The 72089-nt window shown below is 39.5% G+C and overlaps 1 long non-coding RNA gene across 1 annotated transcript; it reads right to left on the reverse strand.

Annotated features, from left to right (window-relative positions):
- Positions 1-27293: 27293 nt before the first annotated feature.
- On the reverse strand, positions 27294-39253 carry LOC123284712 (uncharacterized). Its single transcript, XR_011497424.1, has 3 exons — positions 38681-39253; positions 38112-38564; positions 27294-29036 (listed from the first exon to the last, which is right to left on the reverse strand). It is a non-coding gene; the product is annotated as an uncharacterized lncRNA (long non-coding RNA).
- Between the last annotated feature and the right edge of the window lie 32836 nt (positions 39254-72089).

The raw sequence follows: 72089 nt of genomic DNA on the forward strand, positions 1-72089 counted from the left end.
CAGTGATTGACTTGGGTAAAATCTAATTCTGCATTTTGGGGTGGCAGGAAAAAAAGAACTTTTATTCATATCTAAATAATTCTTAGAGTGTTTGATTGCAGTAATGATACCCAAGACATTTCATATAAAATCTCCTACTGAGAACAACTTGAAAATCTGGACAAAAATATTAAAAAATTATTTGAATGCAATGGAGAACTAACATTTCAGTGAAGAATTATGGTGTCAAGATCCAAGAAAAGAAAAAAATTTTGAAAGTTGAACTCAGTATTTAAGATTGCTTTTCTTCTGGAAGTATCTTCCAATTTCAGAAAAGGTGACTAAAAAGCAAAGCTGTTGAGCTGAGTGACCAACCCCTCACAGGTCTCAGGAGGTACAAATTAAAATTGGGGCTTGGCAATGGGGGAGGAAGGTTTCTGGAAAACCCTCTCAGCTTTCACTTAGGATTCTGAAGGCCACACACTCTCCATGGGCAAGGGTAAACCAGAAATAAACCAATCTTGGCAAGGTCTAAACCTATCTTGGGATTATCTCAATTCTTGATTGAATGAATGTGACCTGGGATGGCTAGTACCCCTAGCCACCTTCCAGATGCAAATGTAAGTCTTCTCAGACGGAAGACACCACCAACTAGACCTCAATTTCTCTCTTGAATTTTTCATAAACAATGTCTAGCACTCAACCAAAACTAACCAGTATATGAGAAGACAAGACAGTGCGATTGAAAATCAAGAAAAATAGAGAAACTGTAGAAACAGACCTACATGGGATGCTAATCAAACAAAGATACCAGACACAAGTTTTAAAATAGTTGTGCTTAATATATTCAAGTGTATCAAAGGAAAGACTTGAAGAGAGAAAGAGAAATGAAACTATTTGACAAAAATAATTCTCTGTAAAATAGGTGACCTTCTTCTATATTATATAATCTTGTATGACTTTCAGAATCCTTTGACGTAGTCATGTCACTAACTAAAAAATCAATTAACCCAAACTTAACAACCTTTACAATACTATTATCACAAGATCTGTTTTCTCAGACATTTTTAAATTTGGAGAACCCAGAATTTCTTTAACAGTAAGTTATACCTTAATTTCATACCTTCCAAATATTGTGGTTCTTTATGATCACTTTATATTTTGAAAAAAAGTTTTACTCTCCTTGATTAGTGACTCATTTCACCCAATTGTCAATATCTCTCTTCTCATTCCCACACATTTTCCATTTAGTCCCCTTTCAATTCAAAAAGGCTTCTAACACTTTCTTAATTATAAGTATTATGAATGTAAATGAGTAGTTACAGAAGAGCTATATAATAAAAGTACTATAGAGAATATAATGTTAAACTATAAAAACTGAGAATTTAATCACAGAATAAGCAAGTGTTGAAAAGGCATAAAATTACACGAAAATAAATTAAAAATTAAAATCAAGCTTATTGTTTCTTCTATTTAGAGAATAGCAGCTGCTTCTGTGTTATCTTTATTTGAAAAAATTTAATTCTATGTTGATATCTCAGCTTTATATATGTATGCATACATACACAATCATCATATTTATAAACTATGGAACACATGAAAAAAACAACATGATGAATTGATGTAGTTTATTTTTTTTCTTCTAAAATACCCCTCTTTGGACTGAAATCAAAGATAGAGAACTTCATCCAAGAAAAACAAATTCTAAAATTATGAAGTTATGACATATTTGGAAGTACAGATTTTTAAAGAGGGTTTCTTCTTTTCAAACAACTTAAATGGATAAATTTTAGAGGCAATCATATTTGAAAGAATACCAAAATGGAAACAAATATTATCAAAGTAATCTTTGATACTAAACCATATGTTAAAAGGTTGACCAGGAGATTTTTTTTTTTTTGCTTGATGCTGTAGTTTATAGCATATCAGTACTCCCAGAGAAAACAATTTAAAAGTCCCATACAATACAAAACATCTGTTTGTAGGCATCAGAGTGCCACTGTGACAGAAAGGATTGAAAGACCCAGACTGTAGAGAGAAGGAAAGATCATTGAAGTTAACTCAAATTTTCTACCTTCTGATATATGCTAGGACATTTGCTGAGTCCTCATATGGGAGATGGGCTGGATAGGAAGGCAAAGGTATTTAATAAAAGGTGGAGAATACTTTAGGCAATCTCATAAGCTTAAGAAAGACAAAATTTGGAGGTCAATTTTACTAAGGCAGCCAGGTATTGAGGAAACAAAATCCAGGAGAGAAGTGAGGTGCAGAGAATTAAGCCTAACACTTGGAGCTCATTTTCTTCTTGAGTCATTTGCTGATTAATCTGAGAAAGGCAAAAGGCTAAGAAGTGTAAGATGAAAATGGTTGAAAGGTGTAAGAGAATTTTAGTCATCCCTTTGTGCTAGAAAGCAAAAGTTGGAGTTCATAACCTACAAAGTTGGACAGGCCTTAGGAAGCTCTAGGCTTGAGTCAAAACCACTGAAGGTGGGTGAGTGGAAGAAAATCAGAAGTAGAATGAGCTTTACAAAGATTACAAACCAGCCTGTTAGCACAGTCCGAAACTAGATTGAGTCGATCCAACCTTTGCTGTACACCAGAGGAGAGGATGAATCTTCTCTGGAGGAAGATAACATTATTCAAAGCCTCTATCATTTTTCATCACAATCTCTAACATTTAATCAAGATTACCAAGCATGGCAAGAAATAAGAATAAGAGAAAATACAGACAATTAAAACAACCCCAAAGAAGACCTAGATACTGATATATATTTCAAAATAAGTAATTCATATGTTTCAGAAAATAGAAAATAACGTGGAGAACCTCAAAAGAGAACTTTAATACATGAAAAAGAATTGAATGGATGTTAAAGAAATAAAAAAAATACTAGAATAGCAATTAGGAACTCAATACATAGTTATAAAAGCAAACTGGTAACAGTTAAAGAAAAGTTTAGTGAGCCCAAGACAGTCAGCCAAAAATATCTAAACTAAAGCATGGAAACAAAATGTACAGAAAGTATAGGATTAATTTTGTTAAAATTGCTGTAATAATAGAATATACAACTTATTCTGTTTGTTGCCTGCAATCACTCTGCTAGCAACTCTACAACCAGCTCTGCTGTCTGCTGTGCCAAAGCCAACAAGCCATCACCTAAATCACCTTGCTTATTTCTGTCATTATTTAGCCGGTGCTTGTCATTGACAGTAACGAAATACATCACCAGCTTAGAAGAGCAAGTTAAAGAAATTAAAGAGATTATTGACTAGCCAGAGACAAAATGAAAATTGGTTGGCGCAGACAGAGACTTAAGCTATGGGTTCCTAAGGTTAAATGTTTCCTAAATAAGCTTGGCTGCAGCGCAAAGTTAATCAGCATCATTTTACGCTCTGCAATCAATAGCTCCTCCTAGTTCGACTGAGTATTTAAAAAAGAAAAAAAGGCTCTGAAATTTGTCCAGGTGAAATAAAACAAGCTTCAAAATACTGAGTGGAATCTTTTCTATTGAAGTAGAATATCATCACATTAGAAAAGGCTTCTGCTTTACCTCTGACATTCTCCGTGTTGATATTTAAAATGAGTGTTAAATAAAATGTCAGTGGCATGGCAAACTTCTTCCTCAGACTACTTCTTCCATGGTGCTCACCTTCACATCAGATATCCGGAGTCTTCCTTCTTCTTCCATATCTCTACACTTTTTTGAAATGATCTGAAATTAGACATTTATACTTCAGAAAAAACATATTTATGATGCCCTATAATATATCTTATTTTTTCTCTCAGTGAAAAAACTACCAGTGGCTCTTTGTGTCAACAGAAATAAAAGGTCACCTTGGAGTAAATCATAAATAGTACCATTTGATAAAGGGACTGTACACAGAACAGGCCCTGGCCTGGAAAAGAGCAATGTTAGTTTGGATTAAGGAGCAAAAGTATTCATTGTGGAATGAAGGCCTCAGGGGATGTGAAGGAAAATTTTGTCAAAGGAAGTCAGGAGTGTTTCCAGGAGAGAAGAGAGTTATACGCAGCAAATCTCTTCTACCTAAGATTTAGAGTTAAGGAGCTAGGGGAAGACTGCCACAGCTCAACAAATGTCCAATAAAGGAATGAAGACTTCAAAATAAAGCCACTATGTAAAGTATGTGTATTGAGAAACATGACCTTCTCTCTGATCATTGCTGCAACCAGAACATTCCACCTCTACTAGGAGAAGCTGCTCACGGCAGTGACAGAGAGAAGAGTCAACTCCAGACACGGCAGACAGACGCTACTTACCTTCAGGGGCCAACTCCACCACGGTGAACAGTGCTGACTCACCAGGCCTCTGCTTCAAGATCCGGAAAGCACAGCCGCCCCTTCTACTTGCTGCATAGCTTCACTCTGCCAGCAGAGGCCCTGCCACCTGCCAGGGATGACTCAGGCTTTCCTGCCACCTACCTAGCTGTTTCTTCCCAAGGCAGCAGTAAGCCCAGCGAGTTTGCAGAACATCAAGGAGGCCAAGTATGAGGGGAGAAGATGAAAAGAAGAGAAACAAATAAGAGCCAGATCTTACACGATTTTATGCTTACTACATCGGCTTTAGTTTTTATTTTGAGTGAGATGGAAAGCCATGGGCAGTTTTGTGCATAGAAATGACATCTTCTGACTTATATTTTAATGGGACTATTCTAGCTGCTGTGCTGATGATAAATGACAAGGAAGAATAGAGGAAGGAAAAATATCAGTTTAGAAGGTAATACAGTAAGAGAGGTAAAATATGATGATAGTTTGGAGTAAAGAAGATGCCAAAACCAATATGTATATTAAGGACTATAGCTTTCTTAGTGTATAATGATATCTGCTCTCTATTATCACTCTCAATCATTTCTAGATTTCTGTTGATGCATTTTTCTTCCTGATGAACTTAGGACTCAGTCAGGCAATTTCAAACAAAAAAAATTATATTCTTTAATTAGCATTACCTTGAGTTTGATTAATTTTGGGAGAACATACATCTTTACATTCATGAGGCATCTTATTCAAGAGATATTATATCAATCTGTATCAATAAAATTTTGTAATTTAAAACAAATTTTATGCATTTTGAGTATATTTATACATGAAATATATTGATTATTGTATGTTGATTATATATCCAACTCACGTGACTTTTTAAATTGGTTTTAATATTTTTAGGATTGATTCTCTAGACACATATGGATCAGCTGAAAATGACAGTTTCAACAGATTTTTTTACAACATCAAGATGACCTTCAATTCAATGATAGATGAAGAATTTAAAGAAATTATGATAAATATGCTTAAGGACTTAAAAATGTTCTTAATGAATGAACTGATGAAGAATATCAACAGAAAATTAGAAACTGTTAAAAAGAACCAAATAAAATATAGAAGCAAAAAGTGTAACACTAAAATAAAAAACTTGCTGGATGAGCATAGTACATTGGAAATAACAGAAGAATAGGTCAGTGTACCTAAAGATAGAGCAATAAAATTGTCCAATCTCAAGAAAAAAGAAAAACTAATAAAATAAAAAATAACATAAACAAAGCTTCAGTGGTCTATGAGTTAGTAGAAAGCAATGCAATACATGTGCAAGTGAAGTCCCAGAAGAAGAAAAGAGAAAATGTGGAGAAAAAAATAAATATTGGAATAAATAATTGCCAAAATATGTTCAAAATTTGCCCTAAAGATATAAACAAAATATCCAAGAATCTCAGACATCTCAAGTTAGAATAAATACAAAGAAAATCACAACTAGGTACATCAAAGTCGAACTGATAAAAATCAAAGAGAGAAAAATCTTGAAAGTAGCCACAGGAAAAATGACACCTCACATACATAGAAAATATGAAGGACAGCTGATTTCTTACCAGAAACAATGGAAGCCAGAATACCATGAAACAACATCTTTAAAGTGCTTGAATAGAAAATAACTGTCTCAAGAGAATGAGAAGACAAGCCAGAGACTGGGTCAAGTATTTGCAAAAGACACGTCTGATAAAGGAATGTTAGCCAAAAATACACAAAGAACTCTGAAAACTCAACAATTAGAAAATAACAACCTGAATCAAAAATGGTCAGAATACCTGGAGACAGATACACACTGTCTGAAGATGATATACAGAGAGAAAATAAGCATATGAAAAGATATTCAACATCATATGTCATTAGGGAATTCAAATTAAAGCAACAGTAAGATAGCACTCTACATCTATTAGAATAGCTAAAATCCAAAACCCTGGCAACACCAAAAGCTGGCAAAGATGCGGAGCAACAGAAACTCTTATTCACTACTGTTGGCAATGCAAAATTGTATGACACTTTGCAAGACAGTTTGGCATTTTCTTACAAAACTAAACATTACTCTTATGATATAATCCAGCAATCATGCTCTTTGGATTTATCCAAGTGAGTTAAAAACTTATGTCCATAAAAAAACCCTGCAGATGGATATTAATAGAAACTTTATTCATAACTGCCAAGACTTGAGAGCAACCAAGATGTCCTTCAGTAGGTGAATGGATAAATAAACTGTGGTACATTATAGTTCATTCAGTTTATCCACTGAATATTATTTGGCACTAAAAAGAAGTGAGCTATCAAGTAATGAGAAGACATGGAGGAAAATTATATTCACTTTCCTAAGTGAAAAGAGCCAAACTGAAAAGGTTGCACGCTACAATTTTAAGGACGTGACATTCTATAAAAGGCAAAACTACGGAGAAAGAAAGAGGATCAGCGGTTGCCAGGTACTGGGGAGAGGAGGAAATGAATAGGCAGAGTGCAGAGGACTTTTCGGGAGGTGAAACTATTCTGTATGCTACAACAATGGTGGATACATGTCATTACACATTTGTCAAAACCCATAGAATATACAACACTAAGAGTGAACTAAAATGTAAACTGTGGACTCTGGGTGATGTGCCAATGAAGCTTCATCGATTCTAACAAATGTACCACTCTGGTGCAGGGTCTTGGTTGTGCGGGAGGCTGTATCTATGTGAGGGCAGGGGATATATTAGAAATCTCTGTACCTTCCACTCAATTTTGCTGCGAATCTAAAACTGCTCTAAAAAATAAAATGTCAACCCATAAGTCTTTAGCCAGTGAAAATATTAATTAAAAAATGAAAGCAAAATAAAGATATCTTGAGTAAATGAAACTTGAGAATTCATCATTAATAGAATCATCCTTCAAAAATCCTGTAAGAAATTCTTCAGGTTAAAGAAAAATTATATGAGACGGAAACTGGTGTCTATAGGAAGAAATCAAGAGCTCTGGAACTGGTAAACATATTTTTTTTTTTTGTCAGCGCCATCTGGTCGATTCTGACTCTTAGCGTCCCTGTGCATAGCAGAGCCGAACCCTGTCTGGTCTTTTTGGGCCATCCTCTTACCTCCCAGCGCTGTATCAGACAATGCTCTGCTGCTATTCATAGGGTTTTCATGGACATTTTTTTTCAGAAGTGGATAACTAGGTCCCTCTTCCTAATCTGTCATAGTCTGTCTTGGTCTGGAAGCTTCACTGAAACCTGTCCACCATGGGTGACCCTGCTGGTATTTGAAATACTGATGGCACAGCTTTCAGCATCACAGCAACAATATGAAAAATGAAAGACAGGTGGTGTGTTTCCCTGAGTGGGAAACAAACCTGAGCCGTGGTGGTGAGGGAGCTGAATCTTAACCACTAGACCACCAGTAAATGAATAGCTAGAGATAAAAGGCTTATTTTTTCCTTCCATCAATATTTTTAAACAGCATGTGACAATAACACAAAGGAAGAGAAGAGAAATGGGACAACACTGTTTCAAGCCTCTTAGATTTTAAATGAAGAGGTACAACACTAACTTTAAGCCAACTGTGGTAAGTTAAGGATGCATGTTGTAATTCCTAGAGAGAAATCACTGTAAAAAGAAAGCAAAATGAACAGAAGATCAAAAAGCAAGTGAGGCAAACACAAAATGATAGCAAATGGTGCACCAATGCCCAACCATATCAATAATTATGTTAAATATAAATTGTCTAAACAGTCAAATTAAAAAGCAAAGATTGTCAGAATGGATAAAATAAATATGACCCAATTATATACCGTCTACAAGAGACACACTTTGTATATTAAAAACACATATATAGATTGAAAGTAACAATAAATAAATAAAAGAAAAAATGAAAGAAAATAAAGAAAAAAATAAAATAGATTGGAAATAAAAAGATAGAAAAGATATATGATGAAAGGAGTAGACACAAGAAGACAGGAGTAGCAATTTTAACATCAGATAAAGTCGACTTGAAGACAAAGAGTAATATCAAAGATACAGAAGAACATTTCATGATAATAAAAGAATTAATTCATGAGGAAAACACAATAATCACGGCTGTGTAGGTGTTTAACAGAATTTCATAACGTATTAAGCAAAAGATTGACAAATTGAAGAAAAAATAGAAAAATCACAATTACAGTTGGAGATGTTAGCAGTCTGCTCTCAGTACTAATAAAACAACTAGACAAAACCATCAGAAAATACAGGAGATCCAACCAAAGCTATCCACCACCTGACCTAATCAATATTTGTAAAATAAGAGCCCCTCGTAACTGAATATTCATTTTTTTCAAGTATGTATGTGAAATATGTGTTTGACCATAGATTCTAAAAATTCCAAATGTTGAAAGCTTTCAAAGTAGGTTCTTTGACAATAACACAATTAATTTAGAATCAAGTGTAGACACCTAGAAAGGCTCTAATATGTGGAAGTTAAAAGCGTACCCAGAAGTTAAAGAAATTTTAAAAATTAAGAAATATTTCTAATTGAATGATAAACATAACATACCACAGTTCATAAATAAATAAGAGAACAAGGAATGTTCTTTCTTACAGTAGATCGTAAACTCATAGATATGGAGGGCATGATGGAGTTAGAATTACCATCTAAGGCTAAAGGAGACTAAAGAGACATGGATGACAGACAAATGAGAGGCATACTTGCGAGTTATGCTCTGGATCTGAAAAAAAAGTACAGAGGACATTATTGGACAATTGACAAAATGTCTTATATATTAGATAATAATATTGTATCACTGTTAAATTTTCAATTTAGATAAAAATGTAAAGCTTCATGATTGAAATTCATCAAATGCTTTTTCAGCTGTGGAGGCAGTCACAATTTTTTTCTTAGTTGATTTAATAGAGTAATAAATTTTTATGTTATGGTTTCTATGCTGTTGAAACATCTTTGCATTCCTGACATAAAAATGTATTATTCAATTAACACATTGATGGTTTAAACTTATTAATATTTTATTGAAGACATTTACATCAACCTTTTAAGTAAGATTGACCCCTGATTAGTTTATATGCACAATTCCAGTCCATTTAGTATATCAGAGTTATGCCAGAGTGCCAGGAGGATTTAGAAAACGTTCCGTACTTTCCCTGCTCCAGAAGAGTTCATCAACATGAAAATCATATATTCCTTAAAAATTTAGAAGACTTTTCAGTAAAATCATCTGGGCCTGGTGCCTTTTAGGAATAATTTCTGCATTTACAGTTTATAGGTGTTCTGCTTAGGGTCGAAGTAATTTTATTTAATAGTTTCCTAATACTTTATCCATTAGATCCAGATTTTCCATTTTTTACGCAAAAATATACATATCTTCTTTTAAATTTTGTCTTTTGTATATGTAATTGTGCCTCATTTCTGTTTCTTAAAATTGTTTTTTTATCACATTTGTTAATGTTTTATATATTTTATTCTTTTCAAATAGCTTTCAGTTCTACTAATCAAGTTTTTATTTATTTGAATTTCACTAGTTTCTTATTTTTGTTTAGCAATTGTTTCCTCATGCTTTAAGTTGACTTCCCCTAATTTCTTGAGTTGAACGCTTCAAACATTTTTTCCAAGCTTTCTAACTTTCTAACATGATAATTTTATGCTTTCTAATGAAAGAATTTACTTGAATAATACTTTGGATACAGTTTTTATTATAGAGCAATTTTTCTAACCCAACAGTTATTTAGAAGACTGGTTTTTAATGTTCATGTGGGTAGATTTTTTTTGCTAATTAATAGAATTAACTTTTTAAAAAATTTCATCTTCTTGGAATTTGTTGAGAGCCCCTTTGTGTTCTAACATATGGTCATTTTTTATATATATTTCACCATAATTATGTAGACCTGATTATGTTTGACTTGCTTATTTGCTTGCAATATTTTTCTTGTAACAGAAATACTCCTCTTGAATTCACCTTTTGATTTTGTTTTCTTTCCTTACATCATATTCTTTAGTAAATATTCTAGATTATATCTGTGAGTGGTAAACCATTCGGAAAACGTGTTGTCCTCACTCTTGTATGATAGTTTTACCAGCTGAAGAATCCATGTTCAGAACCATTCCCTCAGAACTTTGAGCCTATTGTCCTATGGTAGTACTGTCCAAGCGAACTTTTAGTGATCACGCAAATTTTCTCTATTTGCAAAATTCAACATGGCAGCCAACAATTATATGTTACTGAGAAATTGAAATAAGGCTAGTGTGCTTGAAGAATTAAATTTTTAATTTTATTTGATTTTAATTAATTTGAAATTTAAAACCCATAGGTGCTAGTGGCTGCTGCATTGGTCAGCACACTTCTATAGTATGTTATTATCTAGTACTGTCTTGATATGCACAATAAATATTTAATATTTTAATAGACAACTTTTTCATATGACTGTCTTTGTCTCTGGATGTTTTTGACATATTCTCTTCATCTTCGGAGGTTTGAAATTTTCCTAGATGATGTACACAGATAGAGACATATTTCCTTTTGATTTTCATTATCTTGACGAGCACTTAAGGAGATCTTTTATTTACTTCAATTCTGAGAAGTTTTTCAAATTATTTTCTCTGTTCCATCACTGATTCTCTCCTTTTTCGTTTTTATGAGAAAATGTTGTAAATTCTAGATCTATTTTCACTGCCTTTAAGCTATTTTTTCAAAGTTCTTATTACTTTAACCTTTTATGCTAAATACTGGGATCGCTCTGTGGCTCAGTATTTCTGTTCAAAAATTCACTCTTCTGCTGTGTCCATTCTGCTATTGAATGTATCAATTGGTTTTTGCTTGTGTTCACGATGCTATTGTTTAGATCCTATTTGCTCCTTTTTTATACAAAAATTGTTCTTTCTTACAGAATGAAATATCCTTTCTTATTCATTTGAGTATATTAGTTACATTTCTTTTATGTTTCCTGTATTGCCTTAATTGTGTTGATCATTAACACTTCTATTGAGTTTAGCACCTTTGTAAAACGATGTTCATTTTCCTTAAACATTAGTAGCGTGTGTGTCTGTGTGTGGGTGTCTTTGCTCATTTTGAATCTGGTATTCCATGTTCACACGTATTGACAGGGGCCTGTGTGTCTACGTGTGCATTAATATGTTTAATGAATTCTCCAGCCAGTGTTATTGGGTGATTTATTCAAATAGTCACATCTTTTTGACTTCTTCATTCAATTATTCTTTAAATTACTTAATCCACTAATGATACCTCTTTGTTTTCCACAGCTCCTTATTCTTGTATTTATGAAATATCTCTTTCACCGTTTCTAGAGATTTTGTGGAAATGAGTATGTAGATGTTCATACCTAGCCTTCTAGTTTGACCCATTTTCTGTTTATAACATTTTAATAATCCATTTATTCCAGAATGCAAGATTTACGTATATTAAGTGTCTAAAACGCATAGAAAGTTTTTTGCAGGTTACTGGAAGATAGAAAATATGTTAAGAGCTCAGAGTTTAGGGAGACAGACAAATGTGTAAACAGACTATTATAATATCAAGTGACATGTATGAAGATAATAAAAATATGGACAAAGTATATGTGGACCAACAGTGTGCCCAGGAGATTGGTGGGAAAAGTTCAGCGGCAAGGAGTATTTTATCGCTAGCACGGTTTAGTTATGATGGTTAAAGCAGAGAAACAGTTTTCTTATTTTTTTTCAATTCTCTACAAACAGTAACAACAACAAAAAAGACTTCTTGCCTGCGCATGTGGCAGATCACCCCCACTTGTCCTCCTTGTTGTGCCACTTACGGGGGCTTGGTCACATCGCTTTACAGATGAAAAGTCACTGTAACTTGGCATGTTAAGAAAGTTGGGGATGGAGAGGAGGTGATAGGCAAGAATCTTAAGAAGCTACTAGACGCGAGAACACTTAGTGATGAATTGAGTGTCGAAGAGGAGGGAGTGGGCGGGGCCACGGATGACTCAGGCTTCTGATTGGCAAGACAAGGAAAAGCAGACACAGGCTTAGGGGGTGGAGCGTGGAATGAATATGAGATGCCTGTGGAACATTCTAGGAAAAGAACTAATAGCTGAGTCAATAAACAGATTTCAAAGTTCGGCAAGGAGATCTGGGTTAGAGTATAAATCTTGCTTTATTAACATATTATAAACCAGTGATTTTGAAGCGTTTTAATGTGAGAAGAATAACCAGAACTGCTTGTTTAAAACGCAGATTCCGAGGCTGGCCCAGTGGCGCAATAGTGAAGTTCACACATTCTGCTTCCATGGCCCAGGTTCGGCCCAGGTTCGCAGGTTGGGATCCTGGGTGTGGACCTATACATGGCTTGTTAAGCCCTGCTGTGACAGGCGTCCTACATATAAAGTAGAGGAAGATAGGCACGGATGTTAGCTCAGGGCCTGTCTTCCTCAGCAAAAAGAGGAGGATTGGTGGCAGATGTTAGCTCAGGGCTAATCTTTCTCAAAAAATGCAGATTCCAAGGCCCCTACTTTGGAAACTGATGCACTCTGACTCAGGTGGAACACAGGAATCTGCCATTTAAAAAGCCTAGGTGATTCTGCTGAAACTGGTCGTCTGAACGCACATTAGTAAAAACCGCCTTAAACACATCCAATTAATAGCCAAGACTAAAAGGACTCTGTCCTATGTGACATCAGCAATGTAGTATAGTAGGTCAACTCCATGAACAGTAACCAGTTGAATCTAGCTCCTTCAAATCCTCAAAAGTCAGTTATGTGTCCTTCTACCTCATTGTTTTACACTTGTATTTATAGCTTATTTTGCTGCTGTTTTAGAAATAAGCAACTATAAATAGGTGTATCACACGGCACCTTTTTAGCAGAACAGAATCGGTAAATAAAGAGTTACATTATCCATGCTATTCACAAACTAAGTATTCGCACAATTAAATAAGGTCAAAATGCAAGTTACTGAGAGTCCAGTAAACAAGAACCATTACCTTATTTTTATAGCAAAGAGCTGGGCTCAAGAGAATATATTGGAAGGAGCGAAGGAAGCATTTGGGGAGAGTTTGGGGAGGACGTGAGGATTTTAGGGACAGTGACTTGAAAGGATGTGCAGGATGGGAAGTGAGAATGCCAGTGTTTTCGCTTTTGTATGTGATGCTATAAATTCTTTGCAAGAAGAATTTGAATTGCCTATAAATAAAATAACTTCCGCCCTCTCGTTTCCCTTTGCAAATATCTGTAATGTCTCCAGGATGAGAGATCCCAAAGAGTTGCTGTCCTACAAAAGGAAAGAGACGAATATTGCCAGGGACAAGAATTTGATACAGTTTTCATTTTCTTAGACACCTTTTAAAATTATCAATGGATCAATTTTTTTACTGTAGATTCAAAAAAACAATGTTAAGTAGCAGACTTTGTGAGCTACAGGAGTCTTCTCCATTTATCCTTTCTGTGCTACCTGGGAAATATGTTTCTTTGTCCAAAGAAATTGTGGTGCTGGAATTCGTTTTAAATCAAAAAGAAAACAACAGCGCTGGGGGAGAAGTTTGAAAATGTATTTTGAAAAGTTATTTGCATATTCTCCAAAGCAATTGCCTGTGTCTGGCAAAGGAAGGAAGAAGCATTTTTATTTATTCATGGGGGTGGGGGAGATTGAGGCTTTATATGTTGAATATCAAATTGACTTAAAATAAATGTCTAGTATTCTTTTAAGAGATCCAAAAGGGTTCTTTCTGGCTACATAAGACCAGAAGTTGTAGGAAATACTGAATACCCACTCATTGTTTGAATAATGCCTTTTTTTAAAGTAAGAGAACTATATTTGGTTATTGCTGCTTCAACTAAAATAGGATAGAGAAAAATTCAAGACAGACCAGCAAAATAATACCACTAAAGTTGGTATATAATGTTCCTGAGGAAAACTGTATGAAAGTGTAAAATTCAGATTTGAAAATAAAAGGGGTTCTATCCCTATTGCCTTTAGGGAGAGAAATGGGGCTTAATGATGATCTATTCTCAATTTATATTAAAGTAAATGGAACAAATAGAAAAGAGGGGCCAGAGTTATGCATGCGGAACATTTACTAGCAAAATGATCATTAGATATTCAAATATTTTATCAAAGGAACTTATTAAAAACATGGCAAAATCATAAACTCTGCATTGTCTATTGTTAAAGCCTCAGGGGTACTTTTTTGGAGCTAGAAAAAAGCTTGATTATCTCCCCATATTCCCTTGTTCCCTCTAGACTTAACAATTGTATGATTATTTATAGAAGTCTGTATCCATAACGGAGTCTGAGGTTTGTTCCAAAGGTCTTTCTGACCTCCATCACTCTAACACGCCACATGCCCCTCCCTCATCATCAGCACGATCTTTGGATTCGTTTTGCCTCATTCATCATGCAGTCTACAGTCAGGGTGTCCATTTTCCCTGCAGAGAATCCCTTGCGGCCAGTGCTCCTTCACTCTGTAGACACATCCTAGCCCTCACAGACGTCGGCATTGCTACTTGCAGCTGGCAATGGCATCAACATTCTTCCAGTCACTTGAAAATGAAATATTGAATTAGTTTTGATGTCTTCCTTCCTTTCCACCTACCACCTCTATATATCATCAGAGACCAGGTCAATTTTTCCTTCTTCATGTGTCTTGAGTTACTTGCCATTTTCTCTGAATGGAAGGTGAATTCCTGTTCTTCTAATATAAACATTCTTTAAATTGCTGTGTAGTGGGTTATAACTCAAATCTCATTCAAATAAACACCACTGAAACCTATTGTATAGCCACAAACAATGGGCTGCTTACTTCAAATCAAGTAGGATCGTAAAAGAAAAAGAAAAGAGTCAAAATATTCCTCAAGTAATTTCACAATAGAAAAAGATTTTCTCAAAGCCAGAAGTCCTAGATTCTGGTCTTGTTTCTGCCACAGATCAGCTTTGTGACCTTGGACCTTAGTGTGATGATCTCTACAATGACTGGTTAATAAGCCTCAAGGACCCTTTGTCTCTTAAAGTCTAGGATCCTCTGATACAGGTTCTTGAAATTAGCTCCATTAGCTGCTGAGACTTGCTTTTCTGGCTTTTCTTTCTGTAGCAACAATGTGCCATATCTTCTGGGACCATTGCCTTCCAGTGCCAACAATTTTTCTCAATTTCTACTTGAGAGTTCTTCCTTAGTTTACTTTGGTTTTCTTGTTGTGTTGTATTTCTCCTCTATTTTTTCTTTCCAGCCTATGTATACTCATACTGGGTTTGGGCCCTTATAACATCCTGCACATTTACCTATCATAATATTTATCACTGAGTGCACAAACCATGTCTTACACATATTCACATTTCTAGTGTCTGGCCTAGTGCCAGAAACACAGAGATGGTTGGCTAATTTCTTGTTGAAGGGAATTAGTCCAAGAAGGTAAACACTATAGCACCATCAAATGATGAGTCTGTTGGGCATTGTGAGTTCAAATGGATCCACGGCAATTCTACCATGACAAGAACAAAAAGCAGACTGTAAGACCCTTCTTTCCCATGAAACTTTCTATGACATTTGATTTTAGGTGATCATTCTTCTCTTCTTACTGAAGCAACATCATAACAAATACATTATTTGAAGTACCAACAGAGGAAATCACACTTGAAAATCAGGAAAAATATGCACCGCGTAACAATACTTTGGTCAATAATGGACCACATATATGGCAGTGGTCCCATAAGATTAGTACCATATAGCCTAGGTTTGTGTAGGTACACTCTATGATGTTTGCACAATGATGCAATCACCTGGCAATGCACTTATCAGAACATATCCCCATTGTTAAGTGATGCATGACCGTAGTTATATATTCTCAGACTTGTCACTTACTCCTATCTTTCTGCATGTTTTATAAGCATGATTTTTAAATAAACCTTAAACTGATGTGACTTATAGATCTTTAGAATTTTGGTTGAGATGGGTGATAAGAGAAAGTTCTACATTTTATTAGCTGATTATATTACCTTACGGTAATAAATGTAGAGTGATCCTGAAAGTTCTGTCTCTTATTTTATTCTGAGCTATTATTTTTATAATTTTGGTATAAAAAATCATAGGTTGTTAGGGCTTGTAAGAACCCTTAGGAGCCTTGTAGTACAAGATTACCTAAGCTGGGTTACTGCAGATCACTTGATTTATAAGCTTTGTTAGGTGTTTGAAGAAAAATTTTGAATGATTTGAAAAGAAAAGAAGAAAATGCAAGTTCTGTGAGCAAAAATATTTGGGAAATGCTGAGTTTTTAAAAAGTCGTTTTGTTTTTCTTAGAGTACTTCTCAAAGTCTTTAATACAGTAATATTCCTAGTGAATTTCCAAGACTATATCAAAGATATTATCCTGGTGAGGGAACCACACCACCCATCTGTTGGTTGACATACTGTGGCAGCTGTGTATTGCTGAGATGCTGAAAGCTATACATGTAAGGGGTCAGAATTGGCCACTCCAAAATGTGCCTCTTTGGCTTGATTATTTTTAAAAACAAAAGACTCTGAAAGAAACTCTGACCTCTGCCCCAACTGCCTAAAAGAATCTAAAATAGAAGGGCCTGTTCCAGGAAGGAGCTAACGCCTTAAGATTACTGTAGTGTAATGTAAAATGTGTCTCTCAGGTCACATTGTCTATAGTTGGCCCATTTACATTTCCCTCTCTATGTAAACTGCCTTCCACCCCCTTGAAGTCCCAAACAACTACCCCCAACATCCTCCTCTGCCTTTAGCTGAAGATGGTATTTAGGATGAGAACCTCCACCATTTTGACATGTTGCTCAGTTTTATGAGTGTCTCCCATGTATACATTTTATAAAGCTTTGTTTGATTTTCTCCTGTCATTCTGTCTCCTGTGAATTTAATTGGTAGCCCAGCCAGAAGGACCCAGAGGGTAGAGGATATGTTTTCCTCCCCTACAACCAGCAGGGTCACCCATGGTGGGTACATTTCAGTGGAGCTTCCAGACTAAGGCAGACTAGGAAAAAAGACCTGGTCACCCACTTCTGAAAAAATTGGCCATGAAAACCCTATGAATAGCAGCAGAGCACTGTCTGATACAGCAGAGAAGGTGAGAGGACAGCAGGACAAAACTAGGCAGGGTTCTGCTCTGCTGTACACAGGGGCACTGGGAGTTGGAATCCACTCAACAGCACTAACAACAAACCAGGGATATTATACAGCATCACCCTGAATTTGGGGCTATAGAAACTTTTCTTAACAAAATATATGTTAATATCTTCCAAAAGAGTTTTCTGAAGAAGAAGAAGATTGTAGCTTATCCATAAACACACATGGTTAGCTAGTAGTATGGAGTGTATTAGAACTCAGGACACTTAGATCCCCTGGTCTATCTGCTTCCCATGATGCCATGGAATCTAATAACAATCTGTATGCTCTCCAGTATTTTATGCTACTTTAGAGGAGAGCATAACACCCCAAAACAAGAGAGTGCTACAATAACAGAAATCACTTCCAGATACTATTATAAATATTTGGATCCATTTCTGGATCCAGTAGTTTTACCTGAAAAAGCCAAAAGAGCCACTCAATTAAAAAGTCTTGAAGATTTCTAGCAAATGACTTATACCATTGCAAAAAAAATTAAAAGAATTCTAAGTAATATTTTATATAAATACACACACATATATATGTTTATATACATGTAGATATAATACATATATAAAATTTATGAATCTGCCCATTCCTATTTTTTAAATAAATATAAATTCTTGATTTTTAAATAGATAAAATATGTCAATTAAAACTGTCAATAATAGATGCAAATAAGAATTCTGTGTATTTTCTAATCTCTCACAGATTTGTTTATTATTTTCATTGTGTTGTCCAGGATAAACCAATTAATTTACCATTTTAAAAAACATCCTTTGAAGACAAACAAAATATCAAACCAAACTTTGAGTTCAACCACGGCATGTGGTATGAGGCATCTTACTACTCTAAAATTGAATTTCCATCAAATCTCCCAAATGTGAATATTTACAAAACGGAATCACAATGGTTTATTGCCAGGAGTTAAAATAACACTACACTTTCTTTTTGCAATGGCAACATGCTTAAAGGAAAATATTAAAAGTAGGGGAAATGTGTTACACAGTTCAAGAGAAATGGAAAAGAATTTAGCCTCAAAAGTGACTCTGCTCCTCTATGACTGCAGAAATCTTATAGACAGTCAAGTCAGATACTCCCTTAGCCTGCGATTCCACTGAGACACTATTGGTAATTCCTTCACCTTTAGGTAAAAAAAAATATATATATATATATGGAACAGAGACTCACAGAATCTTAGACCCAGAAAAAAATGCAAAAAAGAACGTTTGATGTCTTGATAATCATATTCTTCCATAAGGTAGGAGTACTGAGATCTAGTGAGATATGTTTGGGCAAATATTTGATTGAACCAAAAAAAACACCCGTTCCCTGTTCTGGAATCTAGCTAGACCTTAATATATGTATTGGCCAAAGTCCCACGTCAGACGGACCCATCCGAAATAGAGAGGGGTGAGGTCGGAGATATGGGGGAGAAGAATTCTTTCCAAGAACAGCACCAGCAAATGTCATGCATTACTCATATATTCATTCATCTAACAAATAAACATCAAACTTCTTCTCAGTGCTGGGTTTGAAAGCTTATGTTCAACAAATATTTTTGAGGGAGCAGTATGTACCAGACAATATTGTAGGTGTTGGAGATTCAGTAGAGAAGCAAACAGACAAGGTCCCTGTCCTAAAAGAGTTTACATCGTACCAGGAGATAGTCCATAACCAGTCTCAGACAGTGGAAGTGCTCTGAAGAAAAGAAAAGAAAAGAATGCAAAAGGTGGTTGGAAATGAGCCATCTGAGGTGACGGCATCTGAAAGGACAACCAAATTATAAGAGGAATCCATCCATAAAGGGATTTGGAGGAAAAATATTCCAGGCAAAGGGAATGGCAGATGCAAATGATCTAGGGCAAAAACAAATTTGACATGTCCGAGGTACAGGAAAAGGGTTACCAGGCAGGAAGGAGGTTCAGGGTGAGGTGAGTGAGAGAGACCAGGCCAGATCATGCAGCGCTTTAAGCAATAAGATTTTATTCTATATGTGATAAGAAGATATTGGATGACTTGATGCGGACAAATGGCATGATCAGATTTATCTTCTTAAAGAGACTGCTTTGGCTCCTATATGGGGAATCGACTGTAGACAGCACAAGAAGAAGTAGGGAACACAATTATGAAGCTAGTGCCATAACTCATTTGAAATGGTAGTTTACTGGCTTAGACCTAGATGTTCATGGTAAAAGTGTGGAGAAGAAGATGGATTCCAGGTATATTTTCGAGACTGAATTGCCTGGACATGATGATAGAATCAATTTGGGAGAAAGAGATGAGAATAAGAAATGACTGCTAGGTATTTGGCTTAAACAACTGAGTAATTGAGGGTGGGAGGGAGCCTTAACTAATACAGGATGACCTGGAAGAGGAAGGGGGGGGTGTGTGTGTGGGGGGGGGGACAGGTTTTTAATCAGGTGATTTTTTTTTAATATGTTAACTTTAAGATGCCTATCAACATTTAAAAGATGTCAAGTGGCACTTAGACCTAGGATCCTGGAATTATGAAAGAAGTCTGGTTTGGAGATACAAATTTGAAAGTTATTACCATAGAAATAGATATTTAAAGCCAAAGACCTAAACGCATACACCCAAGGAAACGGGGAAAGCCAGAGGGCTCAACAGCAAGCCCTAGAGCACGAAAACATTGGAGCAGTGATGAAGATGAGGAGAAACCAATACAGAAGGCTAAAAAAATGCAGTTGTGCGCCCATCTGTGGTCATGAATGGAAAGTGTGACCAATTGACAGAAAGTGGGTTTTTCTTTAGCAGTGTTCACAGGGTTGGTTTCTGTCTTCACTAAGCAGTTCTCCAGGTCCTGCCTGAGTAGATGGTCCTGGATTTAAGCTTACTTCATAACCTTGGAATACAAAGGTGTCATGGATCGTAATCCATGGACCAATCTAGATTAGACTAGATAACTTGGACTCATCCTTATGTCTACTTGGAGAAAAATGCCAAAAGTGGCTGACTCCTGCAATGGGAGGAGGCGAGACAGAGGGAGGGAGGGAGATAATGGAGAGGCTGACACTCAAGGTTAGAATACCTCCCTGGACTGTCCTTTTTAATGGCAATGGGCTTCTTCCCCTCTGTGTCTTGCTCTATGGTGTCTCTTAAGCTTATTACTTCCAGACAAGTATTCCATAATAAGGACCCTTTTTGTCATAGAGACAGAGAAAATAGCCAAACATTCACATGTGATCTCTTTTTGTGTTGTTTTTTTAAGTTCTCTTGTTCTTGGATCAATTTTCTAATAACTAATTGGCATTCTTTTCAAAGTCCAGAAGCCTTGAGAAGAAGGTTAGTGAGGCCAGGCTACAGCGAAGTAGTTAATTTCTGTCTTTTGATTTCCAATGCACACATCTGCTACTTTTCAATCTATCATATTGCATGCAGTCCAACTAAGATGTGATTTAACTAACAAGTATCCAAACAAGAAAGGTAGGGTTTATTCCTTTTCTGAGCTATGACATTTGAGGAAGATTGTGCGATTAGAATCTTATGATCATACTGATGCTGGATTAATTCTCTACAACTGTTTGTTGAGGTAAAGGTTTATGAAAATAATCCATTAGCTTTGACTCCCTGCATTTTCTTTAAGGTTCTTTTGAGGGTTGTCATGAATATTAATGCTTGTTGTTACCACTTAATTCTGTGTCTATGCCGTTTCTTTCTCTGCAGCACGCTTTTTGAAATTCACAGGGCAGTCCCTTCTTACCAAGTTCACCTAGAAGAACTGTGATTCTCAGGGCAACAGAGACGTTCTGTTTAATTGAATCTTCTCATTAACAAGGAGTTTAGCCCAAAGGAAAGCAAACCAAATGGTGAAATACCCCTCTTCTTACTTAAACCAGTAATCCAGACAGTGATATTCCTGGCTGCCTCAGGAAAGCTTTTGTGTCTGAGGCTAAGAACAAAGAGGTTAGGGGGAGAAAGGCTCAATCCTCAGATAAACTAGCCTTTAGTGTTGTAGCCAAAAGGAATTATTCAGCCACAGAAGAGATTACCCCACCAGAATAGTTCAAAGATTGAGGAGTTTATTTTTCTCACCGTAAGAAGTCAGGAGGTAGGTAATTGCTGCTGTTGGTTCTGGGCTTCCGGCTTAAGAGATCTTGCTGCGTCTCTTTTGCCCTCTTGGAAGCTAGCCATCATGTGAAGAAGTCCTGTCTCCTGCTTGAGAACAGGCCACATGCAGAGAGAGTCCCTGGAGGATGAGAAACCATGTGGAGAGAAGCCATATGGAGGAGACTGAAGAGCTCCAGCCAACAGCCAGCACCAAACCCCAGACGTGTGAGTGAGGCCATCTTGGATCCTCAAGCCCAGTGGAGCTGCCGCAGTTGACACGAGGAGCAGAAATGAGCCACCCGCCAGTGAACCCTTCTGTTCCTCCTCCCTCACAGAATCTTAAGCAATGAAAAGGTTATTGTTTTAGGCTATTCACTTTGGGGGCGGTTCATTATGCAGTAATGGAAAACAGGAACAAGGTGTGAGTAAGTTCTTAGAGTGATGTATTTCTCCTAGTAGAGCTCAGTCTTTTCTAGAACTCTGTTTCTAACTCTTTACATCAATGATATGCCCATTTAGATTGGGTTTAGTGTTATTAGACTCTACCAGCTGCTAGAAATCCAATGTTTGTGTGTGTGTGTGTGTGTGTGTGTGTGTAGGTGTGTGTATATATGCTTTGAATAAAGATCAAATACCTGTTGATCTACCAGTGAATGCCAATAGCAAGGAAAAAATGATGATAAAATCCATGTGTTTATTTCTCTTTTGTCTAACTTCCTAGTCTCAGGAACAAATGATTTACTTAAGGATTACAACCTTGTTTATATTAGTAGTAATATCTGGCATGTTTCTTTGAAACTTCTCTTCCGAAGGCTCTGCTCTGTATGAGGTAGGCACTCTATAAATAACACTAATGTCAACAATCAGGGCTTCACACTCTACTTGAACTTTTTCAACATGTTTTCAAGCCACTAGGTAATGTCATTTAGCTTTTTAAGCAACTTTATCAGGTAGAAAGTACAGATTTTATTATCCCTATTTTGCACATAAAGCAAGTAAGATATTGGACATAGTATGGTGAATCTAAGTATATTTAGCTCCTTAACAACATGCCTTGCTAGAGCAAAGATGGTCAAAACCTTAACCTAGATCTACCCTTTTAGTGGGTGCCCTTTGACACCATAGTTGGTAACAGAGCATCTAAGCATGCTGATGTCTCATAGCACTCTTTGTGTTTCCAAGAGAGTCAAATTCTTTAAAGAACAACCTTTGAAAGCAAATATGATCAGTATAAGCCTTTTACCTCAACGGGAAGCACCTATAAAACAGTTGTGATCCAAGTTTCAACACTAAGCATCTAATATAATTTTAGTAGCAAACAAAATCAGTTCAGCCTCACAAAAAGCTTTCCTGTTAGGCCTGCCAAAATGCTGACCAGGTTCTATCAGCAAATTCCTCCTTTCCCTCCTTCTACTCACCCAGTTTTCTGCTATTTGGTTCTGTCCCACTACACGTCCATACACTGGCAGGGAAAACTCTGACCCCAAGATGAATACAACTCTGAAACAGATTCCCAAAAAGGAAAGAAAGAGAAAGAGGATCTCTATTAAATTTCCTTTTTTGGCCCACTGCCTGATTCTCATTAAACCCACCATGGTCACATGGTACAGAACAAAGAAAATATAAAAGTTCAGTTTTCATTTTACAACCACGGAGAAGAAACATAGCTTTACATTTTTTAACCCAGATGTAATTATGAAGATTACCACGTAAATGTAAAATTGAAGCTTGGGTTTTCATATCTTTATTAGTCATATGAAGAAAAATGATTAAGCCTGCCTTGTCTTAGGTTTGCTTTGATTTCTTTTAGGCCCTGGGAACGTGAACTAGTGTTTGTTTTCATGGCTGCCAATGTTTAAACCTTCCAAGCGATTTTGGAACTGAACACATTAAACAGCTAATGTATAACAAACAGTATGTTCTCAGTCAAAAACCCACAGCATCTACTAAAACATTTTAAGCCACAGCTTTTGTCATGAAACCATTGTAAATCTATGTTCGAAATCTTGTTTAAATTTTGTTTAAAGCTTTCTGCAGGAGGATGCCCTTTTAGAAAATTATTTCTGGAAGTGTTTATATCAGAGGCACTTATTACAGCCTGAACCGAGGCCATTGCTAGGAATTGAGTCAAACTAATCGCTTTGTTTCTACTTTGGAGGCCATATTCCTCTATGGACTAACTAGAGTGCTAAGTGGAAAATAAGTCTTCTGATTAAAGAGAATGGAAATAGGATGTGAATAGGAGAGATTCTCAAGTTTTCAATAGAAGGACATTTTTCTCTCTTTTCTGCTCTCTCTCTGGTCTTCCTCATTCTCTTCCAATTTCTGCCACTAGGTTCAGATAAAAATGCCCAAAAGGAAATCTGCCTGTGAGAAAGGACATTCATAAAACTGTTTCTTCAGAAGAAAATGGCAGAATATTGATAATTGTTGAAATTAACTGAAGGATACATGGGGGCTGCGTTATTCTAATTTCCTACTTTATGTGTCTTTGAAAAGTTCTGTAATAAAAAGTAAAAAATGTTTCCTTAGACAAAAAGCTGGAACCGATTTACCAAAGGAGTTAATACTAGTAATGATATCTGAAAACAAAATTGATGCTGTTTTCTACTTCCTACTTGAAAAAAACATACAGTAAATTTTGATGTGCCTTGATCTGGACTGTCAAAAGTCACAAGAGATTTCAATGTCAAAATGACTTGAAGATTTGGTAATCATAAGCTATTTGAAGGATAATTTTACTCCAAAAGTCTGAGCTAAAACTATTTCCTGTAGGTGATAAGGAACATTTGTGTTTATTGTTTTCTAAGATTACCTTTTTCAGTTTTGTCAGTAAATAAAATGCTAACTTATAATGTGTTCCAGTTATCTATTACTGCATAAGAAACTGCCCTGAAATTTAGTGCCTTAAAATAACTGTTTTGTTCATGCATCTATAGGTCATGAATTTAGACAGCAAGAGTGTTTCTGCTTCGTGATATCTGGGGTCTTGACTGAGATGACATAAATGGCTGGGAATGAGCTGGAAGGACTGACTAAGGTTATAGGGCTGGGGCTTCATTTCTTACTGTCAGCAGGGCTTCTCAGTGCTCCTCCCCGTGGCCTCGCCACATCCCTAACTGGGCATATTCACAGCATGGAGGTCTCAGGGGGAGTTAGATTTCTAACATGACAGCAGGCTTCCCTAGAGAGAAAGAAGATGTCAGTCTTCATAAAGGCCAGGCGCAGAACTGGGATAGTGTGATTTTTGCTGCATTCTATTGATCAAAGCAAATCAGAGGGACCAGCCCAGATTTAAAGAGAAGGGCATTGCCTCTTAATAGATAAATCAGCTTGCTCACATGGAGAGGCAAGGGGTTGTCTGTGGTCATCTTTGAAGACTATCTATAATATATTGTTTGATTTAGACGGCCTTAAAAGGGCTTCAGATTTGGGATGCATATTGGATTTTGAATCTTGAACACCTTGGAAAACACCATCATCTAGTGGCAACATATTCTCATTTTTAGAATGTATCTAAAAGGGGGAAAAAATCTTTTGGGTAGTGAAATGGTAAACATCTTTAGACTATAAAATAATGCCCTTTCTCACAAATTAAATAAAAATTACCAGTATAGCAAAGACACAGAGTTTAACTCATAGTACAATGCAGATATAGGGGAAAGTGTAATTTCATTATTCAGGTTCTGGTCCGGCTTGCTCTGCAAATGCCTACCCACTGATAAGCAGGAAAAAAAATGTGTTAACTATGCAATCTGGCTTAAAGCAACTATCCATAATCTAAACAGTCCACTAGGTAATGTTTGATTTCTCCCCCCTCCTCTGTTCATCTTCCAAAGAGCATCTGAGTTCATGGGGAGGGAGTGCCTCGTGTGTTCCTCTGGCATGGAAGGAAAGGGGTCTCTTGTGCTGGTCCTGGGATATTTGCCTGCTGGAGGGATCTCCCTTCTCTTCTTGGCCATCATGCCTCCTATTGGTCTCTGGTGTCTATGGCTGATGCACTGTGGTCCATTCCTCTGCCTTGGGAAATGCTCTGGATGGTGTTCCCCGGACAACTTGGCTTCCTCTCACTCCTGCTTGCTCCAGACTGACTGCAGAGTCCTCCATCTGGACCAGTGAATCTCGTCGGTCCCAGCCACTCCTGCAGGATCACCCCTCCTTGCACAGCAGACTCTGTGGCAGTCCCATGGTCTTTTAATGCCTTAGCCATGCTGTCTGAGCACTGAAGACTGCCAGGAAAGTCTATCCTCAGAGCCTCTCTGCCTGATTACCCTCTGTGCAAAAAAGAGAGCGCTATCCTAAGGCCTGTTTACAAGGTTGCCCCTTGGCTGGCATCTAGGAACTTGGATTTAGAGAGTGTTCCCACCATACTAACTGATAAGAATGAATCAGTGTCTCTAAACAGTTTGTGCAAACAACATGGTTTATGCTGAACACCTGCTTTCCTTCTGGGAACCTGGAATTTTGATACGTGCCAGGAAGAGGATGCCTTCATGACCACTTCCCAATAAAACCTGGGGCCCTGAGTTTCTAATGAGCTTCCTGGAAGACATCATTTTACACATGTTGTCACAATTGTTGCTGGCAGAATCAAGTGCACCCTGTGTGATCTGCTGGGAGGGGACTCTTGGAAGCTTCCATCTGGTTTCCTCCAGACTGCGGCCCAGGCATCTTTTCCCTTTGCTAATATTGTTTTGTATCCTTCCACTGTAACAAATCACAACCGTGAATATGACTATAGGCTGAGCCCTATGAGTCCTCTGAGCAAGTCATCGAAACTGGGTGTGGTCTTGGAGACCCCAGACACATCCTCTGCCATCATGATTACTTTGATACAGTGGCCCCTCCGACCGCATGGGGCAGCCTGCAAGATGGCTTTCCCCAGGGCCCGTGTGAGTTAGAAGGAAGTCTGGAAAAGGTAGAAATCAGGATCCACTTAGCTTCACTTCTCTCCTCTTTCTGTCTTCTACTTCTATCATTCCCCAACTCTGGAAAGAGGACACATTACCTGCATGACTGCTAGATCAAAAGTTCAGTCTGCCTGGTGGCGTAGTGGTTAAGTTCGCATAATCCGCTTTGGCAGCCAGGGGTTCGCAGGTTTGCATCCTGGGTGCAGACCTACACACATCAAGCCACTCTGGGACAGCATCCCACATACAAAATAGAGGAAGACTGGCACAGATGTTACCTCAGCAAAAATCTGCCTCAAGCAAAAAGAGGAAGATTGGCAACTGATGTTAGCTGAGGTCCAATCTTCCTCACTAAAAAAAAAGAAAAGAAGTTCATCATATTAGGCAGGTCAGGCAGTCATGGACTAAAGGAATATCTTCTCTGCCCTGGATTGGAAAATCTTCTTTCTGGTCAATAGCCTACCGTACAAGTTTTGGTTTCACTGCGTAGTCCCAGTCTGAGGGTTGAATATCATCCATCTCCTTTTCTTCACAGTCCCCAGGATTAAGAGCTTGCATTAGCAGAGGTAAGGACTAAGCATAATAATAAATTTTCAAAATATTATCTACATTATATTAGCTTAAATTTTGCTTCATCCAGTAAACTTTAATATGAACAAAAAAACTAAGAGTCTGTTCTTGTGCGTGTCTGTGTGTGTATACACACACACACACATATGTATGTATACACACACGCACAAACACACACGTGTCCCCGCAGGCCAATAATATCATATGAATTTCTTCACTTTTCATGTGTTTGCAATTTTACTTCCTAATTTTCATCTTTTGTTTTTCAATTTGGAAAAAGAGGTAAATTCGTGTAATTGGAAGCAAACCCACTGGCAAATTTTCCTTTGTCAAGCAGTTTTAAATAAAATACTGGATTTAAAACATCACGAAAAGGGAATGTTTAATGTTATACATGATTCAATAAAAATGTTTCTAATATAATGTCCCAAAAGTAAATTTTCTAAATGATGCTAGAAATAACAACCAGGCTGAGTCATCAGTGTCACCTGTCCAAGGCGTCTGACTGATGTGGGTAGCGTGAGCACTAAGAAAAGGGCGGAAAAGTAAACCAACTAAGGACAAGCACATTCCCTTGGTAGCTGGTGGCTGTGTTCCCCAGAGGGCATATGGCCCTGTATTAATCCCTCTGTTCCCCCCCAGCTTTATTGAGGTATAATTGACATATAACATTGTGCAAGTTTAATGTGTACAACACGTTGATTTGATACACTCATACATCACAAAATGATTACCACCACAGTTTGTTAACACCGGCATGACATCACGTAATTACCATTTCCTTTTTGTGAGGAGAACATTTAAGATCTACTCTCTTAGCAATGTAATCCTTTCTTCTAACTCACTCTCTCCTTACCTTCTTCCCTTCCAAAACAACCTTCTCCCCTATCTATTTACCAAAATGAGTAAGAAAACAAATAGCACTTGGGAAAACAGGCATTACCTGCTTCTCCACTAGAATTATCCAACCCTGAATTTCACTGACACCCAGGGTGAAAAACAGCTTGGTGGGGGGCTTTCAGGGGAAGCTAGTTGTTCCCATGTGGTAGAGTCTAATTTTATTATCAAACGGCTTTTGTTTGGAATTAAAAGGAATTCAAAAATAAATGAACTGGCTCAGAACCACTTGACGAAATGACACTGAAAGGCCCTGTCTACAGCTGGCCACTGCGCTGCAGACCTCAACCGGGTGTGCCCACCTCCCTCCTCGACGTTCCCTCCGATGTGAGAGCAGCGCCCGTCTGCTGCCAGTGCGTATTTAACATGAAATTCTTCAAGTACCGCTGCAAAGCATCCAGCGAACTCCCCAACTCTAAACTTAGTCTTACAAATGTAGCCAGAGACATGGATAAATATAGAGACCTAGAAATACATACAGAACTCCAGAAAAACATGCTCTCGGCCAGAAACATATTGTGAATATGCAAATAACTCAGTGTCTGGTACTGAAGCTTTGCCCTTTAGCACTTGCCTAACTCCATCTTTCTCTTTTTCGCTCTCCACCGTGCCCCCCCACCACCAGGATCTTCCCATCTGTTTATTTTTTCCAAACTTCCATTTTAAAAAATATGGTCTCACCTCTTAAAAATAAGAAAAATATGGTGCCACAAATACCACTGCCAGGTGTAACATATGATGCTGCTTCTGGGAGTTGGGGAACAAAATGTCTAAAGAGGCTGCATTCAAATTTTCTTACAAAGGTTACCGGAAATGGATTTTATCCATTTGGTCTGAACTCTGTTCGTTCCTGGTTAGATTTCAGGTCTGCTTTGTACTTTACAGAAATTGTATAATCCAGGCCTTGTCATCAGCTTTCTTAATTTATTTCTCTGAAATGACAGGCCTGGCAGAGGCAGGCCTGCCTCTCAAATGTCTGGATTACAGTGTAGCTATGGAAACAGGTGTTAAAGTGCCTTGAATGTCAAGTTACACTGGTACTTTGCACATCGCGTTCTATACGGACAGTATGTCATTTTACACGCTGACCAGCTGCAGCTCTCCCCCGATTTACAGGAGTCCATCGCAGAGGAGGAGATTTGCCCATATGAACCTCAAGGTCTTCTCCAGGGTAGACAACGAAGATGGCCAATTTGTTGTGTTCTCTAAAGCTCCGATTCCAGTCCTTTATTCTGCCAAAAATAAAATAATTAAATTAAATTAAAATTAAAATAAGAGAAAGCGAGGGAAATCAGAACAAATTTCTTTTCCCTGGGCTAATATTTCCTTCTCTTGTCTAAAGAGGAGAAAAGTGAGAACGTTATAAGAAGATCTTGCTCTAATTCATGCAGTCTCTTTATAACTCTCAAGAACATTTCTATTCCCAGCATTAAAGAGCTAGTGAATTTCAGCATCATTATATAGAAGTAGCTATTTTCAATAACTTGCTGAAAACATTGCCACCATTAATTTGGCATTCTCAGAAAGAAAAGGGAGCAAAGAAACGGGTGGTTCTGGAGAAGCCACTGTGTGCTGGCCCAGCGATCAGACATGAGTTATTGTATTTCATTTCGTCTTTACAAACAGCACTGCAGAGAAGCCATAATCCCTGTTTTATAGGAAAGGAAACTGAGACTCAGAGAGGTTAAGTAACATGCTCAAGGCCTCAAGGTTACAAAAGCGACAGCCAGAATTCAATCTGAGATTTGTCTACAAAGCCCATGTTCTTTCCACTGAATCAACCTAGACAGCAAGTGTAGGGCAGGTAAGGCCAAACTGGCCTGCCCTCTCCTTGGCATGCTTCCCTTTCAGTGTCGCTGGTTTAAAAAGACAAGGCGTCTCATCTCTGGTCACAGTCATTAGGTGTGGTCTCCTGACGCTGAAATCACATTGGCCTGGCTCCAGCTTCTATGTTAGCCTTATTGAACTGAAATTTTACCCAACCCTTGATGAGTTATTAAATCAAAGTCTAATATAAATGGGTGTTGAGAAACCCTACACTTTTTTAAAACATAAAAAAATCTAATGGATTCTATCTGTTCCCTTTATAAATACTTACATCTTGTAATTTTTGTTGTCGCCTTATGATAGGCAAAAAACAGGAATTCGAATGGGGATATTCCTAAACTCACCCCTATGTAAAATAAAAAAAAATTTAAGTTTATGCTTCTGAAGGGGCATGGTGAGATACGTTTGTATTCAAATTAATGTGATCACTTGCTTGTACAGAATGTCAAATGTAGACAAAGCTAAATGATTACATTTAAGTGTCTATTCTTGTGGTCTCACAGGCAGATGAGAAAAGAGCCTCAAAATAACAAAACCCAAAAGAATAGGGAAGGATGTTGCGAATTGGCTCCTGGAACCAGCAGCAACTGGAAAAGTTTTAGAAAATTCTGCTTTCCTACTTTCGTCATTCTTAAAGTCTCTTTTTAAAATCAGTACTCATTCAAAGGAAAGATATAAAGCAATAGTACCATTAATGCATTTTGGATTCAAGTTACAATATTCAAACTACGCATCTTTCAGTGCCGAGGAATCATTGCCACCATCCAGTTCAAGGACGCAACTGTACTCCTCCAGGAAGACACGTCTTCCCCTCCCTTGGAGAAGGGACAGCTCTGGAGAGGCTAACCAGCAAGGCTGAAAGCGTGGTGCTGATGAAGGAAGAGAAAATGAATCTCAGCTCTCCAAATAGGGAGCTTCCTTCACTGTAATATTGTAGAGTCAATTTCTATCGAGTGGGAGGTGGGGGACATTGAGGAAGCACATCTGCTGTTATTGAAGGAGAGATGGAAATCCAGGAATTGTAGTGACACGGTTGGTGCAGGACTGCTGAGGCTCCCTGCAAATCCGCGCAGTCGGCTTTGTAGAATAGGATGTTGGTGGGACAGAGAGGAGAATTTGCGCTGCAGGGAGGTATAGAAATGGACACAATCCAAACCACCTTTGGAGACATGGAAGGAGGGAGCTAACATTCCATATATGCTTTATCCTTTGACCATTTACAATGCCATGGAAGGCTGGACTGAGTATAACCCTTAGACAAGATCAGAGAGTTAGTAAGTGTTGAGGTCAGAATTTGAACTCAGGGATGCCTGCTGCCTTCATGGCTCCTGTTCGCTGTAAGACCATGGGGATCATCTGTTCGGCTTTGCTTGAACTGTGGTCATTCCAAGCCGTTCCTTGAGTGTTTAATGGGTTAAATGCACAAATGAGCCCAGATTCTACGTCCGTAGCACTCAAAATTAGGAGAATTCTACAGTCAGCAACTCCTCACATATCCTCACTATTTTCTGTCACTCACCAACTAGAACTATATCCCATCTTGATAAATATGATTTCCTTTTCCATTTTGTCTCTGCTTTGGACTAACCCTCTACGCTTATTTAGGAAAGGGCAATCTTGGAGGAGGAGAGAAACAACAAATTTTTCATTTTAAGTTTCAGAAGGATTTATTTGTAGACATCCACATTCAATATTACTTGAACACCTACCATGTGTTCAATATGTTTGATGGTGTGGAATGCAAATTTTTTCGTGTAGTTCACTATCTAGTTGGAAAAACAAGTAATCACATGGGCAGCACAATGATAGAGGTACGCACAGAAAATTTTGACAATAGGAAAAAGGGGCAGATAATTCAGTATTGGTAGATGGGAACGGTGGTTAAAGATCAGAGAAGGTTTCTTAGGGGAGGTTGCGTGTGATTCATAATTAGGCATTCTGCATTTAGGTTAATTATTGCATGAACCATGTTTGTAATTTGGCACTTATTTTGTGTGCATCTCTGTGTGTATGTTTTCAAAAATCTGTGCCAGGCTATACTATACCATCATCTTGGGAAATAAAAGTTTTCTAAGGTTGTATTTTTTTCACCAGTGTCAAGGATCTGGGAAAAGATCAGATTATGAAACGTATTGCACACATGCGCATGCACACACACATCCCTGCCGTGCATCTCTGGGTGGAGCAACAGGCTGCTTCAGTCTCACCAATCTCACACTAACGCACATAGGGCCCCAGGAGGATGGGTTTCTACTTCCTCTCAGTTCTCTTCTAGTAACAATGTTTAGATTAGGCAAGGCAACATGGACCTGCAACTGACCAACATTAGCCAGACAAAGAGAGATGAGCATCATACTTAGGAATACTTAGGAGTTCTTTTGAATGCAGAGACTTCAGTTAACTCTATTATACATAACACCAAGTCTTTCCCCCAAAGCTTAACCCTTGGTCTATCACACAAAACTTTTCAAAAACCCTCTCTAGGCCATCTGCCAAAGTGGAGCTAGGTGGACCACACTGGGCAACACACACAATTACTATTTACTCAGACTGCATTTTTTTGTCTCATTATAATAGCTTTTTCACAAAGTGTGGTCCCAATGTCCAGAAAACCAAAAGAAACACAGTTTGGCACATATAGATTTTGCTCAATTTGAATAAATCCCAAGTGAGTTCCCGGTTCACTCTACTTCTGTGCTAATAAGAATGCAAAAAAGCTTTGGTCTTCCCTCCTTATTTTGTCTGTTTCCCCAAAGGTCTTGGTGAATGTCACGTGTTCCCCAGAAAAGTACTGATTTCACACATTCCATTGTGCTACATTATCCTGAAATATTTCGTCTCCTTCCATGCCACAGATACCCCAGCTCATCAGCACAAGCCACTCAATGTATGTAAATGTCCATATATCAGTAAGGGACGAATACAGGCTATATATATCTGTGCTTCTGTATAATACTAGATTATGACAAACCTATTTACAATTATAATCCCCTTGCCATTTGGTATCTGAAAATCAGTTGGTATCTAGAATAAATTTTCATTCAATCCACTAATATATATATAATTGGTATATGTGCAGAAAATATATCTTTTTCATATTTCTTATAAAAATAAATATCTTGTGACACTCTGGATAGCATTTAAAAACGTATGCCCCCTCCCCTTTGTTATTCTTAAAGTGAACATGCTCTAGAATGATTTTAACTGGCTAAAGATGTATGTGCTGAGGTAAAGATGATTTTAGACTCAGCCAGAACATAGAAGTGTTGCATTTCGTTCCCCAGATTCTTTTTTGTATTTTGAATTGACTACACTTGATTTACTAGACTGACTTACGGAGTGCTTTCTATTTATTCCCTCGCCCCAAGTCCCCCTAAGGAGCCACTGTGCAAACCTTGTCCTTTAAACAGAAAAATGCTTTGCTGTTCTGGTCAAATGGAAGGCTGCAGTACGTACTTCAGATGGCTGAAGTTTTCTCTGTGATGAAATATAGGAGCCATAACTCAGTTTCTCTGGCAATGAACCATAGAGGCCATTTATCAGCATGTGGCAGACATTTATCTCCTCAAATACTCCAAGGCAGATGGAAATAGCATCTAGCCTCCTGTCAGAATAAATAACCCAAATATTGCCTCCCCCCCATCCATGAAAAGACCCAAACAGATCAGCGGCCGTAGATCAGCTAGAGGCAGGGCAAACCAAAGCAGTCAGCTGTAAACCTTTGCTCCCACTCCCCTCATGGGCATGGGCCGTCTCCTTTCACAATGGGCTGGCATTCCAGAACCAAGGCCTTCTGGCCTCTGGGCCTTTGTTCTGATCCTCCTAGTAAGGAGTCCAAAGCGAATGTGCTATTTTTTATTATAAAGTTCCAATCTTGTCTTCTTTTGATTTTATTGGGAAAAGGGCTTTTTCCGTTTTCCAACCTAAATACCAACATTTAAAAATGATCCCCTCCAAAGAGCGGTTTGTGACAAGCTTTTCACCTCATTTAAAAGCAAACCGATCTTGTAGACTTGAAAATAGTTAAGATTGCAAATTTTGTATGTATCTCACCACAATTTAAAACAATTTTTTTAACTTAAAAAAGAAACTCAAGAGTAGATAAAATTAATAAGAATGCCAGCTTTTAAAATATTTGGGCTTTCTGGATTTCATCATATTTATAACACATTTAAGTCTTCTGAAAGACGGGCACAGAGGTAAACTATTTTCTCCCCTGTAATGCTGACCTTATGTTAAAAACGTTTATTAAATTTCCAAGACACTCAAAGCTACATAGCTGTTCTTTAATTTATGAAGTTTATAAGACTGACCAATTCTAGACCTTGAACAGGCTTACCTAAGAATTCTACCCAGTCTTTCCTCACTCCATTCCCAAAGAGCATTTTTAATCTAAATTTTGCATCTTTTTACTGGTGTGTGTGTGAGAGAGAGAGAGAGAGAGAGAAAATATTCATTGGAACTCTCGTGTCTTAGCTAAGAAAATCTCTGATTTTTAAAATTGAAAAGTCACAAACAATCGAGGCATTTTTTTTTGTTTTACTTTGTATAGAAATAAGACGTTTTTCCTAAAAGTTCCCCCTACCTCTTTTTTCCAGCATCCTCATCAACATTCCTGAGAGCTGCTTAACTCTTCAAGAAAAGGGGGTGATGCACAGCGCCTGCAACTGCACCTCCCGTAGCACGTTGCCACGTCCTCAGTAGGTGTCCAAGAAGGCTTATTGGATTGATTTCAATTGGCAGGACGATTAAACATTTCTGAAAAAATATTTTGGGAGTGGCAAAAGTAAAAGCATTGTCCCAGATGAATGGAGGTCCATTAAGTAGCCAAACTCCCTGAAGACTGAAACATCCAGAAAGATGGCCAGAGGGCTTTGCCTAGTCTAGGCTCAGATGCTTGGCCAGTGGGAGAAAACTTCTGACATTAGAGTCAAGCCACACTTGAGCATCTCTTCGTAAAGGGAATTGAGGGGTATGAACAACAGCGTAAGCACGTGTTCTCCGAGGCAACTGGGAGACTACCTGCAGGTTCCAGACTATGAAATTTAGGAGCCCCAGACTGTTCCCTGGAGAGCAGATCCTGGGACATTTCCTGAACTATTTTCAGCAGTTCGGGATTTTCACTCTATGTGCCTTTAAAAATTTAATATTGAGAAAGGCACACTCACGAAGTTTCTGAGAAAAGCATTTTACCTTCAAAATGGAGTTTGAAATACAAAGAATCATTAAAAGCTGGATTTCTTCCGAAGAGCTAGATAATTCCTGAATACAACATGAGTCCTGAAAATCCTTCAGTGCTTCTCCAACATCTGTAAGATGAAGTCCAAGCTCTAGGATCTGATCCACGTCTCTCTCTCTAGCCTATTACCTATACTCCCCCAGTCTAAAGCTATGTTTGTTACTTTCCAAGCAAGTCATAGTCTCGCACCCTTGCACCTTTGCACAAGCTTCCCTATCTACATAGAGTCTTCTTCTGAACATTGCCAACTGGAAAACACCTACACGCAATTACCCACACACTCAGTGAACTGGGTGGCTTTCCCTGATCCTGCCTGGTGAGACTCAGAGGATCTCTTCTTTGTTCTCCACGTGGCCTCTGTGTGTATTGCAGCTAGAGCACGTCCCATCATCTTAGAACTGTTTGTGCTCATGTCTTTGCACCACTCCCTCTAGATTATGAAGTGTCTACGCAGCAAACAGTCTCTTTCTTGCCTATCTTTATATATCCAGGAAGGAAGGGAGGGAAGAAGCAAGGAAGGAAGGAGGAAGGAGGGAGGAAAAGACTCAGCATACTAGTGTTAAGCAAAAGTAGACCATTCATTCATTCACTCACTCATTCTTTCCTTTACCTGAGAGATCTGAATCTAGCATGGTGCTCAGAGGAATGGAGCGAAAATGCAAGCTGGCATCTTAAAACCAAAAGATAAGATAGAGTCAGTGAATCACTGTATGAAGGTCAAAATCAAGCTAAAAGTTCAGAAACCCAGGTGGCAGTGAAGTTAGGAGGCATGAGGCAGGGCTGGATTGAGAGTTTAAAGATCAGGACATTCAACCAAGGAGCCACTGTCCTCTTCAGATGGAACACGTGTGGTTTTCCGTTTTCTGCAGATCTTAACACCCTTAACACTTTATCTACCTAAATTCATTCAATTATATCTCCAATCTAGATTCCGTAGGTGTTTGGGTTTTAGACCTATGACCTAAGAGGCCCATTTTACAAATGATTTTTGGAGCTCATCTGATCTGCTGGCTTGGGTGCCAAGAATTTAGACATTTCTAAAAGAAAAATAGCTTATTACTATGTTTTTAAACCACAAAGCCATAAAGCCTTTGGTAATATCTTTAGCTTCATTCATCAAACCAGGCATTCTAATAGTCGCTTGAGGGCAAGGAGCACTTGATGACAAATGACTAGCAAAATACACAAACACACGTGCCGCCGCCGCCACTCTCACCACCACCACCACCACCGCAAGAACAAGAACAAAATGTATAGGCCCTTTTCCCTCGTGACACTGATTTCCTTCCTTCTACTCCATCCAAAGAAAACTTGACAATTTTGTACATTCTATGGGCTCCTGTACAATACTAGAAATAGCCTTTTCTCAGTTCTCTCCTAATAAGAATTAGCATCCCACCATTCAACACAAAAGCACAGCTGCTATCACAGGAGCGTTGTTCATCTTCAAGCAAAGCTGAAAAGTGATTGCGTTGAGTTCATAATATTTTTTAAATGGCATCGTGTCTGTTTTCGCCTCTTTGAGAGGCAGGGCTGGAGGACATGGTGGGAGCAGGAAGTCCTTGAAATCAATCGGCTCTATGAAAACGAAGGGTCTAAGACATCCTTCATTTGCTCTAACCATAATCCATTGGACTTGCATTTTGTGCTCTATCAAATCAAACCTTCCCTGAGGAAAACCTGATTCTTTTAGGCCCAGTCTGTGCTCTGAGAGCGCAAACCACACGGCCTACTTCAATAAGTCCCCATTACTGCCGACTGCATTGGTTTCGGAGCCAAATCCCAAGGGCTCCCAAGATGGATCATTCAATCTTCTGAGTAATCAATCCCAAGAGCTCGCCGATCTGGCCCTGCTCGGCTGAGCCGGAATCGCCTGCCTCTGGCCAGGGCGGGTGAGACCGGGGAGGCGGCGGCCGCACACGACCTCCTCTTTCAAGAGCCTCTCCACAGATACTTGGAAAGGGCAGGAGGAAGGTGTGAAAACAGAAGCAGGGGCTGGGGTAGGAGGCTGGGACATTCGATCCCAAACAGGTTTAACTCAAAAAAAGAAAATGGTTACTTGACCCTTTGCAAAAACCTCACGCCCCGCAGTGCCCTTTAGGAAACCTGAGCCTCCCAGCTATGTTGTCACACACTGAACCCACACCCAGAGTGTTAAGTATCACTGGCTCTAGGACAGAAAAATGTCATCATTCCCTCCTCCTGGCTGGTGTCTTTAAATAGCTCCGCTTATTTACGGGTGTACATAGTGTTAATGTCCTTCAGTTGCTCTATTTTCAAGGATGGAAAAGCAGTTGCTAAGCATTTCTAAATGACAGCCCAGGGTTCATTAAAAATATGGCAAACATTTGCTAAGCTCATTAAGTGCAATTTTTGTGTGTGTGTATCAGATTCCTCCTCTGCATGTTCTGCGTGACCAAACATCTATTAACCCTAATCCCATTGATGAGTCTGATACATTCAAACCAGCAATTAGACAAAACAAAAGGGATATTTATGGAGAGACTCCTAAATGGGCTTTCATATTGGTCTAAGCTGTTTCAAAACGACAGTTTAATTCCCCTCTGTTAATCCCTCACTTCCAGAGCACTCCCTTTGTTTGATTATAGGCTGTCAGATTTAGGGATTCTGATTGAATCAAAATTTGAGGCAAACTAGAAACACATAATAATTACGCCATTTAAGCACTCTTGCCTACTGTATAAGCAAAACGAAGTGCTCCACAAATGAAGACTCCTCTGCACAAAAGCTTTCTAAAATGTGCTGCTTGTACAATTAGAAGCCATAGAATACGAATTAGGTGGTTGTTTCTCTGGATCCTTTCGAAAATCCTCCAGTTGATGAATTTGGTGGTAAAATATCACCCATTAAATCTGTGGACTAGGCAAAAATATTTTAAGACCGGCTCCCTCTGCTCTTCCTCCCCTCCACGCCCTCGCCTCCCGCCCCAACCGCAGCTGTGGACTTGTCTGACCCGCAGTGGTTAATCTGAGCACCGGCTCTCATTTGGCCATTCCAGCTTTCCATTAACTCAGGGCCACGGTGGTGGTATTATTAGAGGCGGAAAGGATTCTGCATCACTTACATGGTGTAAAGCTGGACAAATAAACAAGTACTGACCATGGATGTCTCCCAATCACACTGGGCCTCAATTTTTGAATGCGCTCTTTCAAATAGCAAAATGACCCTCTCTAGCTTGTAAAACCTCTCTTTGTTTTCCCTCAAAGAGAAGGAGACTCACCCGGAGGAGTGGACTTTTGACAGAGTTCCCCAGCAGTAACATCATTTTCAAGTGGCTCTTGACCAGCTGAGCTTTTTCAAAGTGTAACTTTTATAGCCACAAAGGATCATGTCTTATTTGGGTTCATTAAATTTCCTCTTACTTTGCAAAGGGCTGACCAAACTCGCAGCTGCCGAGAGCGAAGCCAACCCTTCATCATTCTTCAAGTCAATTCAGCACTGGTCAGGCCTGTATTCGAAAGCCCTACCCAGATTTAGACCTCATAATTTGGTCTCTGTTGGGAGGAAAAAAAAAAAAAGGATTCCCTTGTTCTGGTTAGAAATGGATCTTCTTTTGCTACCGGCAAAAGTTCTAGTGTTGCCAGTGTTAGCATGGCAAGGAGATATAAGGTGACTTCTGGAAGTGCTGCATGAGTGAGATGAGGGTGCCGGGACTCACAAGGAGAAACATTATCTAAGAAGCAAGGAGAAAATAAACATGAGTTCAACAAGAGCCACACTGTCAACACAAAATCATCCTCACCCCCTCTGCTCTCTCCCCTGGGAACTACATTTCCCAGAATTCCTTACCACCAGAATTCTCCGTCAGGTGCTTCCAAGGAAAGGTTCTCACTCAGGGTGGGGAAAGCAAAGAGAAAAGCCACTTCTCTCCAGCAGCAACTGAGGTCCGGTCACTTGAAGGTCCTGGTGTCCTGTTGAAAATCACTTCAAGGCTGCCATGGCTTCCCTCTGCTTCCTGCACTTTCAGATTTCTTGAGCACCAGAAGTTCCCTCCCAACCTTGGCTCCCAGACCTTGTCATGGATGTGCAACCTCTAATTCCTGGTGTTAAAATACTTCCTGCTTCAAATACCTGGCCAAACGCTGACTGATACGGGTAATAGATCCCCAGAGCCAGGAAGGCGAGCTGAGTTGACTGAGCCCAGTCCACTTTGAAGAATGGGATCTGGAGCTTAGCGTGGGGAGCCTTCTATCTCATTCACGCGTGTAAGCATCCTTTCAACAAATTCTTAGTGAGCACCTGCAATATCTTAAACCTTCTGGTAGAAACTAGTGATAAAGAGATAGCTCCCTAACCCAGAGATCTTATAGTATAATAACAAGGGGGAGGAGGCAGAGAGCTACAGCTGCCAATTATGGAGAGATTGACAAGCAAAGACTAACAATAGGAATGTAATTTAGGAAAACAATTAGTTGGGAACCAAACAGACCCGAGTTGTAATCTCAGCGCTGCCACTTCCTGACCATGTGACCTTGAGGCAATCTAATCGGTTTACTCTCTGAGTATCTGCTTCCCAGTTCTTATCTTACAGGACTGTTATGAAATTAGAGACAATGCAGATAGAGCACCCAGCATAGTGCTTAGTCAACTAAAACATACTAGCCACTCAACAAATGGCATTTGTACCTTTCCCCCTACCAGGCACTAAGCTTCCTAAAGGCAGCTGCCATGTTTTACTGGCGTAGTGTCCCAAGGATTTACCTGGCACAGTGTCAGATGTTCAATAACTCACGAATGAATGACGGAATAAATGAATATATGAATAAACTGTGTGGTACATATTACATACTTGATAATTGAGCTATCCATATTATAGTTAAATATAATTAATATACTATAGGTATGTAGTAAACCCAGTGGGGGAAAAGGAGAAGGAAGTCTTGGAGGAGTCAGAGAGGAAAGGAAACTTTTGAGCTGAGAGTTGAAGGATGCGAAGGAGTAAGATCCTACTGTCCGGGTATGATGACGACACATCAATACACCCAGCTGAAAAGAGTGCCCTGGGCACTCCTTGCCTGAGCATCTTCGGGCCTCTCATTCTGGATGATGACTGAGCCTTGCCACCTGGGGCCAGAGTGAGCCTCCTGTGACCTGTTAAATTAACTACTAGCCCTGCTATTCTCTGAGCTCTCAGGTAGGGAAACCCACACATCACACAAGAATGCCCTGTGAGTGACGCAGGCTCTCATTTCTGCTGAAGGAAATGAATTCAGAAAGAAAATGATAATCTACAGGGAGTAACACCCACACAGTTATCACTCAAATGATCCCCCAAAGGCTTGGAATCTGATTGGAGCGATGCTTCATAAACTTCCTTTCAAGGGGTTTCTTTGTTGTCTTAGTAATTATGAAAGACTTTCATAGTCTGATTAAATATGTTCAATCCCTGTTCAATTTTATACTTATTTTTAAACTATACCCATTGTTTCTCTTTTGCTAATTTTCTTTTTCTTTTTCTTTTTCTTTTTCCCTTGCCGATGCAGCTTTAATTTCACGGATTTTCCCCTTTTTTCTCCTTCCCAAATCCTCCTTCTCACACCCCCTCACCAAATGTCAATAAGATTCCCAGATCCTTTCTAGGTGACCTCTTCATTCATGGTATGTTTTTCCTGGTCTTCTCCTGGCAGAGTCTCAGACCAGGACAATGGCTGCAGGCCTTGCTAGTTTCCATGCTCAGTCAATCATTCACTCATTCACTCTATAAATAGCTACTAAGCAGCCACTATATGCACAGCAGTGCTCTGGGCACTGAGAATACAGCAGTGAGCAGATCAGACAGGGTTTCTGAGTATGGAGCTTGCCTTCCAGCGGGAGCACACAGGTGCCCTCTGTATATACTATAAAATAAGTAAAGGGAGTAACTAAAGTTTGCCATTGGGCCCTCTCTCTTCCCCCTTTCAACATGTTTTCTGTCCTGTTTTACTTCCTTTACTCTGCCCACTGGCAAAACTTCTCTCTACCTGGGTTCCCCACCTGGTCCTCAGTGGAGGCTCCCAGTCAAGCATGCCCCCTCCCTGTTGGACCTAACCCATCTCACTCAAATTAAGTCCATCTATCCTGTATCCCAACACTTCTCAAATTAGGATATGTGTACAGTGTACCAGCCCCAAACCACATTTTTTTCCCGCAAAAAAATGCAAGAAAAATCCATTGCATCTTCCTGGATCATAATGTCCATTTGATGATAAATAGGGATATAGTAGAGCGTGGAATATAAAGTTAACAAAAATTCTAGATACAAGGAAAAAGAGACATCGTATGGTTGGTTGCTTTGCTCTATGTCTCAGAGTCCTCAAGAGCAGTAAGAGAGAGACAAATGAGAACAGAAAGAGAAATGAAGACAGAGTCAGAAGTGAGCTGGGGCGTGGAGAGGTGCACATTCCTTCTCCAGAAGGATTACATTAGGAAACCCTTGAGAATCAGGCTGGCTCTCGTTTCCAAAGGGCCTGGATCTCCAGGCTTATGATCTCACTTTTGTCCTGCTGCAAGCCCTCCAAAGGCTTCCACGGGGATCAGAAAACCATCCCAGCCGCTCTGCACCACCTGCCCTTACCCACCTCTCAAAATTTATCTAATACCTTTTCTCCTACTTGTCTTTCTTCAGTCACTGGGGCCCTCTTTTCTTCCTAAATGTAACCATCTTGTTCCCTCCTTGGGGTTTTTGCACCAGCTGCTGCTGTCTTTGCTCACAATCTACCTCATCCCATACCATCCTTCCTGCCATCATGTCTTCACAAGGTTAGAACCTTCTTTCCTTCTTGTCACTTGCTTTCTGTTTAAATGACACCTTCTCAGAGACGTGATAACATTGATCTGAAGGAGGCTTCCTGTCAATTGCTCCAATGCCTCCCTCTTTTAATTTTCTTTATAGCACTTATCACTATCTGCAAAGATCTTATTTGCGTATTCGTGTATATAATGTCTAATTGCCCAACCCAGGTCACAAATCCCATGAAAGCAGGGACCTTGCCTGTCTTATTTCCTGACACATGCATCCCCAAAGGGTCTAGGGTAAAGTAGGCACTGCATTAATATTTGTTTTTTAATTAAAGATTGAGGTAACACATTGCAAGTCTTTCCTGAGAGAAAACGAGGAGAGTGGTATAAAAAAAAGAGAAAAAGTTGTACAAATGAAGATTTCTCTCTCTTCTTTATAGTTTTCTGTAGAGCTACAGCAATATAGCTCTTTCTATGGGCAGCAGATTATATCTGCTAATGCTCAAGAATGGTTCATTTGTTGGCAGTCAGCTTTTTAATTTAGATTTATTGTTTTAGACATTGTGTTAGGCACTGAAGACCTAGAGATGAATGCTGTTACTAACAGTGTAGAGAGTGCTTTGATGGAGGTGTGTACAAATTATTTTGAGCAGAAAGGGGACCCGCTAAATCTTGTCTAGAAGAGTTGCAGAAACAGCACGAACATATGTTCTGGGTTTGGGAAGATAAGAAGACATTTTACAAGCAGAGATGAAAGGAAAGTTCAGTCTAGGTAGAAGGGCAAGAACATTTGCAATAAAGTAAAGTTGTAAGAGATGCTGCTTTTACAAACAGGGGAAAAGTGAGTGTTTCTCACATGGCGGGCAGCCAGGGAGTAAGAGAGAAAGGTGGTGGGAGACGGATATGCGAAGGGCCTTTGCTGTCAAACTACAAGATTTGGACAATCCTGTGTCCACTAAGGAGTTAGGGAGAGGTTTTAAGGGGAATGGTGACAAGATCAGACCCGTGTTTTAGAAAGGCAAGTGGAGCCAGTGTGACGAAAGATTGTCCAATCGCCCTGGCTATGACCCATGGTGTATTGATATAAGCAAGAGATGATCAAGGCAGTGCCCTGGGATGCAGAGAAATCAACCCAGAGGCAGAAGTGACAATAGTCACTTACTAATTAGATCTGTGTGATGAGGAAGTGAGAGAAATCGTGGACAAGTGGAGAAATCATCACCGTGGTCATGGTAGGAACAGACTAGGAACATAGGAGAGGGACAGGTTCAAAGGGAATTCTGCCAAGTGCTAATAAGGTTGAATGCGTGATTCATTCCAGCAGTCCTGGCATTTTATTGGTTGTTAAAGACCTCTAAGCCTTAGCCAGTGGGTATTTAAGGGGTGAGACAAAAACATCATGACAGACCAGCAGGGTAGTGATTTTTAAGACAGGGTGTCTGTCCCAGAATCCCTACTTGTCACCCACAAAGCCTGATGCCTTCATTAACTGAACATAGGCCAAGCCTACTAACAGCCACCACTAACACCCCCCACATCCCCATTGTCAAATATTATAAGTTGTTTCAATCCATCTAACATAATGAGACCACTTTGCAATTCCATTATGATTCACTCTCAAGTTTAAAAGCTATAGTCAAACCATGATGAAGGAAAGGCATTAGGGAAGTGTGGTGACATCCTCTGGGGTTCCACATGCTTCCCTGGCAGCCAAGCCAACCTTCTGAGCATACCTCTTAGAGGATATTTGCCAATCTCTTTCTCCAAGAGTATTAGTAAAAATCTATAGCTCCCGGTTGGATACCAAATGCAGCTGCCACATTTCGTGATGGTGCCAGCAAAGTACTTCACATAGAGAGACAGCTTTCTGAGGCTGCTTTATTTCTTGTCAGCCTTTCAAACCTCACTCCAACAGAAATCTTTTGTATTTAAGCTAGTGGCCACAAAACCAGAATGTGTCTTCTGGTCAAATGTGCCTTTTATATGTCATACCACGTTTCTTCTCCTCTCTGATTTTTTTTTTAGATGGAAAAAATGCAGTTGATTTTTCCTGATGCCACTTTCATTATGGTCACAAACATCCTAACAGAAGCATATCTGTTCACATTGAGCCTTCTCGGGCCCAGAGAAATGCCATTCACAATTCAGTCACTGAATCTGCTTATCGCCTTGGAATACAGGCTTCTTTAGTTTAAATTTTCTGGGAGGCCATGGACACGTTGTCAGAGTTTGATTAGCAAAATGAATTAATAAATCTCTTCTTTTTTTCAAGGATGCTTTGTGTAGCCCAATTCTCAGCTTGTCCAGGGTAATGTCTGTACGGGTTTGAAAGAGGAGCCTCAGTGCATTCTCAGCCCAGCACCTTCTTCCACCGCCATATTGAAACTGGAGGTTATGGGTTTCCAGATCAAAGCCCTGACTTGGCCTGGAGCCTAGCTAATTACTCTGCTGGCACCGAGCCCCTTGGGGGATCAGATAGGCCTTCCTCACCTTGAATACAGCTCAGAAATGGGGAATTAAATACTGGATAAGGAACTGAGAGGAAGCATTCACTGCAGACAGAGTTGAACAGAAGTATCTGTTGGAGGACTGGGGCCCCTTGGCACCGTATCTGAGGCTCACAAATGACAAAGCAGATGTGAAGTGCCTTTGGGGGCAAATGGATTGGGAAAGACCTGAGGGACCTTTCCCATAATGCAAAACCTCCCTGAGAGAGGGAACAGTCCAGCAAATGGAGAAAACTTCCTGCAGCCAGAAAACTAGCCAAGAAAAATATGCAAAACTTTTGTGTTTGAGTAAAAACTGCTTTAAAAACGCTTCTCAGGAACATGTATATAAATCCTTTGGCTATCTCTTAAATGAAAACTCTCCTACATTCAATAAAACAAATGTCTGCTCACATTCTCCAGTGAGCAACACATTGTGTTAAGAGCTATGAGGTCTCAAAAGTCACGGTCCCTGCCCGTTAGAGCTTCAGAGTGTGGGCAGACAGACAGCCACGCCATCATGAAAACGCATGCAGAAGTCATTGGAAGGAAAGTAGATGGTAAAAATATGTGAAGACTGAAAGGATCTGGAGGCCTCGCAAGAGGGCAGATTTGATATGAACCCTGACTGATAATTTGAATGTCGACAAGGTAGGGAAATGGAAGACAATTGTACACGGGAGGGACAGTAAAAGCAGAAGGAAATACCTGAGAAAGTTCAGGGCGTGTTGAAGGAATAGGGAGCAGAATTGGTGTATGGAATGCATAGCTGAACCCTGTGAAGGGGTGGAAAATGGGAAATAGCAGAGAAGGCCAGTTTTAAAGTCTGAGAATTTGGGAATTTCTTCTGTAGGCAGTAAGGAGACACTGAATGACTGTGAGGAAGGGAAAGGCATGACCAGATCCCAGTTGTAGGGTGATAATGGAAAGCAGTGTGTATTTTGGACTGGAAGGGTGAGGTACTGGAGATAGAGAGGCTGGTTATAAGGCTATTATAATATTCCAGGCAAATACGATGATGACAAGAGAAAAAGAGATAGTCAAGGATGTGTATGGTAGCCCCTTCAGAGAGGTAAACAATGGCCCGCCAGAGACATTCACATCCTAATATCCAGAACCTGTGTATATGTTACCTTAGGAGGTAAATGGGACTTTGCAGATGTAATTAATGATCTTGAGATGGGAAGATTACCCTGGATTATCAGGATGGGCCCAATCTAATCACAAAGTCCTTCTCTGAGGGAGACAGAAGGATCAGAGTCAGAGAGAGAAGCAATAAGGATGGAGGCAGGGATCAGAGAGGAGAGAAGATGCTACCCTGCTGGCTCTGAAGATGGAGTGAGGGGCCAGGAGCCTTGACCTTAGCCCAGTGAGACCCGTTTTGGACTTCTTACCTTGAGAACTGTGAGATAATAAATTTGTGTTGTTTTAAGCAAGGAAGTCTGCGGCAATATGTTACAGCGGCAATAGGAAATTAAAACAATACGAGACACATTTCCCAGGTAGTATTGATAGTATTTATCAACTGATTAGATATGGAGAATGAGAAGAATGAGAAATCGAAATTGCTTAGTAAAATCATTGATAAATTAATTAACCATCAACAGAAGGAAAAATGGGCAGAGGAGAGTATGGTGAAAGAGAATGAAATTCGAAGGGGAAAAAGATAAGAAAAGAAGAGAGCTCAGAATAAAACCTTGGAGAACAGTATATCGGTCCTTACAAATGAGGATGACAGATGTCCCAAAGGAGGACAGGAAGGGGAACTGATGTCTGTGCCTTACACTACGCTAGGAAACTTACATTATTCATCTTATTAAGGAGCTTATAATTAGTCACTTCTGGATCTTATAAAACTTATGCCAGAACCAATCACAGCTTAATTTTAGGTAGATTCCTCTGCCTTCTGTGTGTCCCTTTTCTGGAATGCCTGTTCTGATTTACATGACCCCTGCTGTGTGTGTAACTTGGATTTCAATTTCCCTTTGTCCTCTTCAAGCTCACCAGAAAGAACCCACCACAAGCCACACGGCAGTTCTACTTAAACCCATGTGCTCTCCAGACTCCACTAAGCTAGGCCACTCTCGCCAGGTCCAGCTCTCCTGTACCTGTTCCCTCCTTCTTGAGCATTCCCATAGGAATTTCCAATTTCTCAGCCTTCTGTTAAGTAAAGCAGCATCCCTCCCCCCCACCCCCCCAAGCGCTGCCTCATCTCTGAGAGCTAGGGATCAGTGGGCACTCAGACCCTGGAGTCTCCACTTCATTTCCAAGTGGTTTTTCAAAGAACTTTCCAAACAAAGACCTTCCCTTCCTCTAATGATGGATAAGAGAATAACATTTCCCCCACAGCATTACATGTGTATTTGTGATATGCAACCACAAATTTTTTTGGAACAAGGTAGAGTGCAAATAAAGTCAGTGCTCATAGTTTCCACCTCCCTCTTAGGGCAGAAATCTCTTTGTCCAGTAATCAGAAGACATTCTTTTTCCTTCTGTTGAGAACGCAATTAAGTAAATCATAGAAGAAGCGTACCATTCTAAGACTGAAGATAAGATGATAATAAGTCACTTGTTCACATCTTCCAAAACCTTTCCTTCCAAGATGTCTAAACTGGCTTAGCAACTGTCTTCTTTGTGATGGACTCAGCTGGGAACAGCTGCCTTATCCAACTGGCACCATAGCACAGTGACAAGAGCCTGTGAGCTATTCAGGGACCCAGGAAAATGCTGGAGACCTGGGAAAAAAAAGGTTTTTTTTAAAATACAAAAGGAGGACTGGAATTCAAAATTAATAAATATTGACTGAAATGCCCGTAAAAATATTATACTCAGATTTACCAATCATTAACTTTAATATTTGTAAAATTTCACTAAAACTTGAAAACAATCAGTAGCATATATTTTCTCACTTAGCAAGAATTTTGAATGCGCAATGATTTCAAAGAAACCATCGAAGTAAATGAGTTACTTGATGTCAAGTAATTTTGCAAGGCAATTGTAAAAATCTTGTCACTTTATTTACAACAAAATTTATACTTCATTTCGGAAGTGGCTCTATGTTAATGTTTGATGCTCTGTGGTATGGAAGATCCAAAAATAAGATTCCTTAGGGTTTATGAGGACTAAAAATGGCCCTGATTGAAAGTATTACATGAAAGGTCCCCTCTACCCCATCCTCTAATGATGTGTGTAAGTTGCTCACCATTCACTCACTCGCTCAGACTTGCCTATTAAGCAATGGCTTTACTACCTCTGCTTTTTTTTTAACAGCCAGAGAAATTTATTTTAAAATAGAAACATACATATATTAAGCTTTAAGACAATCAAATTTTAAACAAAAAGCCATTTGATCCCAGAGTCTATACAAAATGGATTTAAAGAGGCCTGTGAAATTCACATAAGCAGCACTTAAAAACGACTTGAAATGGAAATCCACACCTCCCTGCCTCCGGTGTCTGGTTGGCGGGAGGACACTGCAGTGAAGGGTGCAGCCCTCCCCCACCCTGGACATTTCCACACTAAGTGCCAACCACCAAGGGTGACTGCAAGAAGCCAACAGCTCAGTAACCGAGATAGATGTTTACACATTGGGGGAGGCATCATAAGTGCTGCCAGTCCCTCTCAAATACAACACAAAAGGAAGTCAGGAGATGTATGAGAAACATTCAAACAGATTTTGGCAATGCAGAAGATGTCATGTCTAGAAAATTCAACCAAAAACATCCAAAAACAGTCAGTTAGCTGGCAATCCAAGTTTTGTTGTGTGGCGGCAGCCCATGAGCAGCCCCAGCTAAAGGGGCTCAGTCTGTGTGGGGTTTCTGAAGGGGCTTCTCCAAGAAGGATTCCCCAGATTCCTTCACTTTGCTCTTATCCACAGGATAAAGCCATTGCTGATGCAGGCAATAAATACTCTAGTTAAAAATTCTTGGATCTTTCACTTGCCGTTTACCTGCTCCCAAGAACATATCTCTTCAGACATCCATTCAGCTTTGCTCTGATCTTCTGAGGCATCTTGAACTCTCTTTTGAAAGCTGCCTGAGATTGGTATCCAGCTATACTCTAGATTCTTCGGAAGACCTGATAAAGGCATAGTGGTTGCTGTGGAGTTCCAGAATCATTCTCATGTTACTTCCTCTCTCAATCTAAAAGTTTAGTCTGTGCCTAGTGACACAATTATAGAAAGTGGAATTGTGACTTGAACTCAGAATCTAGCATGCTCCATTATCAGCTGCAACTCAAGGAGGCGTTCATCTCTAGTCCTGAGCTTCTATGCTCCACATCCCCTGGATAGGCTATCCTTGGTGGGAAGGAGAAACTTCCCTACCAAGCTTCCCTGGGTCTAGCATGGTCCGAGATTGCTAGCACCATGAAGTCCCATGAGCGGCAGCCTTGCACATCCATATAAAGGTTTAGCTGATTGTTTCACATGACACTGAGCAAGACATCACCTCTTCAGCAATGTAAGGAACTTCTGTTTAATGAAGGCTGGCAGATAGTTCTGAGATTCACTAGATATTACAAGGACTCATTTTACCCACCTCCCCTACGTATCTACCTATCCAGATCCCAAAGCATACCCAAAATTCTGTTCGCAAAAGGTCGGGGGGACCACCTCTTCTAGTCAGTTTATTATCCATCTCCCATATTTAGAGTATCTCCACTCAACATTTGAGTTTAGTGTGTCAGTTTTAACAGAGAATCTGTGAGTAAATACCTTCTTTATGAAATTTGAGAACTATGAGTTAGGAGCCACAGAACTATCCCAGGTAATCTTTCCACCATTCAGATGCTTGAGTAGATGACTGAGATGATATGATGTGGCCAGCAAACATACCCCATACAAGGACTTCAAGCATATCCTACAGTGGACCAAGGATCAATATAGGATGTACACTGACGGCACCAGGTCCCACAAGAGACCATCCTCATGAGCGACCCCATCTGGCTCACAGTCCATCCTGCCCACGTTACTCACTCATATTAGAAATTGGAGAGCTGGGTTTTGGGGAGAGGTCATCAACCCTGTCCTTTTGGAATCCTGTGGCTTCAAATTCCTTATTCCGTCTGGTTTTCTAAATCTCTCCCCCAAACCCAGATTCCAGCAGTGTGGCCCAAATGGAGTTGGGATGCAGAATATTTAATTAGGTAGATCTGACCACCAAGTGGTACTTGAACCAGTTGCCTCAGGCCCTTAGAAAAAAGACAGCCTTTAGGCATTGTCACAGTTACCCAGCACCCACATTTAGAATAATCCTGAGAGGGCTAAAGCTTTCCACAAGAAACTCCGAGGAAATTCCTGCTCTGTAGACACAGAGAGAGAGAGAAGGAGAGAGGTGCACCCGGAGTTCAGAAGGTCTACACCCTCGCTCCATTACTTAGGTTTTGGAGACCACAATCACTAGTTATCCTACATATATTAATCCTCCCTCCTGCACACAGATGAGTGGAATGGAGGGTTTGTAAATGGACCCATTATCCTTCCCAGTTTCAAATGTGGGCTTTTAGGAAGCACGCCAAGACCACGGAAATGTACAGTCTAGATTTTTGAACAATCCCTTCTGTTTCCCAGGGCCTCCATGAGGAAAGCACTAAATATACTAAATATACTAAATATACCCGGCAGCCAGAAAGGCATTTTATCTGGGGTTTATTGGTATGTAGCCTTCCTGAACCAGCCTTCCTTTTTGTTGTCACTTTAATTTTGCTGGCCTGCCTTGCTCAAGTGCTTGGCAGAGGGAACGCCACCTCACAGCAGCCTGGGAACCTCCACCTGGCCAGGCTGCTTTCCAGTCACTCTTTTGCTCTGGCTTCTGTTAAGTGGCTGGCAGGTCTTCTTAAAACCCCATCTCCTTTCTCTCCTCTTCCAGATATCTATTTCTCAACATCCAAAACAACAGAGCCTTTTCCCTTCTAAATCAATCTTCATTTTCATAACCAACTCTGCATTCCTGAGGTGGTTAGCAAATGCCAGTTTTTATCAGAGGTTTAGTATTACAGTCAAGATCTTGCCAGGCTCTTAACATGAGGATTGTTGGTTCACTAATTCAGCGGTGGAGCACCTACCACCTGGCCCGAGGAGAGAGCTGCCTTCATATTCTCTCTCATGGACTCGCAGTCTCTGAAGGGTTGTGAGTCTGCCGACTTCAAGTATGGTGGTTCATAGGCAGAACTCCTAAGCTAGAGATATTAAGCTGACTGTGGCATGGGAGAGAGAGTTGCTTCCCTTCCCCTTTCTCCTCCTCCTTTCTCTTTGGTCTCCACCCCAAATACTGGAGGAAAACAAAAGGGGAAAGGACGCAGCCCTGTGAGTCTTCCAGGGTTGACCAATTACACAAGTCGAGAAATGCCCAACAACTGCTACACTGGACTCACTCATTGAAGGACAGGCAATTCATAAGTCAGGTACAAATATATGCATAAAGCAAGGGACCGATATACTACAGAGCGAGCATTTTCTTGTAAATGAGGCGATTACCAGCAGCTCCAGAAATGGCCTCGGTGCTCTCCCTTTACATGGCCAAGACGGCAGGGACAGCCACCACCTCCTGGCTGCATAATCTTGGTGAACCGCAGGAGATGGTAATTACTTAGGAGTCTTATTCTTCCAAAGCTATTGATATGGAAGCTTGTCTCAAGCTTGAGTAATGTTTTCTTGAGAATTCTATGTCTCCTATCCTCTGTGCCTTTATAGTCTCATCTTTTCTTTAAATATTTGAAAGCTTGCAAGCCTACTTTCTCCAGGCAATCCTTTCATCCCTATAGGGCTTTTCAGAAGTGAGATCAGTATAAGTGAATGGATAATATAAAATATGCCACTAATTTTATGCAGTGTTATATTTAGAAATATAGGCAGACTCTCCAAATTATACTAATTTGCATTAAAATGTGAAATGGGCTTTTGTTTAAAGAGTTTTTGTGCTCTTTCCACAGAAAACCTTCAGCACTTATTGAAATAGTTAAATTAGCAAAATCTTTAGAGACGCTCCCTAATATTACCAGAAGATTTTAACATCTTAAATAAAAGCATTCTAAAACCTTTCCCAAACCCTCGAGGCAGATTGCAAGGCCTAACCCAATATGGTGCTCTTTTATTTTTTGTAAAACCCGATATTAGAGGCTAAAAAGAGAAGAAGGTGCATTTAGGAACTGAATTACACAATGAAACAACAGACATTGTTTAGTTCTGAATTCCATAATAAAGGAAGTCTTCCTTTATGAGGAGACAAGAATACAACATCATGGTAGGTATCTCGAAGAAATTTTAGCTTTATAGCCAAAAGTTTGGAAATAACATCTTTCTAAAATCCTAAGTGCGAACATAACACGTTGGAAAAGAAGGAACAAATAATAGGATTTATTTGCGATGTTTTACTGCTAGTTGCAGAACAGAAACAAAATATCTACATTAAAAGCGCACTATTCTTAGGCAGCGGCAGCCAGCCCCAAAAGCCTTCAGGCTCAGTGATTCCATAGGACTTGGGAGATTTTCCCACTGGCTTGCTCAATCTGATGCTAGCAGGAGTATCCTTCAACTTGCATAGCTCTCATTTAAATGCATATCCTATTACAATGGAACAGCAAGTTTCTAGATCTTGACGAGGCTTGTATTTTACTCCTAAGAAAAACAGAACAAAATGGTCCACAAAGGCGCCATTGATGTTCAGCTGGGTCTAGCTAAATCACAAGCTGCTTGTTAGGGGCAGACAATCAGCGCGGGTCTCCTGAGCATGCATAGCAGCAATCTGGAAAGGATGCGGGGCCAAAAGGGAGACGGAAACGAATGCCAGCTCCTCACCCTCATCCCTCTATAAAAGAGGGAGCCTGTGTCAACCCTTGTTCTTGCCTTGAGAAAAATTATACTACCCTGGGGAGTTAAAAAAAAAAAATAGTCCTCAAATTTTCAGCCTCCTTGAATGTTTTTCTGTAGCTTTTTTTCTTCTTTTTTTTTTTTGCTATTTGCCAAGCACCCTGGTTGAACTAGCATTTACTGAGCACTGTGATATGCTAGGCAGCTTCGCAAATATTATCTTGTGTCATCAGCCAATAAAACTATAAAATAAGCACTCGTATTCCTGCTGTGTAGGTGAAATATAGAATTTCAAAAGATTATATGACTGCCCAAAGTTCACTGCTAGTAAATGATGGGGTCAGGGTGGGACCTGTGTCCTTACAGCCAACTCCCATGTCCTGTCATCTCCAGCCCAACTACCCAGCTCTCGAGGTCGGTGTATCAGAACATAGCAAGCTCTGTCAGCAACCTTTGAGTCCCGCCAGTCCTTCGGGCTGTAAACTATCCAGAATTTTTACAGGAACTTCACCCCAGAGCTCGCAAGGATCTTTCATATTGTCACAGAAAACATGAGAAAGCCTCAGAAGAGAATTCCAGCTGTGGCACTACCCATCCGAGGGACCCTGTACAAGTACTTATCTTTCATGCACTTCAGTTTTTTTACCTTCAAGTTGGGGATAATAATTAGGACTAAATGGAGTTCTCTTCCTCTCTCTGTCCTTTTCCATGCTCACACCTGGTGTAGAGAGGGTTTGCAGTACACATGTCCATGTTAGGCTGGGTAAGGGAGCAAAGATTAGTAAGAGAGAGGTTTGTTTGTTTCACTCTTAAGAATGTGAAGATCTTCCTGATTATAGCAAACCAACTCTGAAAATATCATAAGACAATACAGAAATTTGAACACTACCTTTATATTTAATGATATTAAAGAATTACTGTTCAAATTTTTAGATGTGCAATAGATTGTATCAAGGTAAATTTCCTGGTTATGATATTGTTCTGTAATATGCCAGATGTTACTGTTGGGGAAAACTGGGTAAAAGGATATACAGAATTTCTTCATAATAATTTTTACAATTACAGATGGATTTGTAATTATCTCAAAATAATTTTTTTTTAATTTAGATGTGTTGATGCCATTTGGTTATGCTAAAAAAGCTTAAAACTTTTAGAGATGAATAATGAGGTATTTATGGTTGAAATAGTTTAGAAATATATGTATTTGGCAAAAAGAATGCATTTTAAATGCTGTTTTTACGTTTTACCAAAATAAGATCAGATTTTTAAAAGGGAAAATTAAAGAAAATTACTAGTATAAACCCCTACCAAAGTACTAAAAGCTGTACCATATTCCTTAAAATAATTCATGCTTTTGGTCTCAGTGTTCCCATTTTTGTGAATCAATTGTAAGCAAACATATACATGAATATGTATATTCATGAGAAATGTACATAGCACAGATACAGAAGCAATCCACAATCATTTGCAGGTATGTCAAAATGAAAAACAAATAAGTACTACGTGAATAAAAACTGTAGAATGTTTTGTCAGTGGTAAGATTAGAAATATTGAAAGGCGAGCATATAAAAATATATTTCAACAAGTTTTTTAAAAAGAAGAATTCAGGGAAAATGAAATGAGACTTCTTGGCTCAGCCTTGAAGTGGTGACAACTTGCACCTTGGTCCCAGGGCAGAGAAAAAAAAACAAGAGTCCAGCCTCAAAACTAAACATTTCACATGAATTATTCCTGTTTAATCTTCACATAAGGTAGATAGTACTACTGTTGTACCCATTTCACAAATGAAGAAATTGAGATGTTAAGAGGTGAGGTAGCTCGCCCAAGGTTACAAAGATAGTCAGGGACTGAGCTGGGATTCAGATTCAAGCAGTCTGCTTTCAGTGCCTGCATCACCAGTCAAGACAGCTGATATCAGCAAGAGGAAGGTTCATTTCTTCTGCGGATTCTCCTCTCAAGTACTTGAAAGACTGAGAGCCTCTTCCTACAGTGCACATAAGGACATTCATTGTAATTTAAACTAGAATCTATTTATCAGATGAAGTAGAAATTTCCAATGAGAAGATGAATCACACGTACAATTAAGGACCCTGTGTCTCCCAAATCAATAAGAATTGATTGAAAAATAAGCAATTGCCCTTTATCTGTTACATCAGCTGCAGCCCCTCTTCCACTAAATGGTAATGAGAAATGTAGATGGAGCTCAATGGTTTCTCAGAAAATAGACACATTTCCGATGTGGACTGGGATGATGGAAACACAGGCAGCCCACTTTATCTGAGGACTGACTGACTCTGGCTAAGTTTTCACTGCAGAGAAAGTCAGATAAAGCCTTTCCAGAAGGAAGGGAGGGACAAGTTCCTGGTTCCCTACATTCACTCACCCCATTCCTCTGCCTCAGTCCTAAACAAAAACGCAAAGTAGGTTAAGTTTGCACCCAGAAATGGACCCTGCACCATCTAGGTATTGTATGGACATGTTGGTTTTGTTTAATTTCTTGCTCCAGAGCCCTCCTTTCTTTTATTTTGCTGGGAGTCACCCCTCGCTCACATAGAAGCCCTAAGGTTCTCAGTGTTTGGATATTCTCTCCTCCTTACCACTGTTCAAAACCTGCTCACAGGAAACGTTCTGACCAGGCCACTTATCCTAACCTGTAATTGACTTATTAACTTTTTGTGTATCTGAAAGTTTTAATAATAAAATTTGGGGGGAAAATATAAAAGAGATTTCCAATTTAAAATATTGTCCAGAACAGGACACAACTGCAAAGGGCTCTCAATGGTCAAATCTGGGTCACTTTGATCTGGGTTCCAAACTAAATAAGGACAGTAATGAACATCTATTAGTGCACACTGCATAAATAAAGAATCATATAAATAAATAAATGGAGAAGAAGGGAAAGCTCCCATTAGAATAGAATTCAAATTAACAAATATAGATGAAATGATGGAAATAGAAAATCACTAATATGGCAAACACCACAGTAATAATTGTCGTAGGCAAGAATAATTATTAGGCATTAATATTACTGTCAGTACCATCATTGATGAACACTGCACTTAGTGGGCAAAATATGAGAAGATATTTACATAGTCTCAATATCGCCCCTCAAAAGACTTATGAATTGCAAAGAGAAAAATAGTCGTTTTACAGTGAAGAAACCTGGAGGACACCGTTTTAACCCTGGGGCCAAAGTTATCATCACCAATGATGAGATATCAACAGCATGTGCCTCCTAATTATGATGTACTGAGAAAGACACAATATCACTTGGGTGATATTCTTTTTTTTTCCTGCTTATTCTCCCGAAATCCCCCCAGTACATAGTTGTATATTTTAGTTGTGGGTCCTTCTGGTTGTGGCATGTGGCATGCCGCCTCCACGTGGCCTGACAAGTGGTGCCATGTCCATGCCTGGGATCTGAACCAGCGAAGACGCAGGCCGCCAAAGCAGAGCATGGGAACTTAACCACTCGGCCACGGGGCCGGCCCCTGGTGATAGTCCTGACCAAAATTCATAATATGAATTTAGTCATGAGGAAATCTCAGACAAATCCAACCTGGGTGCTCTACCAAACTGTCAAGATCATGAAAGACGAAAATACTAAGGAACTGTCACAGGTTAAAGAGACCAAAGAGATACAACAACTAGATACATACGTGATCCTGGATCAGATCATGGTCTAGAAAAAGAACATTCGTTGAACAACAAATGTGGGAAGAAATTTGAATAAGGTCTGTAGATTAGTTAGATGCATGGTGGCAATGTTAATCTCTTGATTTTGATAATTATACTGTGATTATGTAAGATGTTAACATTTAGGAAAGCTCAGAAGTGTTATGAAGGAGCTCTTTGTACTGTTTTGCAACAACTTTTAAGACTGAAATCATTTCAAAATGAAAAGTTAAAATATTTAAAGCATGTAGAAAGAAAAATTGGCAGTACCTTACACAGCCGACTCTGATAGTCTACCAAAATGCCCATTAAAGAAAAAAACACAGAGAAAACTAGGAAGACTGACACCCACAAAGATTTGTTTTGAAGACTGAATGTTATGATGTATGTAAGGTGTTCACCTTAATTCCCAAACTATAGTAGTAAAAACAGTAGTAGTAGTCATAATAATCAGAATAAAAGTGATGTTAGCTAACACTGGCTGAGTACTTACCACAGAGGAGACATCAGATCTATATCATGTTTATCATATTTAGTTCTGATAAGAACGTTATGGAGTAATATACAGTCAATAAATGCTGATGCTCAAAAATGCTAATTTATTTCCAGGAACTGGGAAAAAAATTAATGGAGCCATGGACCATGTCTTCCTCGTTTAGATATATGTTACCAGAACCAAGCACAGTGTCTTACATGTAACAATGATCCACTATGTGTATTAGTTGAATCAATGAGTTAATAAACAAGAAAAATAATATGTGATCTATCCATCCTTTGCATCATCAATAAGCAGCTCTGCTCGTCATGCTTCTCAAAATATGGGAAGCCAATTTTCATTCCCCCACAACTGACTGGCATTCTTTATTAGCTATCAAAAAAATTGAGATTGTCCCCTCTGTGCTGTTAGGCCTTGGCTTTGCATCCTTGCCTCATCTTTCTATGTCCACCCAGAGGCCACTAGGCTCAGAAAACAGGTTGAGAAGCATGGAGGGAGGGAGCAATGGCATATTGCTCTGAGGGAAGTGTAGTCACCCAAAGTAAATTGTTGCAGATGGCGGCCAGACATTGGAAGAAACCTAATGTAGCTCACATTAAGGAAGTCTGATTTTTCTACACCATAACATTTTGAATCTCAAGAAACTGAGCAGTGGTACAGAACAGGAGGCATTTAACTCCATTCAACAGAGCAACACTAGAGGGAAGCTTGCTCAGCTTTGGGAAGTAAGCTGGAACTGTACAGATATTTCCGTCTATACAAGAAAGGGTGTCCAGCAGTGCCCAGGAGATGGGGAAGGAAGCCTCAGCAAGCTCAAGGGCCCTGAGGGCTGGCAAACGATTGAGCACTCCCCACTTGTGGATATGAAAAGAGACAAAAACAAGATTATGCCTATTCAAAACAAAAAGTACCAGAAAATAAGGTAAGTTAATTTCATACTAAACGAACTTCTGAAAACGATTTACTCTAGGAATCAAAGAAAATACTACAAGGCTTTTGGGCATTCTCATAAGAATTTCTCATAAGAAATCGTCCAAACCAAAGCAGCTGATATCTCTGCCCCTCCTTCTTCGCAGCCACCTGGACTTCTCTCTGCTTTCTCTTTATATCTACGTCATTCTCTTTTTTCCTTATGACTTTCTGCTCTGTGAGTATATAATGAAAAGCAGACAACGGGCTAAGATTAATTATTTATAATTAATTTAACAAGTAGTGATAATAGGTGCAGGCATAGATTACAAGCTAATATAAAATATTATATAGAAAAGTGGTGCATGAAAATCAAATTTAGACTAGCCAAATTTTTAATGTTGGTGATGAAGAGTTTGATATTGTAGATAATCAAATAATCAAGGGCGAAGAGAAACATAAGAAATGCGCTCCAAATTTATTGAAGGAGGGGAGAAGAAAAGCTTTATAAGAAGATGACAGATAAGGAAATAAGACAGTGGAGATCAAACCATTTACTTAGCTAAGTTCCACAGGGGAAAATGTGAAGGATTGGAAAACAGGCAGAAATCACAGGTGAAGAAGGCATTCCACTGCTAGTTTTAAGAAAATGATTGAATATACTTATCAAAAGTGTCAAGGTTATGAAACACTGTCACAGACTGGAGGATTCTAAGGAGGCATGACAATTAAACGCATTGCATCCTGGAAGAGAAAAAGAATAATAGTGGAAAAGCTGGTGAAATCCAAACAAAGTCTGCGGTTCAGTTAATAATACTGTACGAATGTTAATATCTCAATTTTGATAAATATACCATGGTTATATAAGATGCTAACATTAGGTAAATCTGGGTGAAGAGATATGGGAATTCTATGCACTATGTTGCAACTTTTCTGTAAATCTAAAATTATTTCAAAATAAGTTTTTAAAAATAATTGAACAGTTAAATCAAAGGAGTTGATTGGATTCCTGGAAAAATTATTGAAAAGAATTCCGCTTCTGCATATGCTCAGGCAAATTTTTTAATGAAAAGGGTAAAAATAGAACCCTATACACATCCAGAGAAAATAAGGCAGTTAGCTCCAAAGACCTAGCTAACTAGCTAAGCATCAAAATATTACAGTTAAAAACTAATGGAGACTCCAGGAAAGGGATAGGAAAACAATTCTTATGGGAAATTTTAGGACCCCTTTTTTAAAATCTAAAATAGATTTTTAAAAAGTAAATGAAGATATTAGGTGAATAACAGTTTTAAAAGAACTGATATATTTATAAATATAACATAAAATATATATGTATACATGTATCTATTTGTGTATATATACTACTACACACACATACATATATATAAAACTTTAGTACAAAATTTTATAAAATCTAAATTAAAAGAATTTTTTATAAAGGAAAAATTAGCAAATTATAACACTGTAAAATAACTAAATAAATCCAAACATTGGTTCTATGAAAAAAAATTAAAATGTTTTAAAAATGCTGATGAAACATCATAACTAATGAATATAATAAATAATAAAGTATAATAAATTTTAAAATATAGGTTAAAAAATAGAAAATACTGATATCAACTTTAACTTCACCGGAAATATACACACCTACAGCCAGAAAAATGTATGATGCTGATTCATTCCATAGGAGGAAATAAGTTTTCTAAAAGAAAAATCCCTGAGAAGAGCCAAGATGGCGCCGTGAGTAGTCCTCTTTGTCTCTCGCCCTTCGAGTCTACAATTATTTGGACACTTATCGCTTGACAAAGGATATCCAGACAGCATCTCAGGACGTCTGAGACACCCACGCGACTATACATCGGAAGGTGGATGGACTTTCCTCCGGGAGGATGTGGAAATAGGTGAAAACTCTCCGACCCCGACGGGAAGCCTAGTACCCGCAAGCGGCTTTCTTCCAACGGACGCCCCCAGAGGATCCACACACATCCAGGGCAGGAGCGAGAACACAACAGAGGAGCGACGGTGGAAACAGGTGACCAGAACCCTACCTAAACCCCCTGCAATTACTCCTAAACGCAGAGGGAAACTTTGGAGTTGCACACCTGAGCCCGCGGGGAGAGTCTCTCCCCGCCATTGGCAGGGAGACCCAGCCTGGTGCTCGGGGCGCCCGGAGGGTCCCAGAGACAGACACGGAGGGCACGGAGATCTCCCAGCTGCCGTTGCCCGCCCCATGGGACTAGGGATTGCCGGAGATCTCGGAGAGGACCGGGGCCGGGGGAACTTTCAAAGGCCGGTTCTGCGACCCGGAGGGGAAGTGCCGGAGCTCCGCCCGGGCAGCAGACAAGGCTCTCTGTCTGCCGTTAGCAGAGGGGCCACGCTGAGCATTCACGGCTCCGGGAGAGGCCCGGAGAGAATCCCAGAGGGCGGGGCGACCCCCAGCTGCCGTTGCCCGCCCCGTGGGGCTAGGTATTGCCAGAGATCTCGGAGAGGACCAGGGCGGGGGGAACTTTCAAAGGCCGGTCCTGCGACCCAGAGGGGAAGCGCCGGAGCTCCGCCAGGCAGCAGACAAAACTCTCTGTCTGCCATTAGCAGAGGGGCCACGCCCAGCATTCAGGGCTCCCGGCAGAGGCCCGGAGAGAAGCCCTGAGGGCGGGGCGACCCCCAGCTGCCGTTGCCCGCCCCGTGAGGCTAGGGATTGCCGGAGATCTCAGAGAGGACTGGGGCTGGAGAGAGTTCCAGAGACCCAGCTTAGTAGCCTAGGGGGAAACCCTACAGGCTCACAGCAGCCTTAGGGAAAGCCTCTGCACAGCACCAGTAGAAGGCACCCAGCCGCCAGCCACAAGGCTGGAAGACCCCAGGGCAAAAGCAGCATAGCTAGGTGTACTAACCACAGACTGTAGAAGATGCCAATAGCTCTCCTGCGACCCATAGAGGACAAGTGAGATTTGGTGGGTGCCGACAGCAACGGAGCGACAAATATAAGTGATCCCACCCCTGGCCACTGGAAAAGCCCATAACATCGTTGCAGACCCCAAGGAGAGAGCACATCTAGGTGGGCTGCAACAGTAGGCACCTGCAGCCTGAAGCCCCCCTGTGACGGCCCCCACGGCAGAGGAGGGAATCCAAAGGGCCACTGTGGCTACGAAGAGGGGCCCAGGCCCAGTTAGCAACTACGGACAGGGTTCCTGGTTGGTGAAGTATAAACAGCTGCTCCCCCCACCGCAGCAGCTGAAACAAGTGAAAGGAGCAACTAAACTCTATCTCCATGTGGAGGCACAAATCAACAACATCAAGCAATATGAAAAAATACATTAAATCTCCAGAACAGAAAGAAAGCAACAAATACACAGAAAACAATCCCAAAGAAAATGAGATATATAACCTAAATGACGATGACTTCAAAACAGCCATCATTAAGATTCTCAATGAGTTAAGAGAGAATTCTGACCGACAACTCAACGAGTTCAGGAGCTATGTCACAAAAGAGTTTGATACGATAAAGAAGAACCAAACAGAAATATTGGAAATGAAGAACACAATAGAGGAGATTAAGAAAAATCTAGATGCTCTGAACAGTAGGGCCGATAATATGGAGGAAAGAATTAGCAATTTGGAAGATGGCAATATAGAATTGTTGCAGGCAGAGGAGGAGAGAGAAGCAAGACTTAAAAGATATGAAGAAACTCTCCGAGAATTATCAGACACAATTAGGAGATGCAACGTAAGGATTATAGGTATACCAGAGGGAGAAGAGAAGGAGAAAGGGGCAGAAAACCTATTCAAAGAAATAATGGCTGAGAACTTCCCAAATCTGGTGAGGGAGATGGATCTTCAGGTGACAGAAGCCAATAGATCTCCAAACTTTATCAATGCAAGAAGACCAACTCCACGGCATATAGTAGTGAAGCTAGCAAAAGTCAACGACAAGGAGAAAATATTAAGGACAGCCAGGCAAAAGAAACTAACCTACAAAGGAACCCCCATCAGGCTATCAGCAGATTTCTCAGCAGAAACTTTACAGGCTAGAAGAGAGTGGAATGATATATTCAAAAATCTGAAGGACAAAAATCTACAGCCGAGAATTCTCTACCCAGCGAAAATATCCTTCAAATACGATGGAGAAATAAAAACTTTCCCAGATAAACAAAAATTAAGGGAGTTCATTGCCACAAAACCTCCTCTTCAGGAAATCCTCAGGAAAACCCTCATTCCTGAAAAATCCAAAAAAGGAAAGGGGCTACAAAACCAAGAGCAGAGGAGATAAGTAGAAGGACAACAACAGAGAGTAGCAGCTCTACATCAGAACAGATTAAACCATGGGACGAGAAACAAAGGAAACTGAAGAAAACCGGAAAACAAGACACAAAATGGGAGTGGTAGGCCCCCACGTCTCAATAATCACTCTAAATGTAAATGGACTGAACTCCCCAATCAAAAGACACAGAGTGGCAGGATGGATCAAAGAACAAGATCCAACAATATGCTGCCTCCAGGAAACACACCTCAGCCCCAAAGACAAACACAGACTCAGAGTGAAGGGATGGAGAACAACACTCCAAGCTAATAATGAACAAAAGAAAGCAGGTGTCGCTATACTAATATCAGACAAGGTAGATTTCAAAGCAAAACAGATAAAGAAAGATAAAGAGGGACAGTATATAATGATAAAAGGGACTCTCCACCAAGAAGACATAACACTTATAAATATATACGCACCCAACACAGGAGCACCAAAATTTGTAAAGCAACTTTTAATAGAACTAAAAGAAGACATCAACAACAATACAATAATAGTAGGGGACCTCAACACACCATTAACACCAATGGACAGAACATCCAGACAGAAAATCAACAAGGAAATAATAGAATTAAATGAAAAATTAGACCAGATGGACTTAATAGATATATATAGAACACTTCATCCAAAAACAGCAGGTTACACATTCTTCTCAAGTGCACATGGAACATTCTCAAGGATTGACCATATTTTGGGGACCAAAGCAAACATCAATAAATACAAGAGAGTCGAAATAATATCAAGCATCTTTTCTGATCATAACGCTATTAAGCTAGAAATCAACTACAAGAAAAAAGCAGAGAAAGGTGCAAAAATGTGGAGACTAAACAACACGCTTCTCAACAAACAATGGATCATTGAAGAAATTAAAGAAGAAATCAAATATTATCTGGAGACAAATGAAAATGAGAACACGACATACCAAATCATTTGGGATGCAGCAAAAGCAGTCCTAAGAGGGAAATTCATCGCAATACAGGCTCACCTCACTAAACAAGAAAAAGCTCACGTAAGCAACCTCAAACGACACCTAACGGAACTAGAAAAAGAAGAACAAACAAAGCCCAGAGTCAGTAGAAGGAGGGAAATAATAAAAATAAGAGCAGAAATAAACGATATTGAAACAAAAAAGACAATAGAAAGGATCAATGAAACAAAGAGTTGGTTCTTCGAAAGAATTAACAAAATTGACAAACCCCTAGCCAGACTCACCAAGAAAAGAAGAGAGAAAGCGCAAATTAATAAAATCAGGAATGACAGAGGAGAAATCACAACAGATACCAATGAAATACAAGAGATCATAAGAGAATACTATGAAAAACTATATGCCAACAAATTGAACAACTTGGAAGAAATGGACAAATTCCTAGACTCCTACAATCTCCCCAAACTGAATCAGGAAGAAATGGAGAATCTGAATAGACCAATCACAAGTAAGGAAATAGAAACGGTAATCAAAAACCTCCCCAAAAACAAGAGTCCAGGACCAGACGGCTTCTCTGGAGAATTCTACCAAACATTCAAAGAAGACTTAATACCTATTCTCCTCAAACTGTTCCAGAAAATTGAGAAAGATGGAGAACTCCCTAACACATTCTATGAAGCCAACATCACTCTGATCCCCAAACCTGACAAGGACAACACAAAGAAGGAGAACTACAGGCCGATATCACTGATGAACATAGATGCAAAAATCCTCAACAAAATTTTGGCAAACCGATTACAGCAATACATCAAAAAGATTATACACCAGGATCAAGTGGGATTTATACCAGGGACACAGGGATGGTTCAACATCCACAAGTCAATCAACGTGATACACTACATCAACAAAATGAAAAACAAAAACCACATGATCATCTCAATAGACGCAGAGAAAGCATTCGACAAGATCCAACACCCATTTATGATAAAAACCCTCAGTAAAATGGGTATAGAAGGAAAGTACCTCAACATAATAAAGGCCATATATGATAGACCCACAGCCAACATCATACTCAATGGACAAAAGCTGAAAGCCATCCCTCTGAGGACAGGAACAAGACAAGGGTGCCCACTTTCACCACTCCTATTCAACATAGTACTGGAGGTGCTGGCCAGAGCAATTCGGCAGGAAAAAAAAAATAAAAGGAATCCAAATAGGTAACGAAGAAGTAAAACTCGCGTTGTTTGCAGACGACATGATCTTATACATAGAAAACCCCAAAGAATCCACAGAAAAACTATTAGAAATAATCAACAACTACAGCAAAGTAGCAGGGTATAAAATTAACGTGCATAAATCAGTAGCATTTCTATACACTAACAATAAACTAACAGAAAAAGAACTCAAGAACTCTATCCCATTCACAATCGCAACGAAAAGAATAAAATACCTTGGGATAAACTTAACCAAGGAAGTGAAGGATCTATACAATGAAAACTACAAGACTTTCTTGAAAGAAATAGGCGATGACATAAAGAGATGGAAAAACATTCCTTGCACATGGATTGGAAGAATAAACATAGTTAAAATGTCCATACTACCTAAAGCAATATACAGATTCAATGCTATCCCAATCAGAATCCCAAGAACATTCTTCACAGAAATTGAACAAACAATCCTAAAATTCATATGGGGGAACAAAAGACCACGAATTGCTAAAGCAATCCTGAGCAAGAAAAACAAAGCCGGCGGAATCACAATCCCCGATTTCAAAACATACTACAAAGCTACAGTGATCAAAACAGCATGGTACTGGTACAAAAACAGGTCCACAGATCAATGGAACAGAATTGAAAGCCCAGAGATAAAACCACACATCTATGGACAGCTAATCTTCGACAAAGGAGCAGAGGGCCTACAATGGAGAAAAGAAAGTCTCTTCAACAAATGGTGCTGGGAAAACTGGACAGCCACATGCAAAAGATTGAAAATTGACCATTCTTTTTCACCACACACCAAAATAAACTCAAAATGGATCAAAGACCTAAAGATTAGGCCTGAGACAATAAGTCTTTTGGAAGAGAATATAGGCAGTACACTCTTTGACATCAGTTTCAAAAGAATCTTTTCGGACACTGTAACTCCTCAGTTGAGGGAAACAATAGAAAGAATAAACAAATGGGACTTCATCAGACTAAAGAGCTTCTTCAAGGCAAGGGAAAACAGAATTGAAACAAAAAAACAGCTCACTAATTGGGAAAAAATATTTACAAGCCACTTATCCGACAAAGGGTTAATCTCCATAATATACAAAGAACTCACACTGCTTAACAACAAAAAAACAAACAACCCGATCAAAAAATGGGCAGAGGACATGAACAGACATTTCTCAAAAGAAGATATGAATATGGCCAATAGACACATGAAAAGATGTTCATCATCGCTAATCATCAGGGAAATGCAAATCAAAACTACACTAAGATATCACCTTACCCCCGTTAGATTGGCAAAAACATCCAAAACCAAGAACGACAAATGTTGGAGAGGTTGTGGAGAAAGAGGAACCCTCATACACTGTTGGTGGGAATGCAAACTGGTACAGCCACTATGGAAAACAGTATGGAGATTTCTCAAAAAGTTAAAAATAGAAATACCCTATGACCCAGCCATCCCATTACTGGGTATCTATCCTAAGAACCTGATATCAGATATCTCAAGAGTCCGTTGCACCCCTATGTTCATCGCAGCATTATTTACAATAGCCAAGACGTGGAACCAGCCTACATGCCCAGAAACTGATGATTGGATAAAGAAGATGTGGTATATATACACAATGGAATACTACTCAGCCATAAAAAAAGACGAAATTGGCCCATTCACAACAATGTGGATGGACCTCGAGGGCATTATGTTAAGCGAAATAAGTCAGTCAGAGAAAGACGAACTCTATATGACTTCACTCATAGGTGGAAATTAGTATATTGAGAAGGAGATCTGATTGGTGGTTACCAGGGAAAAGGGGGGGGTGGGGGGAGGGTACGGAGGGGGAAGTGGTGTACCCACAACATGACTAACAAAAATGTACAACTGAAATTTCACAAGCTTGTAATCCATCATAACATTAATAAAAAAAAAAAATAGAAAATATGATTCTAAAAATAAGAACATCTTGATAGAATATTTGGGTTTATGGGAAAATAGTATATTATCTAAAATAATTCAATTAAATATTTTAAATTACAAAAAGACTATCACAGGGAAATTATTTTAAAGTTTATCTAAAAATTAATTCAAAAAGTAGTTTATCTACAAATTACATAGATTTTCAAAAACAGATTATACTTGTGCTACAGAAACTACTCAATTTTTTCATAAGCTAACAAACCCTAAGGCCAAAACTGGACACAAAGAGCACCAAAATAATTTTTTAAACACAAATCTTACTTATTAATATGAATACTTCAAACTGAATTCATTAGTACAAAAGAATTAGCCACCATGACTAAGTAGGTTTATCCCAAGAATTCAGGCATATTGGGAAATCTCTTAATATAATTATTTAAAAAATAGGCCCAATAAGAAAAAAGATAAAACATTTAATTTAATCATTTCGATGTTTCAAAGGCATTCAACAGCATTTAATATCCATTCCTTATTTTTTAAAAACCTTAGAAAATTAAAAATAGAAGACTATTTCTCAACATGATAAACTTGGATAGACAGTTCAATAATACGAGAAGCAGACAAAAAGAAAGAGATGATTATTGGAAAGGAATTTTTTAAATCATCATTAATAAAATAAAATATATTTATTTGTTCAGAAAGCCCAGTAAAATACACTCTACAATTCTTAGGATTAATAAGTACAATAAAATATAATATAATACAATAAGAAGATGAGATAAATATACATGGTTCAGTTATTTTTCAGACAAAAGATCAATAATAACATTTCAACAAAATATGCACACACAAACTATTTTGGAAAAACCTTAATTAGAATCTTGGGGTGTCGATGTCAAGAAAATATTAAATTTTCTCAAGAAATATAAAAGCAACTTGTGTAACCAGACTAGATATTGCAAGTGTTTTCATTTATATTTCTGTTAATTGGGCTCTTCTCATCCTAGTCTAGACACACCATGATAATACATAGCAGACAGTACCCAGTACATACCTTGGGGCAGGATTGGGACTAAGGGAAGTACCACATGCCCATCGTCATGAAAAGGTGGCGCCTTTCTGTGATTTAAACAACAAAATTGACTACCAATACCATTTTTCTCAAACGGGAGGTCACAGGAACTTGCCAGGCACTGTGCAGGAAAATGTGGTATATCTTTCCTGAGATATAAGACTGACTCATTATTTTGAAACATCATTGTTAGTGCAGCAGGGTATAGAGAGCTCTTTGTTTAAGAAAATACCATGCTAGACCACTCTGATTTTGACAGGGTTTTGAAGAGATGAAATGAAGACAGATAGGAAGAAAAGGAGACAGTCAAACTGTTCCGAGACTTGAATGTTCCTGTTGACTCAAAGACGAGTCATTAGGAAAAATCCAAGAGGGAGTAGCATGATATGGCAGGAGTATGGAGTCTACAGGAAAGAAATGTCCAGTGAGGACTTGAATTCAACACGATAGGATCCTGAAGCATTTGAGGACAAGTTGTCTGATATTCCATTCTTGGTTTGTCATATAATGCTGTGTTGTTAATCTCCATGCCTCCTGCCCTACATCAACTGCCCAACACTCCTATCCCATCCTCATCTTAAAATTTCAGTAAATATCCACTACAAGGAATGTTTTGGGTGTGCAATATTGATGGAAATTAAGAAAAGTGCCTTTGATCCAATACCGGTCAGCATGGAGCAGAGAGAAACCCTCAGAAAAGGAGAAACCCTTCAGAATAAACAAGAAATCAGAACTGCTACTTCAACAGAAGAACCTAAAGCTCTAAGAATCATACAATTCTTGAGGCAGCCTTAGACTTCCGTGTGGTCCAGGGAAACTAGCTCAACTTTATATCAATCTCAATGGACAACGGGACAAGAATCGACAGTTGGATGGCATTATTTTATGGAGTAAGGTCTAAGGTTATAGAAATACGAAGAATAACAAAATAAATTAGAAAAATGTTGAACTTCCCACATATTCCTTTGGACCTTCTCCTCCTATCCATAGAGGAAAGTTCACTTCCCTTGACCATTAAGTTCGGCCAACATTTCTGTGATATGTTGAAATAGATCAGCAGAGCTACATGTACAAAATCATGCAACAGAATGACTCAATATCCAGAGCAAACCTTGCTTTCTACTTGTCTAGATATCTTAACATATTCTGGAAAGCATCTGGCCAATTTGGCGGGTAGAAAAACAAGTTAGGCAAGCACATTTTAGCAGTGTACGTCCGGCATGACTTAGAGAGCAAAGAGGACCCGGTAAAGAGTGGGGGATGCTCGTACCTTTTAAGGAAGACTCTCCCCAAATGGGCCTGTGAGCAACATTCCTCAAATTAGACTAACTTCTCTTGCTCTGAGGACACACTCTGTAACCAATCTTTTGATAGGATTTGACAAGGTTTTAGTTTGCATAGGAGCTTGCATACTGTAAGAGAAAGTCTTATCTACTGCCATGAGATTAGTAATTCTCTTATCTGTTGTATTTCTCATTGTACATTAATAAATTTACATTCAGATTTAACAGTGTCCTGTGAATTCACACCATGACTGAAAGACTGATAATCACTGAAACAACAAAGTTTCTGGGCCTGGAAAGCTAAGAGTCACAACTAACGTTAATCAAGATTGTATTTCTTTGTTTTCTTACTTGCAAATGACACATCCCACTGCCATATGCATTCTTTCAAATATCTAAAGGGCCTCTACTAGCTTCTCTGGGTTGAAGAGTTAAAAAGGGAAAATGGGACACCTATGGGAAAGATTGAGGGTATGAGAATGACCTCCTTTCTTCTTTCCATCACAGTCTCAGAAAGTTTTTCTCAACTATGTAGCTCTGTGGACACTTCTCATCAATTTCCTATTTTGATCGAATTCCATCCTTCATACACAGCAGTAATTCTCAAAGTGTGGTCACCAGACCTTCAGCAGCAGTATCACCTTGAAAATTGTTAGAAATGCAAATTCTTAGGTCCCACCCCAGACCTGCTGAATCCAGAACTCAGGAGACAGGGCCCTGCAATCTGTTTTAGCAAACCCTCCAGATGATGCGGCGCATGCTAGAGTATGTGAAGTGGTTGAGGACCTTTGGAGTTTTTCATTAACTTCACTAATTGCAGGTGGCACTCTCTCTCCAATATCAGTGTGAACTTGCCCTCCCTGAGGTATTTCGCAATTGTAGGGTCATTAATTTAAACTGATTGTCTCTTAATGTCATTTGTCACCATTAGCAAGCCAAGTTGTGTGCCCCAATGGGAGAAAAAAATCAATCACCATTTCTTGGGCTGAAGCTGAGTAAGTATTGCAATAAACCAGAATCTAGATACCCCACGGACCCCTGCAGCTCAACAGCATATCAAAATCTAGCTAGAGGATGAAAATGAGGAGTTTCTAGCTTTGAGAGACTGAGAAGTATACTGAAAATACCCCTGAACAGGGAGTTTGGAGATCTGGATCCATTTTACCTTATTTCTTTTGGCTTCAGCACCTTCATTTATTTAACATAATAAGTTGAGCATTAAGTTAATCTTAAAATAGCAATTCTCTTTAAAAAAATCAAGCATGGGCTCCTGGTTCCCTGATAGCTTTAACTTGCAATTTCTGTCAAACCAGCTTTAAATGAGTGGTTCAGGGCCTTAACTATGATGTGGCACTGGCGGACATCAGAGACACTGGAGAATAACGAAGAAACACTGCAAGGAAGTGTAGATCTAGCTTTATTTTCTACAGTTGAGTAAAGTGGTGTGACCAAGAGCAAATGTCAACTCCCATGGGCCTTTGCCACTTCACATTTACGGGCAGGACTCTTTCAGCTGCAAATAAACAGAAACTTGAGTCATGTACTGGTATGCAGGGAAAAAGAAGAGTGTCTGTGAAGAGTTATTTATTGACTATGTGCTTGAAAATTCTAGAATAAATCAGGATAGCTGGATCCAGGTACTTAAATGATGCCTTAGGAGGCAGCCCTGCTGGCTCTGCTTCTTTGTGTAGCGGCTCCGTTCTCCTGCAGGATGCTCCACACGGGGGTCCCAGAATTTTGAGGCTTCCATCCTCACTATTCCAACTGCCTCAGAAAGAGAGATTTCAGGAGTGCTGGGAAGATGGCAGCCTCGGAGGACTCTGAACTCGCCTCCTCGCACAGACACAACAATTCTACAACTACCTGTGGAGCAACTACCTCCCGGAGAACTGGAAACTAGAGGAAACGAACCCTCACAACAAAGGACTACACTGACAGAGGCAGAAGAGGCAGAAATACCTTTCTGCTGAGTAAAAAACCATGTTCTTGCTGTGGCACTTCATGGCTGGGAGCAATTTTAAGATAGGAAGCTTTTCCTGGAGGAACGGGAGATCTGAGTGAGAGAGTTTTGCCACAATAAGCAGCTTTTAAGTTCAGCACAACCTAGAAGAGTGTCATAATATCTGGCTTTGCTGGCTATTAAAACCAATGGGGAATACCCCCAGAAAAGCTGTCAAACGTAAGAGAAAGAAAAGTGTACTCTTAAAGGGCCCACACACAAATTTATCCATTCTGGAAACCAAGACAAAATCACCAGAAAGGTACATTGTAATTTGGTAATAGAGAATCACTTGATAAACTCTGAGCTCATCTCAGAGAGGTGGGAGGTGATTGGGAGCACCTCCCCAGGGTCTAAGACATTGGCAGCAATCAATATTGTGACATAGTTTGGGCATGCTGACACAGACGCTGGCAGATGCCATTGGACTTCTTCCTCTGGCCTGTTAGTGCAGGGGTTCACCCAACCCACTAAAGCACCCATTTAATCCTGCTCAGCCGAGGCAGGCAACCTGCCCTAGGGACTGGCCCTGCCCCCAGCAAGCCCATGGGGAACTTGTGGGTCCATGTAGATGTGGTGTGTGGGACCTCTGAAGTGGGGCAAGTGGGTCTGCCTCTGTGGAGTAGGGTGTGTGTGAGGGATGAGCCTGCTTTGGCAGAGTGTGGGCCTGCAGATGGTAGGGCTTGTCAGCTGCAACAGACTTGTGTTTCTCAAATAGCCACATAGGAGATCTGCCCCACTTTCCAATGCCGGAAATAATTGTGTGCTGCCACACCTAGGACTGGCCCCACCCAGCTGCACCCCTGAGAGAGCTGACAACAATCTCATAGGCCAGAGACGTACAGCAGTTATAAGCCCCTGAGGCTAGCAACCAGCCATGCTGGGGGCCTGACTCACTTAATAGCAAAACAGGAGCAAGGTTGCTATTAGACCGTGCAGCCAGCTGTGCTGGGGTTCTCCTAACCCAATAAAGTGACTGAAGGGACCATAGCAGCCACACAGAGCTGAGCTTTATGACCAGCTAGACAAGGGGCCAGGCTAGCACCCATAGCAAGTGCAACTCTGCCACAACAGAAAGGCCCACATAGCCCACACAGGGGAAATGCCTGGAACATTTGGAACTGGTGATGAGAGGGAAGCAATTGCTAGGCTTCATAAGGCATATCTTACATAAGGGCACATCTCCAAGATCAGGAGACATAGCTGATGTACCTAAGACATACATATAAGCACAGAGAAAGAGGCAAATTGAGGAGACAAAGGAAGATGCTCCAAATAAAGGAAAAAGAGAAATCCTCAGACAAAGACTAAACAAAACAGAGATAAACAGTCTACCTGATAAAGAGTAATAGTCATAAGGATGCTCATTGATCTTGGGAGAAGAATAGATGAACACAGTGAGAACTTCAACAAAGAACTGAAAAACATAAAAAAGAACCAATCAGAACTGAAGAATAAAATAAAGGAAGTGAAAAATTCACTAGAAAGAATCAACAGCAGACTAGGTGACACAGAAGAATAGATCAGTGAGCTGGATTAAAGAGTAGACAAAATCACCCCAGCTGAACAGAAAAAAGAATTAAAATGAATGACAACAGACTAAGGGACCTCTGGGACAACATCAAGTGTACTAACATCAAGTATATAATAACTCGTATTATAGAGGTCCCAAAAGAGAAGAGAGAGACAAAAGGGCAGAGAATCTATTTGAAGAAACAATAGCTGTAAACTTCTTAACCTAAGGAAGGAAACAGACACCCAGGTACAGGAAGCACAGATAGCACCAAACAAGATGAACTCAAAGAGGCCCAAACCAAGACACATCATAATTAAAATGTCAAGAATTAAAAATAAAGAGAGAATCCTAAAAGCTGCAAGAGAAAGACAACAAGCTACAAACAAAGGAAACCCCACAAGGCTATCAGCTGATACCTTAGCAGAAACCTTACAGCCTAGAAAGGAGTGACACAATATATTCAAAGTGCTAAAAGGAAAAACCTACAGCCAAGAATACTCTACCCTACAAGGTTATCATTCAGAATGGAAGGATAATGAGTTTTCCAGACAAGCAAAAACTAAAGGAGTTCATCACCAATAAACAGGCCTTACAAGAAATGTTAAAGGGATTTATTTAGCTGGAAAAGAAAAATCCACAAATAGGGATAAGAAAATTATCAAAGAAAAATAAATCACTGGTAAAGGAAAAAATACAGTAAAGGGAGCAGATCAACCACCTAGGAAGCTAATGTGAAGGTCAAAAGACAAACATATTAAAATTATCAATTTCCATGATAAGAGGTTAAGGGATACACACACACACAAAAGAGGTTAAATATGATATCAAAAACATAAAATGTGGGGGGAGAAGAGTAAACGAGTAGGGCTTTTAGTAACAAGTCAAACTTA

The sequence above is a fragment of the Equus asinus genome, chromosome 23, assembly GCF_041296235.1.
Source record: "Equus asinus isolate D_3611 breed Donkey chromosome 23, EquAss-T2T_v2, whole genome shotgun sequence".
In the NCBI taxonomy this organism is placed as follows: Eukaryota; Metazoa; Chordata; class Mammalia; order Perissodactyla; family Equidae; genus Equus; species Equus asinus.